The following is a 72,089-nucleotide window of genomic DNA, read 5'->3' as shown; positions in this document are numbered from 1 at the left end:
ACGGATCGTGTGGATTAACTCTCAGTTCTCGTTTGGAATAATAGGTGCCCGGTTTTCAGGTCTTCCCTTTTTCAGTTTTTCAGTTTCGCTGTCCACTAACATATTAGCTTCTCCGAAGCAACTCTTCGACATTGGAAGAAACGAAGTGACGTGATGTAATGTGACTGTGTTTGGAACTTTTCAAAAAAATCAATAATTCAATATTTTTATATTTTTGTGGCAAGAATGCATATTAAATTAACGATGTTATCGTGCTCTTTCAGTTTAATAAAGGTTAGTAAGCACATTTTTGCTCCTCATTTCAAGTAGTTAGGCTCTCTTCTGAACCCCATCGTTTGGTTAAGATCGTGACCGAATTTATTCCCGCAACGACCCAAGATTTAAGAGTTCTAAATTGTTCTACTGTAGCAGCCGTGGCCGACCAACGATGGAATGGTAAGTTCAAGGGTTCAATACGGTACCGGTATTGTAACTAGGATACGTCTGAAAGTAGTTTAAACATTAGTGTAGTATACTGTACAGTAGTATACGAGTAGCCTAATATCCTATCAGAATTTAGTGTGCTTATTTTATTATTGTAAAATATTTGTGTAGTACTGGTGTAGTAGAGGTATCTGTAGAAACTCTTACTAAAATTCTGTTGTTGTAATTAGGATAGGCTTAATCGCAGTTTGAAATTGTGTAGTTCTTGTGTATTCCTTTAGATATTCAGTAATTAACAGCAGTTTCTATCCTGTTAGGGGTTGTAGGATAAAAAATAGAGTAGTATTGTAGTGTAGTCGTATATTAATTACCTTATTGTCGTGTGATCTTTGAGTACTATCCCAGACAATATATCCCTCCATTCATTATTTTTTGCAAATAATTCATTTTATTTTTATTTTCATTTTTTTCGCAAGGAAATGCTAAGGAGCGCGAGTGTACTATCTGTGGGTGTGGTGAGGCGTTGAGGGGTATGAGGGAGGAGTTGGAGAGTTTGAGGGAGATAATTAGGATTCTCACAGAAGACAAAATGAAGATGGGACTCCCTCAAACAATGTACAGGTTACAGTAGGGGTACAAGAGGGAGAGGAAGGAAATGGGAGCGTTGTAGAAGACAGGTGGTTTAACCCTCTCATGCATAAATTAATGGGATGAAGATAAAAATGTTAAATACAGTGTTTTTGTAATATTTGGGGTCCAATGGATCACCCAAAGCTTTATTTCAATAATTTACACCAAACACCATGGAAATAACACCATGTCCACTGGAGTGGACTCCATGCATTAATAGATTCATCCTATGCATATAATTTCATTCACTGTCTTTCATTTTCTTGTGTGGAAAATGGCAAAGCAGTCTGGACAAAGTGAGACATTACACTTAGTACAACTCATGTTATCCCAAAAATGGAGGAAGAGAACCACAAAACTTATTGTCTGACCTTGTCCATGCGTAACTGGGCTTATTTTTCGTCTTATGAGAAGTGGATGCCTGCCTTGAGGATGTATCTGTAGCAGGGGGATCAAAATGCTCTTCGTTCTTCTCCTCCACTTCTTCTGAACTCGGGAATAATTACATTGTGGGGGATCACAGGTGTTACTTCCCAGTCTTCATCTGCGTAATTATCATCAGCAATTGTACAGTCAGAGTCATCCAGAATTTTTTCAATAATCACCCGTATTGTAAAAAGATAATAATAATAATAATAATAATAATAATAATAATAATAATAATAATAACAATAATAATAATAAATTTACGAGGGAAGTGTGGGAAATCTTTCATTAGACACTTGTGAGGGTCCGCACTCCACAAGCGTGTGAGATTCCTACTCACTAAAACTCACACACCCCTTTCCCACGACGTATATCTCCGCCCTGGAACCGCTCTCGCATTACTTCAGGGCGGTGTCGTGCTGATTTCTCTGGTTTCTTCTTCTTTATTTCTCCTTACTGTCGTTCATGGGCATCCATATCTCTCTTTTTCTGACGCAGGATGCCTTCTACATATACTGCTATCTGATCCCAAGATTCTTGGTTTCGTAGCATCGCCTGCACAATAGTTTCTGGCGTCAACTCTCCTTGCTCAGTATATAAACATCTTCTCTGAGTTGACCAATTATAGCATACGAAAAATGTGTGAAATATATCGTCTATATCACTGCAATAAATACACGCCGAGTCGCTCGCTCTACCTACTCTATGTAGAAATTTCCGGAAGTATCCGTGACCCATCAATAGTTGCGTGATGTAAAAGTTAACCTCGCCATGAGCTCGGGCAACCCAATCAGCTAGGCGTGGTATCAGCCGCTTAGTCCATTTTCCTCGAGGATTTCCCTCCCATCTTTGCTGCCACCGCTCCGTTCGTTGCCTATAAGCTAGCTCCTTAGCGCGCTTCTTTCCGAGCTCTCCTTGAGTTCGCCAGACTTCCTGCCTCTCTAAGGCAAGTAAATCAATCGGTGCTACCGCTGCTATCGTAAGGACCGCAGGTTCGGATACTGTGCGATATGCGCTTGTAATACGCAAAGCTGATCTCCGCTGTACCGCAGCTATTCTTCGCTGGTATTTTTCAAACTTCAGAGATTCAGCCCAGACTTCGGCACCATATATAAGTGTCGAGTGAACTATCGACATCAGAAGTTGTCGTTTGCTATACTTCGGATCTTTAACGTTGCTCATTAATCTACTCATCGCAATCGTTGTTTTCACCGCCTTATCTGTCACCCATTTGATATGATCCCAAAACGTAAGTTTGCTATCAAGTGTCACTCCGAGATACTTTATACTTCTAGATGTTTCGATTTCTGTTTGTCCAATATACATTGGAATGACGGTCGTGATCCTTTTTCTTGTCAAGAGAACAATCTCTGTTTTATGATCTGCAAGCTGTAATCTGTGATTCGCCATGCAATCTTTCCCTCGTCGCATTACTTGATTTAGCTTAAACTGAGCAACTCCAAATTTCGAGCAACTATCAAAACAGCTATATCATCAGCATAGCCCACCAGCGTTGTGTCTTCCGGCATCTTTAACCTCACCAATCCATCATACACTGTGTTCCAGAGATTTGGGCCATGGATGGATCCTTGTACTGCACCAGCTGTGAGCCGTTTCACTCTCTGCCCATCTTCTGTGTGATATACTAGAGTACGATCTTTCAAATAATTTCTCATTATGCGCATGAGATACTCCGGTAGTTTGAAAGTATTTTGAAGCGCTTCCAATATGTCATTCCAACTGATCTAGTTGAAAGCGTTCTTAACGTCAAGGGTCACAAGGAGTGTCACTTTTTGAGAGTGATGATTACCCATTTGTGCCCTTTTAGCTGTATTCAACACTTCCCATACTGCATCGATTGTCGAATGCCCTCCTCGAAAACCATGTTGACGATCAGAGAAGTCCCCACCTAGTTGAACTGCTGAAAGTATTCTTGGCTGCAAAAGTTTCTCTAATCCTTTACCAGCAGTATCCAGCATACATAAAGGCCTATAGCCCCCAGATTTTCCTTCGCTTATTAAAACTAGCCGAGCTGTTTTCCAGCGAACACTGAACACCCCCGATAGCAGGCAGTTATTGCACATTTTCAGCAGTAGTTGTGGACAGGAATCTGCTATCAGCTTTAATATCTCTGCTGGAATACTATCTGGTCCTGGGGCCTTTTTATTTCTAAGGGACCTAATCGCTCTCGTCAATTCTTCTCGTGTAAAAAGTGGCACATCATCTATGAAGTCATCATCATCATCATCATCATCAGCAGACCTCTCAGGATGATCTGGGAATAATGTATCCACAATATCCTTCATTGCATTTGAGTCCATGATCGGGTTCGAGAAACTTCCAAGTTTCTTCATAACGATCTTGTATCCTAAACCCCATGGATCGTACTCCACCTATTTAGCCATTTTCCACCATTTGTCGACTTTGCTATTTTTGATAGCATTTCTCAATTCTTTCTTCGCCGACTTATACTCAGCTGTGAGTGAGGTGTCTTCTTGGCTGCCTTCCGTCTAAGTTGCAGACAACGTCTTCTCTGATCAGCAATATCTTTCGTCCACCAGTACGCTGAACGCTTCTTGTTTCGTGATGTTTTACGAGTCATGGAAAGATCACATGCTCTCCCAATAAGCTCCATGGTGAGCTCAACACATTTCTCAGCGGCTCCTTCCTTTTATAACAACATATTTGTTCTGTTATACTATCCATTTAATTTCTTAGGATAGCAAGAAATTTTTCTTTGTCCATACTTTCTATATTCCACAGCGTTGGTTCACACGATGTACCGGTAATATTAATCTGTGAAGTTTCAGGAAGAATACAAAAAGTAATGTACTGGTGATCACTTCCCGTGTATTCTTCAATCACCGGCAGTCATTGATATTCGATACGATGTCCTCAGATACAAAAGTCACGTCCGGTATGGTTTCTCTACAGCCCGGTCGTCGAAAAGTTGGCACGTTTCCAATATTAGTGACCGTCAAACCCAGCCTAGCGGCCATCTCCATAGTTCGGTGCCCTCTAGAGTCATTCTAGTGCTTGGGCAATGAAATCACCAGCCACGATTAAACCGTTGTCAAAACCTTGTAATATGTCCTCTAGGCCGTCCAGCTTAGCCTGAAATTCAAATACTGACTTATTTGGCGTAAAGTAACAGCTCACTAAAGTATATCTACCAGTGCGGACCCAAACAAAACCGTCTCCGCATCCCTGGTTTGATACTGGGCACCTACCCAAATCTGGTATCCAAATTTCAGCTGTCCCACAATTATCCACGAATAATAATAATAATAATAATAATAATAATAATAATAATAATAATAATAATAATAATAATAATAATAATGTAATCAACATATTATGCTTGAAAGTAACTTTACAAATCAGTAATTTTACAAATCAGTGAGCAAATATGCTCATTATTTTTCTATTGTTAGGCTATTATTATAATAGAAGTATAGGCACGGTCTTAAAAATAAATTAAAAATACATGGATATACCATACTAACTTCAGAAATCAGAATAATCCCGAGTACTGCTCATGCATGACATACACCACAGTGGATACAGCCATGCACATGGTTGTGACCATTCATGTATACCGTCCACCACAGTGGACATGAACATATAGCGCAGTACACATACAGTGAGGAAGTTTCTCACAACACCATATATACTATCATAAAAGATATTATAATTTTTTACCATATCTTTACTTCTTCCATAGAAGGATTTTGTCATTATTGTGGGACCATGTACACAACCATCCTTCCTTCCCGCCATTTTGGTCACACACTTGCAGAAGAAAGGCGCCTGTTGCTCCAATAGTTGCTTTTTACCCCATTAGAATGCAGCACTGAACAGAACACGTCCACCAGAGTGGACTTCATGCAATAGGGGAAACGGATAAAGTGCTACTGAGCTCTAATATCAGCCAATAGTAGCCGTCTACTGCAGTGGACACGATGCATGAAAGGGTTAGTGTTCTAAGGGGAAGGAGATTGCAGGCTAAGGGCTTTATTCAAGATCAGAATTCAGGACAGGTGTCTGTGCGAAATAGTTCCGCTTTGGCTTTAGCACGAGCAACACGTATCTCGAGCAAGTGTGTACAAGTGTGGAGCCGTACAGTGAAGTGTTGAAAGCCCGTTTGGTTTAAGTGTTTTGCGTATTATACGCTTAGGGAAATAAAGACATTACGGAACGATGATAGTTGAAAGGAAAAATACAATCGTCATCACATTCACAGAACGACATATACCAAGACCAGCCCCCTACGAAATCCACGAGTGGAAAATTTGAAACTTGATGAAGCCGACATCGAAACATTACAGCTCAACGGAATTTCCCGACAAGTCTTCATTAAGTGCAGAAGGCAAGAGACAGTTGATCATCTTCTCAAGCACTGTGCAGGTGAGCAATATTTTGTTCATAACAATGGCTATCGTAGTAAAATAACTGTTGATTCGGCCGGCCTAGGGATTAAACTTGTGAGAGTTTTTAACCTCCCCACCGAAACATCTCATGGACACATTTCAGACGTTTTGCGTCAGTACGGGACTGTACTTTCAGTAAGTGATGAAACGTGGAGTTCCAATTTTCGATATAAGGTGCACAATGGCATACGTGCAGTACGCATCATGCTTAAAAAACCTATCCCTTCCTACGTAGGCATAACAGGAAATAAGGCTTTATTAAGTTATGACAACCAATTACCAACCTGTACCAGCTGCACTAAGATAGGCCATTACCGCAGAGAGTGCCCAACGCGACGATTACCAGTTCAAACACCTGCTACACCCGACAAGCGAACTTGGGCGACTTTGACTTCAGCCTTGGGGAAGCTACCCACGCAACGTATACCTCTCACAGCAACACAACTCACCCCAGATTTTCCAGAGGTGGACACACGATCAGCTGATCCACCAAACTCACATGTAAACACACCGTCCGCACAACAGGCAGAAATTACCACAGAAGAGGAAGAGACACAAGTAGCCAGCACACAACCACCTTGAGGAGACAACAGAACCTGTTTGCGATAGAAATTCCCCAGTGGAACAGTCGCTCAGCTCATCAACCTACCAAAATAATACCCAGTTAAATGATGTACCGGTACTATCAGAGCCACCCTCACAGCAACAGATACAACTTTGTGAACCTGTCAGCGAACAGTTCCCGACACCTACCAGAGACATGACTGGCTTAAAAAATGACACCACCACACAGTCTGTGCAGACGCATTCCGCACAGTGCACAAACAAAGTAGGCGGTGACGAAGGTAGTTTAACGAAAATGGAAACCACCAATTCAAAATCCAACCAAGCAGTTAGTCACAGGGATCCAAGATTAAAAAGATCGGTTGAGGGGAATGATAGGAAGAAAGTAATAAAATTAAGTAAATGTCTTCCACAAACCTAATCTGAAGAATATTTACCTGCTGTTGGGTAACGCCAAACGAGTATGGAAGCTGCTAATGTATTTTTCTTGGTAATCTTAGCTGTGACGTCAGTAGTTAGCTGCTACGGTACTCTGAATGTGAACTGCATCCGAAGTCAGAGCAAGCAGGTCTTGCTAAAAGAATTTATTAAAGATTATGATTTAGACGTAGTTTTCTTACAAGAGGTTAACGTCACGAACTTAGCTTTCCTTGGATCTCAATACAGTTATATAATCAATGCCGGAGAAAATTTAAGGGGAACGGCCATAGTCTATAGAGCAGTTATAACTATCAAACTCAGTGAGTAGTGGTGTGACGCCGGTTCTGATCCACTTTGGGGTGGGGGTGGGCGGGGGGCGTGGTCTGTGCTCTGATTGGTTGGGGGGTGGGGGTGGGGGCGTGGCCTGTGCTCTGATTGGTGGGTGGGTGGGGGCGGGGCTTTGCTCTGATTGGTGGGTGGGGGCGGGGCTTTGCTCTGATTGGTGGAGGTGGGGGAGGGTGGGTGTGTTGGTCTGTCTCTGTGGGGGGAGGTGAGCGTGCGTGCGCGCGCGCGCGTGCAGGGTGGTGGGGGCGGGGTGTGGCCTCCACCCCCTTGGCGGAGGGGGGTTACGTTTCCCCCTTTGTGCAGCTGTGTGTGTGTGTGGCAGGTGCGCGCTCCCCTCCCGCTGAGTCAGCCTCGTTCCCCTCCCCTCGCTCCCCCCGCTGAGTCAGTCTCGTTCCCCCCTCGCTCCCCCAGCTGAGTCAGCCTCGTTTCCCCCGCTTCCTTTGTTCTTTTGTGTGTGTGTGGCAGGTGCGCTCTCCCACTGAGTTGGTTTGCACGTGCGCTCTCCCGCTGAGCCAGCATCCTTTATCTCCTATTTTTAAACATGCATGCACGTGCGCCCTCCCGCTGAGTTGGCTTGCACGTGCGCTCTCCTGCTTCGCTGGTTCTGCAACCTTGCTTGTGTACATCTGTGATCTATTACATATATCCTTGATTGCTGCTCGCGCTGTTCGGGATTGACCAGAGATTTGATTCACACCTAATCTTTTGGTAAGTTTTTCTCTCTGTTTCTTTGTAACGCAATGTAATAAGTTATAACTTGATTGAATAGAGAGGATAATATTAGGATTTCTTTTTTTTTTGGTTTCAGAGTGTGATTTAACTGTTTGCTATCAAGTAATGGACTTGTTGAAGAAACTTTCTACTTTATCCAAATCAAGAGGAAGCGAGTATAGACCGCTAGATCAATTAGCGGTCAATGAAGTTTACAATGTACTCTCGTACCGAGCTGTTAAAACTCGGTACGGGAGGCGAATTGTTGCAGATATTTTAGAAAAATCTGGTGACGAAGAGGTGGCAACATCAGTATTTTTACCAGCTCAGTACCAAGAACTAACCGATAACGACGTGGAGGAATTAAATCAAAGGGGATTGAAGCTCATATATAAAGGCAAAATAAATTCACGTAACGAGGTAGATTTTGTTAAATAGAAAGTTTAAAATGTTTGCTTTAATATTTTAACATTGTTCATGCATGTATAGGGGGAAGGCGCTAGAATCTTCCCTACCTATGTTTTATCTACCATAGTTTTTTAGCTGTGTTTATATGTGTGCCTAAGCTGTTTTTTGTTTATATGTGTGCCTAAAATATGAAATATAAGCATATAAGTGTAAGACAGAGAGAAGGAATCGAACAGTTAGTTATAGTTTCTTCATGTCTTGAGGGTTGTAAGGCAGAAGAAGAAGAAGAAGAAGAAGAAGAAGACTGTTGGTTAAACAATATTACACCCTTAACGTTTACTGTATACACATCAGATTCTTCGAAAGAATACTATCAAGAGCACAGGAAAAATGTTGATGAGTGTGTGTTACGTGTGATATTACAGACTCCAGGGTTGGATAAAAATGCTCATTTTTTAATAATATCTGGTTATAACTACAAAACTCTAAGGTTTGAATCGAATGTGATAGTGTTTACTGATATGTACAGTAAGATATATCAACAGCATTTGTTATGCAGTCTTCAAGATGAGTGTGATTCCGAACTAATTCACTGTTCTTGTGACGTTATACATTCCCCGTATTCGTGGATTCAAAAACAGTTATTGAACTACAATACGGATGTACATACTGTGTACAGCAACTGTCATTACTGTCTATTTAAAGTAAAGAAATTATGTCAAATGTATTAATGTTTATTGATATGTACAGTAAGGTATATCATTAGCATTTGTTATGAAGTCTTGAGAACAAGTGTGATTTGAAACTAATTCCTTGTTCTAGTAGCATTATACATTCCTTCCGCAATGGTGGATTCATGCGGATGTACATAACTGTTTTTGCTGTTTTTTATTAAAAATAGAGAAATTAGGTAAACAATGATGGAACCAAAACGTTTGAGGTTGTCAGAAGAACTTTCCTTTTCTTTGGATAATGTAACAAACAATCATAAATTTGAAGAATTTTTAAGTGACACATACACCTCCGTAGAGAGTATGTTAGAACAATGTGGTTTGGACAGAGGGTTGAATGTGTCTGTAGACGTTATTCCATCAACTCATCTTTCAATCTATGAACCCACGTTAATTGAAAATACAAATGAATTGAATACATATTGGGTAAATCTAGTTGACAGTCTAAAGAATTGTATACAAAACAATTGTTTAAGCAAAGTAACTGTAAGAGTAGAAAAATGTTGTATGGCTTGGACATTACTAGAAACTAGTTACAGGACGCGTATGTTTACAGGGTCAATTAGAAATAGTTGTGAGTTGAAGGATCCTAAATTGTTTTTGGAAAGGTGTTACATATGGTTTAAAAAGTATGTGCAAAAAGCGTTAGAAAGCAGTGCGCTTAAAGTAAACACATCATTGATATCTGAACACATATTGCCTAGTTCGGATCAGACAACTAAACTTCACACCAACACCAAAAATCATATTATTACTATTGCAACAGATTTACGAGACTGGTATGAAGAAAATGTTGTGCAAGAGACCTTAACCAAATTGAGTCGCTATCCAGAGAGAGATTCTGGGTGGGCTCTTAAGTCGCTGTTGGAACTGCGAATAAACATAAATTCATATGTAGGATTTCATGCAGGTCACCATTTGAAATTACCTAAAGCCATACGGGATAAGAAAGCTGTTGTTAATGTACAATGCAACGATGACGACTGTTTTGCATGGTCAATTGTAGCTGCTCTTAACCCAGCAAGAACGCATACCGAGCGTCGATCATCATATCCAGACTATAGAAGTGTTTTAAACTTAGAAGGAATTTCATTTCCTATGGAAATACAAAAGTTGTCTAAATTTGAAAACCAAAACGATATATCAGTGAATGTGTATGGAGTAATGTATGAAAATGGAAAGTGGATGTATGCAGGGCAAGATAGCAATCAACCGTTTACAATTGTACCTATTTACATTACAAAGAAATTAGAGGGTTCTGCAAGGAAGCATGTAAACCTATTGCTGCTCCAAACGGAACAAGATAACGTTGTATACCATTTTTCGTGGATCAAATCTCTATCTCGGTTAGTGTCTTCAACAGTTAACAAACATAATCATAAGATCTATGTGTGTGAACGCTGTTTATCATACTTTGGTACACAACCCAGACTAGATAACCACATGGTTACGTGTAGTCAATTTAATCCTGTAAAGTTAGAAATGCCGAAAGAGAATGAAAAAATAATCAAGTTCATTCATTATAAACATAAAGAAATAGTTCCTTTTACTATTTATGCTGACATCGAATGCGTTTTGAACCCGATTGACACGGCTATGCCAAACAATGAAACTTCCTATACAGCTCCCTTGAATTATCACAGAGCGCACAGTATCGCTTACTATTTGCATTGTTCTTACAATGAAACATACAGTAGATTTAATTTATATCGCGGAGACGATTGTTGCGAATGGTTTGTTAGAGAATTATCTAGTATTGTTCAAGATATAGCACATTATTATGTTCAAGTAGTTCCGAAAGAGGAACTTAATAGAGATCAGGAAGAAGAATATTTAGGAGCAACTACTTGTCATATTTGCGAAAAAGAGTTTGTCGCAACAGATGTTAAAGTTAAAGATCATGACCACTTAACTGGAAAATTTCGTGGTGCTAGTCACCAGTGTTGTAATCTACAGTACACCTTACCGAATTACATACCAGTCTTTTTTCATAATTTGAGTGGATACGATAGTCATTTTATTATCAAACAATTGTGTGAGAAGATTGTAGAGGTAGAGGAGAATGATGATAATGCGAGTGAGGTATTTAATCCAGGAAGGGTAACATTAATACCTACTAATACAGAACGCTATAAGTCGTTTACTAAAGTTGTTCCTGTTGTTGATAGTAAAGCTTTCAGGTCGTTGCAATTACGATTTCTTGATTCATTCAACTTCTTAGGCAGTTCATTAGAGAAATGTGCTTTGTACATGAACAATGATGCTAAACATATCACGCGGAAATATTTTCCAGACGCTGTTCATTTCGAATTGATGTGTCAAAAAGGTGTTTTTCCTTACGAATATGTAAAGGAAATAAGCGTATTAGATGAAAGAAGTTTACCACCAAAAGATATGTTTGGTAGTTTGCTTACTGGTAGTTCTATTTCTGAGATAGAATATGAACGAGCACAACGTGTATGGAAAACTTTTAATTGTGTTACTTTGGGTGACTATTCAGATTTGTATTTGAAAACTGATGTGCTACTTTTGGCAGATATTTTTGAAAACTTTAGGAAGGTGTGCAGAGAGACTTATGGGTTGGATCCTGCTCATTATTTTACTGCTCCTGGTTTAGCTTGGAGTTCGCTTCTAAAGACAACAAAAGTTCACATAGAACTCATCACCGATGTGGATATGATGCAATTTGTAGAAAGAGGTATTCGAGGAGGAGTAGTATATTGTGCTCATAGGTATGTTGAAGCTAACAATAAATACATGAGCGATTACAACCCAGAAATACCTGACTCTTATTTACTGTACTTGGATGTAAATAACCTATATGGGTGGGCTATGATGCAGTATCTCCCAGTAGGCAATTTTTCTTGGGTAGAAAATGTAGATGAATTTGATGTGCTAAATGTAGATGATGAATCTGAAATAGGTTATATTTTAGAAGTGGATTTATTATATCCTAGAGAAATACATGATTGGCATAACGATTTTCCACTTTGTCCTGAAATGAGGAAATCTCCTGCACAAAAGGCTCTTCCTAAACTTATGACAACACTACATAATAAACATCGGTATGTGTTGCATTATCGAAACTTGAAACAATGTTTAAAGTATGGTTTGCAATGTTTAAAAATTTACAGAATACTACAATTTAATCAAGCTCCTTGGATGAAACCTTACATTGAATTGAATACAGAAAAACGTAAGCAAAGCACAAACGATCTTGATAAAAACTTTTTCAAGTTAATGAATAATTCCGTTTTTGGTCGCACACTAATGAATGTGAGAAAGTTTAGGGATGTTAAATTGACAACACGTTGGGATGGACCTTTTGGTGCTGGGCGTTTAATAGCGCAACCTACCTTTAAGAAACGAGTCATTTTTGATGAATCGTGTGCAGCTATTGAAATGGAAAGGGTGATAGTCAAGAGCGATAAACCAATGTTTGTAGGAATGACGATATTAGACTTATCTAAAACAAAGGTAGTTGATTTTCATTATGCGTACATGAAGCAAAAGTATCCAAAGGAGGGAGACCTTACATTAGTGTATACTGATACAGATAGCCTTATTTATCATATAAAAACTAAGGATGTTTACGCAGATATAAAGGAAGATATTGCTGAATGGTTTGATACAGGAGACTATTCAGAGGATAATCCTTATAGAATTCCTAGAATGAATAGACGTGAAATAGGCTAAATGAAGGATGAATTGTCAGGTGTGTTGTTTTGTAAATTTATTGGACTTAGAGCAAAAATGTATGCTATAAAAACAGAAAAGAAAACTGTAACAAAAGCCAAAGGTGTAAAATCTACAGCGAATTTGACAATAGATGATTATGAGGAGTGTTTCAGAGAAAATAAGCATATGATGAAAAATCAGTATTCTATACAATCAAATCTTCATCATGTGTTTACTGTGTGTCAAAACAAAGTAGTTTTAACACCAGATGATGATAAACGATACATACAATCAGATGGTATTTCAACTTTAGCGTGGGGTCATTACCGCATTGATGGTGATAGTAAAGAAGTATAAGAAGTATGATGTTTCATGTACTAATTAAAATGTATGTACAGGAACTAACAAATTATTTGTGTACCTATTTGATTGTTATTAAAGTATAAATGAAGTGATTATATATGTAATTAAATGTAAAAGAGCTAGTTTGTAAAAATAAAAATAATAAATTTATATATATTGCTTGTTTTTATTTTAACAATAAGGAAGGTGGTGAAATAAATAATACACAAAAGAGGTTATATGATATTTATTTAATCAAGACACATATACAAAAAATGTGTATATAAACATAATTACACCATCTTTTTTATTATTTATTCCTTTGGACAGCAAGGACTATTATAATACATCTCCTTCACCTTTTTTTGTTTACACATACGACAGTCCTTCTTCATACTGGGAGTACCATCTATTTGAGTAGTAGCGTTTGGATCGTTGTTGAAGTAATGTTCATAACAATATTCATATTCAGGATGTTTTTCCTTGAATTCATCTGGCAGTATGTTCCAAAGAAAAGGAAGTTGATGATCAGCAAGCGAAATCAGAATCTCATCAGGCATATAACACCAGTCCAGAGTGTTGAATGATTTAAGTCCACTATGACGATATTTGTTTATAGAAGCACTCACCATACGCATAACATTACTCTCTTTAGAGAGCCAATCATGCATGTGTTTATTATGCCATAACGCACATTTCTGTTTTTCTTCTTGATGTAGTTCACACGGAAAGTATTCATCATCACTGGTTTCTTCTGCTGTCAAGGCTGCTTTCGAACATCCGTACATTGACAAATCAGCAACAGGTTTAGAAAAAACAGTTTTAAACTCTTCACCCAATCCGTTCACCACAACGAAACATTTGTTTTGTAAGTCTTTTAAAAATTTTTTTAACTTATCTTGTTTGTCGAATTTAATTAAAGCTGCACAACTAAAGTCAGCATCCTTGGTGTATTCACAGAAAGCACATTCAACTCGCCCATTATCCAAAGGTTTCAGATCGATGAGAACTAGTGGAGACTGTTCCATGATGAAAGAGAAGTACACGCACATGGAGTGAAGGTTTCCTCTTAGCCCACATCTCTTTTATAGTAACTCCATCAATAAACACTTTATAGATGGCGACACGAGCGCGGTGAAGGAAGCATTGATTTATGACGACACCACACTATTGTTCAGTCATACCTATTTTTAAGTTCTAGTATAGTATGTTCCATAATAACAGAGAAGTATGCAAGCATGGTGAGTGTTTCTTCTCAAGTCTACATCTGTTTTATGGTAACTTCTCCGCTAAGTGGTTTATAAGCCACAATTCGGTCATGAAGAAGAAGTGCGTAAAGAGATGTATTCGCAGGAATGTCGGTGTTGGTTTCAAATTCTACACGAATGTCGACTGGAGATGAGCGAATAGAGTCATTTTGGTGAGAACAATCGATAATAATCAAAGGCGCCAATGTTTTAAACTCTAGTCTACCAAGCATAGGTCCAACGATTTCATTTTCCTCTAATGAGTAATAAGCAGCTTGAAATTTTGTATACATATCATACAGTTCGGAAAAGTCTCCAGCACTTATTTTAACACGTATGTCTTCATTTGGATAATATTCCTCATTGAGAAAGACTTTTAGTTTAGAAATATTACAATGATCAAACACACAAGCGTTAGTGTTTTTTTTCTTTCTGTCAGTTTGAAATCCAAAGATAATAAAACGTGGTTTTTCTAGTTGTGAAGATGCTTTTATTGTCCAATTCATTCGTTTGGTTGCAGGCAGAGAAGGAAGTTCATACAATTCCCACGATCGAAATGCGATTTGCAAGTTCTCATTTCTTTCTACAATGTTAAGCATGCGTGCTTGTTCTTGGTGGGAGAGAGAGAGTGAAGGCACCTTCCAGTAAATATCCTCAATAATTATATTAGAGTTATCATTATCTTCTGTAGATTTGAGGGTGCAATTATCGTTGCTACTTCTAATTAATACTAGTTCGTGGGAGCAACCTGTGATACACTTTTGATAATCTTCAGCAAAACCTAAAATATTAGAAAGAGGTATAACGATGTGAAAGTAACCTGTTGTAGGGTCAGCTAGGGCATAACCTGGACTGACAGGGAACCAACCAGTATTTTGGAGATTGGTTGTAGATTTCGTTGATGCAAAAGTCTTCATAGTACTTGCTATTCCCAAATTCCTTGTTCGATCGATTTCTGTACCATTAAGTTCATATCGACATTCGCTGAAGAGAAAAGCACCGAAATTGCTATCTAGGGTAGAAGTAGTGGATATAGCTCCTGCTCCGTTTGTAACTTTACCTATAACGTGAAGAGAACTTTTTGAAGGCAACAGATGGTATTCTTGCTTGCGTGCTGGGATTCGTATTTCATCATTGTAGCCGAATGTTGTACCTGCGTAAGGGCGATAGGTTCGCTCCTTAACAGCAGTAATAGAACGATTGAAAACAGGTTTTTCTTCTATGTTTAGCGTACGAAACATGGTGGAGGTGTTGTTTACCATACAAAAGTTTAGCTCACTATGAGCAAAACACGGAGTGTGTTTTACCTTTATAAGGGCTGATAGCACTTAAACTTAAAACTTTCGTTTGTAACTGCTGTACATATTGGGTGTACGTGTATCCGTTTGTAAAAACTTTAAGATTCCGCCTGTAACTGTACTTATAACGTGAGGATTACAAGAAATAGAATCCTTGCTTGCGTAATAGGGGATTCGTATTTCATCATTGTATCCTGCAGTACCCGAAGTAGAATGATTGAAAAACGGTTTTTCTTCTTTTGGCGCTTGAGACATGGTGAATATGTTGTTTACTCTATAAAGGCTTAGCTGGCTCTAGGTGAGAACGAGGTGTGTCTGTTTAGTTTTATATCTTTATAAGGGTAAAGAACATTGTATCCTAAAGATTCCAGATATCGTTTGTTGCTTAATGTCAATGGTTTTAGATAGATGTTGTTCGAAGCTTTACGTTCTCCACTACCACTTCTATCGCTTGTATTTCTGTAGACGATTCCCATGTGTTCATTCGATAGGTCGTATGTGAAGCGTAACCGAAAGGTTTTCGTCAAGCAAATCAACCTTCTTTTCAGTTTGATCTTTGAGAGTCACAGTGATGTTGTTTACACTTTGTAAGGCAATAGGATAATAAATGATAGGTAAGGGTTGCTCAACTATTTTATACCCTGGAGCAACGTTAGGATAAAAATCGTAAATGGAATGTGTACGTTTTCCGTTTAAAAATGCACCGCTTGCAATATTGCACTCTACACGGATAACGTTAATGTTCGAAATGCAGATAGGGGAAGGTGAGATATTAGTTGTGTTTGGTTTCAAAATAGTTCGCCCGAAACCAAGAATAGGTGCCAAAGAATCGTCAACGGTGAAATCGATTGTATACTTGCTGTAAAGTTTTGATTTTAAAGTATGTTTGTCAAAGCTTAAAGTAAAATTACTGTTGGGTCTGTTTGTACCATTCTTTTCGTATTCATGTGTTTGATCAGGAGTATCTCCTATTCGTGCAAACTTTCTATTTAAAACATCTATAAGATCCTGAATTTCATACATTCCTGGTGGTATCTTTATATCATGATTGATATCTTTATGTTTACCTACATACCTAATTCTCAGAAGATTATTATTTTTAGTTATGTTAGGAATCGTGTATGAGGTATACAAACTCTTCATGCCTACTTCGTACGAATAGTCATCTAAAACAAGCGCTGGAGATAGTTCCATGCTCAATTCCGACCCATTTCCAGTCAACGTGTACACCGACTCCTTTCTACTCTTCATGATGAATGATGTGTTGTCAACACTTATCAGCAGTATTTATAGTTAGTAGAAACTGTAGACATAAATGTCCACAAATAACGCTATCGAAAGATTGGTAACGTTCGTAGTTATATAGAATACGGTTACAACCACGCAAATAGCGTGATACTTCACAAGGTGGTCTCAAATCACCAAAACTGTCAAAATAGTGTGCATGCTTCCCTCTTTTATATATTGCTACCCAGTGTGAACCTGAAAGGGAAGAGGGTTCTAGATTTACAATACAACTCTCGTTTTTGTGTGCGTACTTAGGCAACGTGTCTCTCATGTAAACACCACGAAAATAAGGAATTCCTAACTGTAAGGCATACTGATGTAATTCAATGTTAGAGAGCGGTTTGTATGGTAGTTTCAGAGGTATAGACCCAATCCTTTTTTGTAAGGAGCTAAATAGAGGCCTTTTCCGCCCCGTAAAGCTACTGCTTCCATGACATGGTTGTGACGTTGCATCTCGGACAGTTGCTCTCTTGCTTTTTTGGCTTTGTTTATAGCGTTCACTACACCTGCCGCTCCTCCCGCTAGGCTTCCTAAGGCTGATAGGCCTGCGAATAGTGGAATAAGTGGAATAATCCCCCCCAACTTTTTTTGTGGTAATGGGATAACTCTTCTTCTTTTTCCTACACTGTTGTTGTTCTTGTTGTTGTTTCCTACAGCTTTGCGTGCAGCTCTGAGTGCTGCGGAAGCTGCCTGCTTGATGCCGACACCTGGTCCTAGACGTGCGAGCGCAGAGCGAGCTTTCTGAATAGCTAACAATAAATGGTTTTTTCTTTTTTGTCTTCTTTGTTTTCCGGCTCCTAGCTTTACCTTGCCTTTCATAATTCCAGCTACGGCTAACGCCGCAAGCCTTTCCCGTACGCTTGCGTCCCGTGACTTGACTCGAGCCCAAGCCTTAGAAGCTAATACTCGATCGGCTTCACGTCGATGATTTGCATCAGTTTCTTGGTACGCAATATCGTGCTCTTTGCACGCTTTATCTAGAGGATTGATGCCTGGATCACCACGTTTCAATCGTTTTTCGAGTCGGGTGCCTGGTCCACAATACTGGTAACCTGGAATGTGTGCTTCAAATGGGAGGTGGTCAATACCTTTGTTTATAATTTTATTCAACAACCCACGTCCACAACAAGTCTTCTTCTTCTTCTTCTTATTTTTCTTCGTCTTCTTTGTTGTACTAGTAACGTTGTTGTTACTCGTTCGAGTGACAAACATCGTGTGAAAGCTTTCACCTCAAGGTAAGCATATATATATAAGCATGCAGGTGATGCATATCATTCAGTCCGCTATGGTTAAAACGGTAAAACAAACCATCTCTCTACCTGTTCGTGTAATAGAAGACGGTGATGGAGGAGGAGAACAAAATGCTGTGCGACGCCACAGTGTTCTCCTTCCAAACTCTTTGCGTTGTATCATATGTGGTCCATCGAATTGTGGAAAAACTAATCTTATGATTAATCTGTTGGAACACCCGAATGGTTTGCGTTTCGCCAACGTCTACGTCTATTCGAAATCGTTACAGCAAAGTAAATATGCTCGCTTAGAAAAGGTGCTGGCTTCCATTCCAAGTATCTCCTATTACAGCTATTCTGAAAACGAAGATGTTATACGTCCTGAAGAAACAAAACCTCACTCTGTGATTATTTTCGATGATGTAGCGTGCGATAAACAAAGTATTATGAAAACATATTTTAGTATGGCTAGACATTTTGGTGTTGATGTGTTTTATCTATGTCAAACTTACACCTGTCTACCCAAACATTTACTTCGAGATAACGCAAATTTTATTATATTATTTAGACAAGATGTTGGAAACCTAAAGCATGTGTACGATGATCATGTTAATACGGATATGAGCTTCGATGAGTTTAAGGAACTCTGCGCTCAGTGTTGGAATGAAAATCGATATAGTTTCCTTGTTATCGATAAAGATAGTGAATTACATAACGGACGGTATCGTAATGGATTCGATAAGTATTTCGATACACGGAAGGTATAAATACTGCGAATATAATATGGATCATGTTCATTTGATCTACTGAGTAGTGAGTGTAAACATCATGGAGGTATGTGGAAATGTTAAGGTTGCTGTATCTTACCCAGTACTGGAAGATGATATACCAACTAAGGCTTATGTGGATGGTATTTTGTTTGAAGCTGTAGCCAATAACTTATACCGCACTGAAGATGGAGATTATTCATTAAATAATAAGCGACTACGTTGTGTAGCCGACCCTCTACTTGAAAATGATGCATGTAATAAAAAATTTGTTGTAGATTCTCTTAACGAATTCAAGAAAACAATTGTTAACAATTCTGGAGTGGGAAGTTTGGAATTAGGATCCACTACAGTTACCGGAATAGTAAATCAAAACGCAGCTTCTAATGCAGTGACCTTGGAACATCTTCATAATTATACACATTCTAAAGAGTATTTAGACGAATCAGTTGTAAAAGAACTTAATGAATTGAAACGTAAGATTGACACTTACGCTGATATTTTTGATATTGAAACAGAGAGTGATATAGATGTTAAGAAAAGAAGACTAACCGGTTTAGAAGATCCGAGAAAACCTCTTGATGCGGTAAATAAACAATATTTGGAACTGTATGCATCTAGTCAGGAAGATGTTAATGCTGTTGTAGAAAGCATAAACCAAGCTGTAAACGAACTCAAATCAAACTTAAATAAGCAAAATAACATTATAGAAGTAAACACTGATAACCTCAATATACACAATAAACGCATATCTAAAGCTTCTAATCCAATTGATTCTCAAGATGTTGTTACGTTGCATCATCTTGAGAATTATGCATATAACAAACAATACACAGACTGTGTGATAGCCAACCATCAAAATGATATTAATGAACTTAAACAGAACGTTGCTCACTTTGATATAAAAGAAGAAACCATTAACATAAAAGGTAAACGTCTATCTGATGTTTCAGACCCTGAAAATGATCAAGATGCTATTACTCTACACCACTTAAAAAATTATGCATACAACAAACAGCATACCGATAGCATAGAGGCTAACTATAAGCAAGACATCACTGATCTCACTCATATAACTGATGTAGTAACCAATGATATCAATAAACTTAACAATAACGTTACCAATCATGTTGCTCACTTTGATATAAAAGAAGATACTATCAATATAAAAGGCAAACGTCTATCCGGGGTTTCAAACCCCAAAGAAGCTCAAGATGTGGTGACTTTGCAGCATCTAGAAAGTTATGCATGCAGCAAACAACATACTGATAACATAGAAATTGCCTATAAGCAAGATATTGCTGATCTTAAAACCCGTATATCAGATGTGGTGGTCAAAGATATCAATGAACTCAAAAATAACGTTTGCAATCATGTTGCTCAGTTTGATATAAACGAAGAAACCATTAACATAAAAGACAAACGACTATCTGGGGTATCAAACCCTAAAGAAGCTCAAGATGTTGTCACTTTGCAGCACCTAGAAGATTATGTGTACAACAAACAGCACACCGATAATATAGAAACTAATTATAAGCAAGACATCGCTAATCTTCAAACTCACATAACTGATGTAGTAGTCAATAATCTTGATGAACTTAAAAATAACGTTACCAATCACGTTGAGCACTTTGATATAAACGAAGATACTATCAACATAAAAGGCAAACGTTTATCTGATGTTTCAAACCCCAAAGAAGCTCAAGATGTCGTCACTTTACAGCATCTAGAAAATTATGCATGCGGCAAACAAGATATTGATAAAATAAAGGTCTACCATAAGCAAGACATAGCTAATCTTAAAAATTTCATAACTGATGTAGTAATCTATGATATCAACGAACTTAAAAATAACGTTAGCAATCACTTTGCTCATTTTCATATTAACGAAGAGACTATTGATATAAATGACAAACGACTATCTGGTGTTTCAAACCCCAAAGAAGCTCAAGATGTTGTCACTCTGCACCACCTGGAAGATTATGCGTACAACAAACAGCACACCGATAACATAGAGGTTACCTATAAGCAAGACATCGCTACACTCAAAGCTAGCATGACTAAAACGCTTAATTTGTTAAACGAAAAGAACATAGAATGGATCCAAAAATCCATCGTTGAAACAAAAGATAATATATTAAGCATTGTAAATGAACGCGTTCTATCTATAGTACAGGCTTTAAAAAATAAGCTGCTTGTTCATTTCCTTCTACAAATAACAAGCATACCATCAATGTACGATAGTCCCTTTTATCGTCTCAATAATGGGCATCTTACATACACGTTACCACACTCGGGAACACTTGAAGTATTGTCTATTGTTCCTGCAGCTAACAAGATTCAGTGTAAACATAATGAAAATGTTATAACAATCGGAGAAGGAACTATAATTACTGTTCATGCAAAAGACAAACTGCAATTTAAATTGGTTGGAGACGATGGTAAGCATTCAACGACTACTTTACCTTTACATATTGTGTTTGACTACACAACAAACCTGGATTTCTCTATGATAGAATAAAAAGCGTTGAAAAACGTATTACAATACCATTATGGGTTTGTCTGCTCATAGATACAGAACAAAAGCTAAAGATCTACAGAACTTCTTTGAAAAAACATGAATTGTTCAACGAATACTTGTCCGAAAAACACTCGTTTGAAAAACAGGAGCCCTTCCAAGAACTCCCGTTTGAAAAACAGCACCCGTTCGACAAACACCCGTTTGAAAAACAGCACCCGTTCGACGAACACCCGTTCGAAAAACAGCACCCGTTCAGCGAACACCCGTTTGAAAAGCAGCATCCGTTCGAGAAACCAAGTACAATCTGACATAAAGAAAGACATATATGACAATCAATATCTTGCGCAAGCTATTAAAAATGTAAAATATAAATATGATGCGCTTAAATCAGGAGAGCTTTTACAAGAAAATCAACTTGAAAAAACATTTAGTCCTATATCCAAACCCTTAAAATCTCTACTGGCTACCGTCTCAGAAAAATCTAATTCATTCAACTCTCCTACAGCACCTCCTATCAAACAAGAAGAAACAGAAGAAACAGAAGAAGCAGAAGAAACAAAAGAAAACGAAGAAAGAACTCTTCTAGAACAACCCAATGCAGAAGTTCCATTCATTTTTAAAGCACAGAAGCCAATAATAGGGAATATTGCTTCTTCTTACTTGGATTTATTTACACAACCACACAGTGTACGCAAAGTATTAGATCGAGTTTATGGGGTACGAAAAGAAGACGCTAGATGGTTTCTTGGTGATTCAGAAATACGTTTCCACGGTAACGACATAGTCATAAATAACAAAAGCTATAAAGGCACGCGAGGTCTTTATGAATTAATTTTTAAATCCTTCCCCAATAATAGTATATACACAAAGAGAGATCTTTCAAATTATGTAAAAATATTAGAATCTACAAACGCGCACAGAGTTCAGCATCGATCGGATAAACAGTTAATGTCTAATCGAGGGTATAAATATACAAACATTATTAAACCACTCTTCTCTACAGAAAGTTCGCCATGTAGAAAAAGAAAGCGAACAGGCATGGGTTTGAAGTGGAAATATAATCATCAACAACCTATTGTTGACTATGTACACTGGGATGATCCTAATGAGCTTGTACAACGTCTACAGCTGTTAATGGCTTCTAAATCTGCAGGTCATACTGCACACGAAAACGAAATTTTATCTATTATTGAAGAACTTCGAGAAGCTCGAATTATTGCATAAATAACCAGTCTTCGTTTTACACCACATCAGAATGAGTGTTGACATCAGAGCTAATATTGCTAGAGAGTTACACCGCCCCGCTCGCAGATGTTACATGCGGCGGAGGGTTATTACTAAAGGATTAGATGATCTACACCAAATGGATTTAGTAGAAATGATACCCTATTCTCGAGAAAATAATGGTTTTAAGTATATGCTAACCATTATAGATGTTTATTCTAAATATGCTTGGGCACAACCTTTAAAAAGTAAGAGTGGAAAAGAAGTTGCTGCAGTGCTGCGTAAGATATACAATAAGAGCAAACGATTTCCTAAACATATTCAAACAGACAGAGGAAAAGAGTTCTACAATGCTGAGTTCAAACGATGGACCACATCACACAACATTAATCATTACTCAACGTACAGCAATATGAAAGCTTGTGTTGTAGAACGTTTCAACCGAACACTTCGTGAACGTATGTGGAGAATGTTTACTAAACAAGGAACTCATTCATGGATACATAGGTTACAAAAGCTTATCCATGATTATAATCACACCTATCACCGTACTATTAAAATGAAACCTTGTGATGTAAAAGACAATCGACTGCTTGCAACAGTGTATAACGCAATTAAAACAGTAGATACTAGAAAGAGAAAATTTCAAGTAGGTGATATTGTTCGCATCAGCAAGCAAAAACATCAATTTGAAAAAGGGTATACACCTAACTGGACTACTGAGCTCTTCACTATTTATAAGGTGCAACCTACTAACCCTGTGACATACCTCTTAAAAGACTGTCAACAACATCTAATAGCTGGTGCTTTCTACACAGAAGAATTGCAAAAGACTAAACATCCAGACATCTACCTAGTAGAACGCATACTTCGAAGGAAAGGAAATAAAGTGCTTGTAAAATGGTTAGGGTATGATGATTCTCATAATTCTTGGATTAAAAAAACTAATGTATTGTAAGGAATAGATTGTAATAAAAAAATAAAATATGTTGTGCTTTTTTTTGTTTCCCTTTTTCCTTCCTTCTGCTCTTAGTAATAATGAAAGGATACAGATAAAGGTTTAAGAAATAAAAAAAGATATAAAAATAATTATATATTTAAAAAACTAGTGTACAAAATACAATACAAAATACAATACAAAACAAAACAATACAATACAATACAATATTTAAAAAATATTTATGCATTTACAATTTTTACAAATATAAAATTCTCCGTTGTTACTTCTTTCCAAATTGGGTGCTTCGCAACACCCTTGCTCCTCAAGCCCCCTTTGAGCAACTGAATCAAAACTGAAAATTTTTTTCATCTCTTTGATGAATGTCTTTTCATCATTATCATCATCACTATCTTCTTCATCATATAGGTCTTCTTCTTCTTCTTCCTCTTCCTCCTCCTTAAAGAGGAAAAGATTTTTTTTCTGTCGTTCCTCTTCTTCCTCTTCTTTTCTTATTAGTACCACCACTTCCTCAATCCATTTTACAATGGAACTATTGTGCAGCTCCTCCTCCTCCTCCTCCTCCTGCTGTAAACTGCAGTCCATCTCCTCCTCTTCCTTCTCCTGATGCTGCTGCTGCTGCTGCTGCTGCTGCTGAAGTTGAACTCTACTACGAAGTGGTGGTGTGGTCTGCAACTCCTGCTGTCGCAGGCTGTCGTTACAGCTCAAGTCCAACAGCATCTCCGCCTCCTGGTAATGTTGCTGCCGCTGCTGAAGGCAACCACAGCTCAAGCCCAGTAGTGTTTGGACTTGAGGAAAGCACTGCATCTGTGGTGGTGTAGGCAGCATCTCCTTCTTGTCCTCCCACTGCTGTTGTTGATGCTGCTGCTGCTGAGGTTGAACTCTACTACGAATTGGTGGTGTGGTCTGCAACTCCTGCTGTCGCGGGCTACCGTTACAGCTCAAGTCCAACGACATCTCCTCCTCCTGGTAATGTTGCTGTCGCTGCTGAAGGCTACCACAGCTCAAGTCCACTAGTGTTTGGACTTGAGGAAAGCTCTGCATCGGTGGTGTAGGCAACATCTCCTTCTTCTCCTCCTGCTGGTGATGCTGTTGCTGCTGCTGCTGCTGCTGAAGGCTAAACCTCAAGTCCATAGGTTTATAGCATCGTGGCAACGTCTGCTTCACTCGTACCATTTTTCTGTTGAAAAGTATTCCCTTCAATAACTGAGACGAATCTCTGATACAGTCTACAAAACCCTCCAGCATATATACTCAATCTCTTACCCCTACTCTTAGGCACTACACGCTTGTTTACTAGCAGGGGAGCGCACGTGATGAAACTGTAGGTGGTTAGGCTAGGGAGGGAGAGCGCTCCCCCTGAAAGCGTACGTGCAAGCCAACAACGCTCCTAATTTTATAACACCCACTTTTTTCTTAAGCACTCCTGCTGCACCCGCATGCATTTAAAAATAAGAGATAACGATGTTGACTCAGCAGGACAGCACACGTGCACACATTTTCTTTAAAAATAACAAAGAGAAAAATGCTGACTCGGCAGGAGGGTGCACCTGCGAAGGGAACAATGCTGACTCAGCGGGAGAGCGCACCTGCATGCATGTTTAAAAAATAAGAGATAAGGGAAGCTGACTTAGCGGGAGAGCGCACCTGCCACACACACAAAAGAACAGAGGAAGGGGGGAAACGAGCCTGACACAGCGGGGGAGCGAGGGGGGAACGATGCTGGCTCAGCGGGAGGGGAGCACATCTGCGCGTCATGCTGACTCAGCGGGAAGAGAGCGCACCTGCCACACACACACACAGCTGCACAAAGGGGGGAAACGTAACCCCCCTCCGCCAAGGGGGTGGAGGCCACACCCCGCCCCCACCACCCTGCACGCGCGCGCGCGCACGCACGCTCACCTCCCCCCACAGAGACAGACCAACACACCCACCCTCCCCCACCTCCACCAATCAGAGCAAAGCCCCGCCCCCACCCACCAATCAGAGCAAAGCCCCGCCCCCACCCACCCACCAATCAGAGCACAGGCCACGCCCCCACCCCCACCCCCCAACCAATCAGAGCACAGACCACGCCCCCCGCCCACCCCCCACCCCAAAGTGGATCAGAACCGGCGTCACACCACTACTTCAGTGAATGCCACTCGAGTGGCACTCCATATTTACCGAAGATAATACACTGATGATTAATATATATCTACACTCAGGAACGGGAAGATTTCATTCAGAAGGAACTGCCTTATTTTCTTCGTGACAATTATGATAACGTTATTCTCGGAGGTAATTTCAACTGTGTATTAAATGCAAAAGATCAGACAGGTGAAGTCCATCCCTCCCTGGCATTAGGGAGAGTATATCGCCAACATAGGCTTTGTGATGTATGGGAAGTTATTCATGGTAACAGAGTCGAATATACTTTCTTCTGAGGTACGGCTGCTTCACGTATCGACCGATTTTATGTAAATAAAGAATCAGAGAATAATATCCGAGCAGTAACAATTAATGTTGCACCATTCAGCGATCATCATGCAGTAGTGATGAAGACTGCGGGGGCATAGACCGGCGGCACAGATGGGAAGGGATTACTGGAAAATAAACAGCTCCTTACTGTCTGACGACGATATACAAAATGGATTTTCACTCCTGTGGAATGATCTGGAAAATAGAGTGCGAAGAGGTGGACAACTTTCGATCAAATCTTGGCTATACAAGTTTAAGCCAGCTATTCAGAGCTTTTTCAAACGAAATGGAGTAGAAAAGGCCATCAACAGACGTCGTACGTTGCATTCTTATTTCGTGATTCTTCACGATCTTGTCACCCGTCAGCAAGACGGAAATGACGTATCCAATCATTTGACTGCTGTAAAACGCCGAATCAACCCAATACAGGAAACTATTCTCCGAGGAGCAATCATTCGCTCCCGTGCAACATCAGTCATACACGAAGAGAAAGCACAGCACCTTGCCTCCGAAAAGAATAAAGCGAAAAATAAATACATTCACTCGTTAATTACAGATGACAATAGGAGTCTTACCACTACAAGAGACTGCATTACTGAAGCCGAAAAATTCTTCCAGAGAACATGTAGTGAAAGTGAGATATTGATACCCGACCAAAACAAAATACTATCCTACTTAGATCAACGTTTGCCTGAGGAAGGAAAACTGCAGCTGAATCGTGAGGTCACCGAGGAGGAAGTTCTAAAGGCCCTGCGCATTGCAAGTGACAGATCAGCTCCTGGCCCAGATGGTCTCAGCTTCACCTTCTACAAAAAGTACTGGCCAGTCATTAAATATACGCTCGTAGAATTGATGAACATTCTATTAAACAACTCCGAAGAATCAACTGGATTCAGCGAAGGCATAATCATTCTTATTCCAAAAGTGTCAATGCCCCGAACTTTATCAGACTATCGTCCTATAACCTTACCAAATGCAGAATAAAAATTATTTATGAAAATTCTGGCCAACAGGTTACGGCCGTTTCTGGAAACCATCATTCAGCTAGGGCAGACGTGTGGCATTCCGAACAAGAAAATCACTCATTATCTCCAAGCAATTAGAGATGCTATATTATTATGTGAACACTACCCCCACAATGACGCAGCAATACTCAATTTTGACTTTGAAAAGGCTTTTGATCGAGTTCACCATGGTTATTTGTTTACGATTCTCGATAAGTTTGGTATTCCACAGTCAACATGTAGTATCATTAGAACTCTATACACTCATGCTCATTCCCGAATACTCCTCAATGGTCATTTCTCCAAACCTATTCCAATACAAATTCAGTGCAACAAGGATGTCCTCTGTCTATGATCCTCTTCGCCTTAAGTGCAGAACCCTTCATTCGAGCTGTCCATCACCTCCTAAAGGATGTACCAAATCCGCACAGGATGTTTACCGTCCGAGCGTATGCTGACGACGTAACACTTTTATTACGGAACCGAGCCCAAGCGGATCAGCTGATTGGAATAATATCTGTGTACGAAAGAGCCGCAAACGCGAACGAGAATTATCATAAATATGCCTCGTTACCTCTCGGTACGCGGCCAAACCACATCACAATTGCTGGAATCCCTGTCAAAGAAGAAATACAATTCTCGGTTTGAAATATACAGGCAAATTTCAGAAGACAGTCGAAAAGAATTGGACTGCAGTCATCAACACTGTCCAGAACACAATGACGAAGGATCTCAGCAGAAATCTAAATCTAATACAGAAAGTATGGCACATTAACTTATTTGCTCTGTCCAAGATATGGTACGCGGCTCAGGTCCTCCACATTTCAGAGAAACATGCACAAAGAGTGGAACTTGGAATGAGTTACTATCTATGGAGAGGATACATCTATCGCATATCAAGAAATCAGCTCAGGAGGCCAGTTGATCAAGGGAGCCTAGGCCTCATCGCCGTCTCCGCTAAATGCCAGGCTCCGCTTCTGAGGTCAATTCTAATGGCAAAGAACGGACTCGGAGATATTAATGATATGCATTTTTTGACATCACCTCGGACTGGAAGCTTTAAACGAGTACTGCATACTATCGAATCTTTCTATCCTCAGGTGAATCAACAGTGCATTCCACCCACGCAATTCATCTACCGTCGTCTTTTAAACCGTCAACTTGTTACCCCACAGATCATGGAAAAATTCCCCAACAGAAATTGGAAAAATATCTGGAAGCAGTTCACAACACAAGAGATCCCAACAGACTGGAAAAGTTCAGCATACATAGCCATCCAAGATGCCATACCAACCGAGGAGAAAAAATTTCGCCACAACTTGGTCCAGTCACCCTTGTGCCAAAAATGTGAGATTCCAACTATTGACACACAACTCCACAGACTAACACGATGTGATGGTATGATGGACGTTTTGCGATGGACACTGACTCTGGTGCAGCAGTTAACTTCTTCCAATAACTCTAACGATATGTATCGCATCTTCTTAGCTTTGGACATACCGAACAGGAACAACAAGTTTGCCCTAGTAAGGCTAGCAATGGGCTTTATTCATTATGCGCAGACCAGCGAGAAATGCTCTGTACAAGGTTGTAGGCAGTTTCTCAAGACAGCGAGACAAAAAACGAGAGTGTATAGTGCTTCTGGAGGGCAGGAGAAATTCAATGAACATTATGGTCTTACCTTGTGATGATACAGCTTGTGTAAATAGTATTTTGTTTCTGCATGCATTTATTTGTTTCCCTATTTAATAATCTAAATTAACGATGTAATTGTATAGTGTATCGGTCACGGACGAAAGTGGATCGCCTTTCCGTTCCTCATTAAAGTGATGGATCACGAGTGTTAATTATTAATAAAAACAACGAGATACCTTAATGGTCGTGTATCTCTCAAGATTTGTTTGGTTTTTGTTGATTTTGTATTTGATGTTTATCTGTAACAGTATGTCTAATTTAAGCCGCACTGTAATTAATTATGTATCCTTTACTTTTCTCTAGAAAATAAAATAATTATTTTTAAAAACCGGTACGAGTCACTCCAGGTAGAACAACAGAGGGAAGATGAGGGACAGGGAACTGTTGCTCAGGTGTGTGGAAGTAGGAGGAAGGGAAAAGGTAGGAAAGGGAAATGTAGAGTAGAAGATAGGAAAATACAGGTCGAACAGGGTCATGGGAAGTGGAAAAGGGAGGAGGAAGTAGCTTCTGCAGCTATCAGGAAAGATAGGGCTGACCAGGAAGGGACGGGATCAAATGACTTGAGTAGGGTTGAGGCTCTGGTCATGGGGGATTCCATCGTTAGACATGTGGGGAAAGTGTGTGGAGGAAAGGGAACAAGGGAAGAGTGTTACCCAGCAATTGGGTTGAGGCACATGTTGAGGAAAGTAGAAGAGAGGAAGGAGGGGAATGAGAAGGTGGTAGTGTTTCACGTAGGTACCTACAACGCAAGGCAATCTGATGTAAGTACTAACATAGTTGAAGATGTGTGGGATCTGGTAAATGCAGCACGGGTGAAGTTTAAGAAAGCGGTTATTGTTATTAGCGGAATACTGTTTCGGAAGGGATACTGACTAGAGGGTGATTGGGAATTTAAATGAGACTATGGAGTGGGTATGTGGTAAACAGGGAGTTAAATTTCTAGATCCTAATGGGTGGGTAGGAGATAGGGATCTGCGCTCAGATGGCCTTCACTTAAACCGCAGTGGTACGTATAAGTTAGGAAATTTGTTCGGAAGGGTAATAGGGCGGCACATTCTAGGAAACGGGCGGCCTAGGGAGCGGTGATATGGGAACAGGGAACTGGTAATCAAGTAGGAATGGCATAAAATCGTTAGTGTTGAACTGTAGAAGTATTGTAAAGAAAGGGATAGAATTAGGTAATTTAATAGATATATATTTATCAGATATTGTAATAGGAATTGAATCATGGCTGAGAAATGACACAATGGACGCAGAAATTTTCTCACGGAACTGGAGTGTGTATCGTAGATATAGAATAAGAATGGAGGGAGGGGGAGTATTCATTCTGGTGGAAGAAGAATGTGGAAGCTACGAAAAAGCAAAAGATGAGACACATGACACTCTAGGCGTAAGGCTCATTTCTAAAGATAATAGGCAACTAATATATTTGGAGTGTACAGGCCGGGAAAGGGTAGCTCTGACACGGATTCAGAATTATTTGATAAGCAGCTATGTAGGAAATGACATGGAAAGAAATGTGAATGTAGCGGGAGATCTGAATTCACCACATGTCAATTTGAAAGGAAATGCGAACGACAGGAAGCATGACCAACAAATGGCAAATAAGTTAATATGGGAAAGACAGCTAATTCAGAAAGTGATGGAACCAACCAGAGGGAGAAATATCTTGGATGTGGTGCTGATAAAACCAGATGAGCTCTATAGAGAAACTGAAGAAATAGATGGTGTTTGCGATAATGAAGCTGTTTTTGTCGTAGTTAAAAATAAATGTGAAAGAAAGGAGGTCTCAAGAGTAGGAATATTAGGCAGTACCATATGGCTGATAAAACAGGGATGAGGCAGTTTCTAAAAAGTAACTATGATCGGTGGAGAACGGTAAATAAGAATGTAAACCGACTCTGGGACGGGTTTAAAACAATTGTTGAGGAATGCGAAAACAGGTTTGTACGTTCAAGTGTGGTATTATAATAGAGAAGTAAAGGGACTAAGAAGGAGGTGCAGACTGGAAAGAAATAGGGTTAGAATTGGCTGTGGAAGTAAGGAGAAATTGAAGGAACTTACTAGAAAATTGGATCTTGAAAAGAAGGCAGCTAAGAAGAACACGATGGCAAGCATAATTGGCAGTCATACAAATAATAGTTAAACGTGGAAGGGTATGTATAGGTATTTTAAGGCAGAAACAGGTTATAAGAAGGACATTCCAGGAATAATTAATGAACAGAGGGAGTGTGTATGTGAGGATCTTCAAAAGGCAGAAGTATTCAGTTAGCAGTATGTAAGGATTGTTGGTTACAAATATAATGTCCAGATAGAGGAGGAGACTAAGGCTAAACAGGTATTAAAATTTACATATGATAACAATGACATTTACAATAGGCCAAAACAGTTCAAAACTAGAAAAGCGACTGGAATTGATAAGATTTCTCGGGATATACTAAAGACAATGGGTGGGATATAGTACCATATCTGAAGTACTTATTTGATTATTGTTTGGTCGGAGGAGCTATACCAGATAAATGGAGAGTTGCTATAGTAGCCCCTGCGTATAAAGGAAAGGGTGATAGACATTAAGCTGAAAATTACAGGCCAGTAAGTTTGACATGCATTGGGAAGGAATTCGTTCTGATTATATTAGCCATGGAAATGAATATTGAAATTTCACGACCGCATTGTAATAGAAACAGACATTCAACGTATTAGGCCGTGTTACGTACATGTAGTACGTGTTGAAGAGATGTTAAGTACAGAAAAGAAATCACCAACCGAACACCAGTGGGATCCGAACCCACAACCTCCCGATTTCGCGTCGGTTGCTCTACCAATTGAGCTATGGTGGCCTCGGCCATCCTTGTTCTGTTGGAAAGGATCTGAGCTACAGGTCTGGCACTGCGGCTAGCATGTAAATAAAGGGTACAGATCTCTGCACATGGTTATGAGGGTGTTTAGGGATTGTAGTAAGGATGTAAAGGAGAGGGCATACAAGTCTCTGGTAAGACCCCAACTAGAGTATGGTTCCAGTGCCCTTGAAGCGGTAGAGGTGGGATCCCTCGCTGTGTCCGAGGGAAAAGCCGACCCTGGAGGGTAAACAGATGATGATGATGATGACTACATGTACGTAACAAGACCTAATACGTTGAAAGTCTGTTTCTATTACAATGCGGTCGTGAAAATTCAATATTCATTGACATGCCCCACAACGGGCTACTTAAACCCACTCTACAGTGTGCTAGCCGCAGTGCCAGACCTGTAGCTCAGATCCTTTCCAACAGAACAAGGACGGCCGAGGCCACCATAGCTCAATTGGTAGAGTAACCGACGCGAAATCGGAGGGTGTGGGTTCGGATCCCACTGGTGTCCGGTTGGATATTATTGTTCTGTACTTAACATCTGTTCAACACGTACTACATGTACGTAACACGACCTAATACGTTGAAAGTCTGTTTCTATTATATTAGCCATGCTTGTGAAATTAATAACTGGTTCGGTAGAAGGCAGTTTGGGTTTAGGAAAGGTTATTCCACTGAAGCTCAACTTGTAGGATTCCAGCAAGATATAGCAGATATTTTGGATTCTTGAGGTCAAATGGACTGTATCGCGATTTACCTGACTAAAGCATTTGATAGGGTGGATCCTGGGAGACTACCGACAAAAATGAGTGCAAGTGGACTAGACAAAAGTGTGACTGAATGGGTTGCTATATTTCTAGAAAATAGATCTAAGAGAATTGGAGTAGGTGAAGCTTTATCTGACCCTGTAATAATTAAGATGGGAATTCCTCAAGGCAGTATAATCGGACCTTTATGTTTTCTTATATATATAAATGATATGAGTAAAGGAGTGGAATCGGAGGTAAGGCTTTTTGCGGATGATGTTATTCTCTATAGAGTGATAAATAAATTACAAGATTGTGAGCGACTGCGACGTGATCTCGAAAATGTGAGATGGACAACAGGCAATGGTATGTTGATAAACGGGGTTAAAAGTCAGGTTGTGAGTTTCACAAATAGGAAAAGTCCTCTGAGTTTTAATTACTGCGTTGATGGGGTGAAAGTTCCTTTTGGGGATCATTGTAAGTATCTAGGCGTTAATAAAAGAAATGTTTTTCATTGGAGTAATCACATAAATGGGATTGTAAATAAAGGGTACAGATCTCTGCACATGGTTATGAGGGTGTTTACGGATTGTAGTAAGGATGTAAAGGAGAGGGCATACAAGTCTCTGGTAAGACCCCAACTAGAGTATGGTTCCAGTGTATGGGACCCTCGCCAGGATTACCTGATTCAAGAACTGGAAAAAATCCAAAGAAAAGCAGCTCGATTTTTTCTGGGTGATTTCCGACAAAAGAGTAGAGATACAAAACTCTTGCAAAGTTTGGGCTGGGAAGACATGGGAGAAAAAAGAATAGCTGCTCGACTAAGTGGTATGTTTCGAGCTGTCAACGGAGATATGGCGTGGAATGACATCAGTAGACGAATGGGTTTGAGTGGCGTTTATAAAAGTAGGAAAGATCACAATATGAAGATAAAGTTGGAATTCTAGAGGACGAACTGGGGCAAATATTCATTTATAGGAAGGAGAGTTAGGGATTGGAGTAACTTACCAAGGGAATGTTCAATAAATTTCCAATTTCTTTGAAATCTTTGAGGAAAAGGCTAGGAAAACAGATAGGGAATCTGCCACCTGGGCGACTGCCCTAAATGCAGATCAGTATTGATTGATTGATTGATTGATTGATTGATTGATTGATTGATTGATTGATTGAAGATAACCTACAACACTTACAATATGTGCCTAGTAAGTTAGCCATGCTGTCAGGGTCGCGTAGCCCTGAAGATGTTTTTCCGAGTTTTCCCATTTTCACACCAGGCAAATGCTATGGCCATGTTCGCTTCCCTTCCAATCCTCCTCCTTTCCCATTCATGCCATGCCAAAACCCTTACATATGTTAATGTGAGATAAACCACTATAATACAGGTTACAAATAGAGAGGCATAGAAGTGCCATATCTGGTTCCACAGACATGGGCGGTCAACCTGAATAAAGCACCCCTTTCTTTAGCTAACCTGAACCTTTGTTTGGGGTTGTTGTTGCCATGACATCGGTGGTCTACCAGCTCTTCTTCCTTGTAATGTCAGGCGTTTTACCTCGTAGAACATGGCCTAGCAGGATCTCACTCTGCTATAGCTAACCTTATCACTTTATTATTTGTTGCAAAATGTGTTTGTGGTATCCTGAGCATTCTCGTCGATAACCACATTTTTAAGTCCTCTAGTCTGTTCCTGGAGAAATCTTTGACAGTCCAGGTATCTACTCCATACAGAAGTGTTGACCAGGAGTTGCAGTTTCTGCCTAAGTTTTAGGGCTTAGATTGTAATCACAAAAGAATGACCTATCTTAGGAAAAGATGATCTAGAAATTTCAGTATGGCATCTCATCTCCTTTTCAGGTTCCAGCAAATTCTGACAATCTCTGCTATCCTGTATACATGTGCTGTAGTGTTAAATGATATTACTGCCTTACCCTTTGCAACTCAGCGACAAGAACTTGGGAATTTCACAGCAGACTGTAGTTTTGAGTTCATCCAACGTGTGTGCTTCTTATATATATCTTATCCTTTGCACTACCCCACAAATAAAAGACGCAGGGACTGTTGACTAGCCCCCTACACAACCAAATTTGTTGGAGCCGTCGACAGCAATGTTAGGTGAAATTCTCAAGTAAATGCAGAAGTATGCAAACCTGATTAAGAGTAACTGGAAAAAAGAATATGTATGTGCCTTCTCTCCTTCAAAGTTGGGAAGAATGTGCATTTTTGTTGCAGGAATTGCAAATCAGGCTGTGTGTGGTGACGCTGATCAAATACCTGTGCAGATTGTTTAAGTGATATATAGGTTCTTAAGAACATATAGACGGACCTCATAGTGAATGATCTTTCACAAACACTAACAAGATACGCGCAAAGTAGGACACAAATGCACTTGTCAAACAAGGCGCTGATAAAAACCATGATCCCGTGTTTAATTCCACAATAAAATTTCCTGTGGTCATTAGTCTAGGAATAAAATTGAATTGAAAACTGAATCATACTAAAAGGAAAACTTACTATTTAGAATGTAAATAAAAAAGAGAGTGAATTAATTTCTGACGACTGCATCTTAGATATGAAATTCTGTTATATTTTAGTATTCTGCTACATACGGTCCACTCTCCGTCGAAAACACCTGAGTTCTGCTAATGTTGGCCACACTGCCCCCATACTGGAATTTATTCACAATGTTTCTTATTCATGGTTCATGGTGTGGGGCACTGTAGTCACGTCCTAGTTCGTGAACCATGGGTAAATGGCTGAGTGGCCAAGTATATGGTCCTGAGAGTCGGGATACCAGTTGCTACGGAATAGGAGTGGGCATCTCAGACATATTCTGAGTCATGGCCCTCCTTGTGCTCAGGAAGCTGGGGTTATATAATCCACCGATGGTTCCTAATCCGTTAGAGCAGAGATCCTCCCTGGGACTACGTGTAAGTAGGGCAGCACCCTGCTTCATGAATTTACCGAGCTCAGAACATTTTAAGCAAGCCTCGGTCCTGTGGGAGTAACAGAGTCCCACTCCTATTTGACAGGCGAGGGACTCCTTGGAAACAACTTGGCGAACGAAATGGAATTCGATAGGGAGCTATCAATATTCATGGGGCTTATGGAAGATAGAAAAAAGAACTGGCTGAGTCGCGCAAAGAGGATGCATCTGTATGTGCTAGGAGTAAGTTATATTCGGGTAAGGAGAGATAAGGAGGAACAGTTAAGAGATTATAAAGTGTATTTGAGGGATGTTGAAAAGCGAAGGGCAGAGTATGGGGTAGGGCTGTTCATCTGGAATACCATTGCGCGCAACATCGTTTCTGTTAAGGCCGGTCTCCACTGATTAACATTTAACACCAACATGTTAAATTTAACATGTTACAACTGACATGTATATTGTGATTGTGTCTTCCATTTGAATCGCATGTTAACTCAGAATGTTGAGGTCAACACTTTTAATATGTTGACGTGTTTTCCGCCAAGTCAATTCGTTGTTCGTGAGATGTCGGCACAGCTTCGGCAACTTCCATGCTGTTTCCATTCTATCAGATGGCCTAAACGACACCAACGACGTACTTCTCGTGAAGTAGGATTATATTTACAACACTCACAAGCTACAAATACAGTACGCGCACCTATGTCGTTCTCTCTGCACTATACCGGTACTAAAATTTATAGCCAGAAATGGAGTGGAGCAAGGAGATTACTCTAGACTTAATGAATGATATAATAGGAAGGCCTTGATTGTGGGATGTCTTACCGAAGGAATACAGAGATAAAGCTAAGAAAGCCGACAGTTTCCAGGAACTTGAAATTATCTATATTTGTTCCCCCGAGTGCATCGGAAAAAACTAGCGTCCCTCCGCTCCCAGTACGGTAAAATCGAGAACTGTAAAAAGTTCAGAAAAGTCGGGGGCGGGAGCGGACGAAGTTTATAGTTCTTTTGAAGCAATGATCAGGATAAGTGGAGGAAATATGCCTAATAAAACTGCATTTTCTAAATCGTAACAAGAAGCAACAGTGGCAATAGCAAAGAGCAAATACTCTTCATCACCTTTTCTTTTTGTTAGTGGCTTTGCGTCGCACCGACACAGATAGGACTTATAGCGACAATTGGATAGGAAAGGCCTAGAACTTGGAAGGAAGCGACAGTGGTCTTAACTGGGTACAGCTCCAGCATTTGCCTGATGTGAAAATGGGAAACGACGGAAAACCTTCTTCAGGGCTGCCGACAGTAGGATTTGAACCCACAATTTCCCGGATGCAAGCTCACAGCCGCGTGCCCCTAACCGCACGGCCAACTCGCCCGGTAATCCTCTTCATCTGAGTCCATTGTTCTTGTTTGAAAATACTGGAAACCAGCTAAATGTATTACCACAAATTGATATAATGAATTACCTGTATATAGAAAAAGGAAGTCAAGTTTAACATGTTTATTGTGTGTGGACACAATGTTAAGTGAAACAGTATTCAGCATTTAACATGTTAATGGTGTCACCAGTGAACATTTAACATGTTGTTAAATGTTAATCAGTGGAGACCGGCCTTAAGGCACGTACAGTAGCGAATGATATGGGTAGATTGGATAGTTGGAGGAATTAGGACGAGAATTGTCTCAGTGTATTCAGCAGGTGAGGATGAAGTGGACAAGTTTTATGAAGCAGTGAGTGACATCGTAGTCAGGGCGAACATCAAGGATAGGATAGTGCTAATGGGCGATTTCATTGCGAGAGTTGAAAATAGAACTGAAAGATACGAAAGGGGAATGGTAAATGTGGCGAAGATATGGAATGTAATAGGAATGGGAAGCGTTTGCTGGACTTCTGCGCTAGTATAGGTTTAGCAGTTACGAATACATTTTTCAAGCATAAGGCTATTCACAGCTACACATGCGAGGGTAGGGGTAACAGATCCGTAATAAACTATGTCTTAATCGACTTCGAATTTAGGAAACCTGTTAGGACTGTAAGGGTTTTTCGGCGATTTATCGATTAAACGGACAACTATCTGATCTGCAGTGAACTAAGAACCTCTAGGCCTAGAATAGAGAAACTGAAATCTGTCTGCAAACGAATAAGGGTTGAAAATCTCCAGGACGAGGAAATTATACAGAAGTGCATTGATATAATTAGTGAGAAGTTCCGAACATTGGACAGTAAGCAGGTTTAAGGTATTGAAAGGGGATGGCTCTCATACGGGGATGCTGTAGAAGAAACAGCAAGGGAATGCCTACGAATAACTGTGTGTAAAGATGGGAAAAAGTGAAATTCTTGATGAAATGATGAAGTGAGAGCAGCTTGTAAATGCAGAAAGAAGGCTTATCAGAAATTGCTCCAAACAAGGGCTGATGCAGACAGGGAATTGTACGTAGATGAAAGAAAGTGAGCAAAAAATAGTTTTAGTTTTTAAATCCAAAAGAAGCGTGGGGAAATTTTCGTAATAACCTGGAAAGGCTAGGTCATGCAGCAGGGAAACCTTTCTGGGCAGTAATAAAGAATCCTGGGAGAGGAGGGGAAAAGGAAATGAACAGTGTTTTGTGTATTTCACGTGAACTCATAATGGATCCAAGGATATCACTGGAGAGGTGGAGGGATTATTTTGAACATCTTCTCAACGTAGAAGGATATCTTCCTGGTGGTGTTGCGAACATCCAAGCTCATGGAGAGGAGGAAAATGATGTTGGTGAAAGTTTGCTTGAGGAAGTGCAAAGCATGGTAAATAAATCCGTTGTCATAAAGCAGCAGGAATAGATGAAATTAGACCTGAAATGGGGAAGGATAGTGGGAAGGCAGGGATTAAATTACTTCATGGAAGAGTAAGATTAGCATGGAGTGATCATGTGGTACCTTCAGATTGGACAAAAGAAGTAATTGCACCTATCTACAAGCAAGGGAACAGGAAAGATTGCAACAAATATCGAGGTATCACATTGATTAATATACCGGCGAAGTATTCACTGGCATCTTGGAAGAGAGGGTGCAATCTGTCATTGCGAGGAAGTTGGATGAAAACCAGTGTAGTTTCAGACCACAAAGGAGCTGTCAGGATCAGATTTTCAGTATGCGCCAGGTAATTGAAATATGTTACGGGACGAACACACAGTTTTGTTTATGTTTTGTAGATCTAGAGAAAGGATATGACAGGGTACTGGTGGACAAGTTGTTCACCATACTGGGAGAAAATGGGATCAAGGCAGATTACTAAAATCAATCAAAGGCGTTTATGTTGACAATTGGGCTGCAGTGAGAGTTGATGATAGAATAAGTCCTTGGTTGAGGGTACTTACAGGGGTTAGACAATCCTGTAATCTTTCACCTATGTTATTCATAGAGTAAGTGAGATTGAATCAAGCTGTAGTAAAGCTAATACAGTGTGCTCGCATTTGCAATCAACAGTGTTGTGTAGGAAGGAAGTCAGCTCCCGGCTGAAACTATCTTTACATCAGTCTGTTTTCAAGCCAACTTTGCTTTACGCGAGTGAAAGCTGGGTGGACTCGGGATATCTGATTCATAAGTTAGAAGTAACAGACATGAAAGTAGCGAGAAAGATTGCTGGTAAAATCAGGTAGGAACAATGGCAGGAGGGTATTCGGAATGAGGGTTAAAGGCGAACATAGGAATAAACTCGATCGATGAAGCTGAACGCAAAAACCATCTTTTCTGGTGGTGTCATTTGAGGCGAATGAAGGAGGATAAGTTTAGGTTACAAGGAAAATAATTGACTCTGTAAAGGGAAAACGAAGACGACGACGATAAGGCTCAGTTTCTAATGGTTTAAAGATGAGAGATACAAAGCTAAACGAGGCCACAGAACTAGTTAGAGATGAGCGAAGGTAACTAAGCGAGGGAGAAAACTGAGGCTTATGCATTGAACAGATGAGCACCTCAGCTATTAGATTTCCGACTTTAGTGCGTCTCTGAGTGATCACTCTGCCAACTTTCGTCATCGTTCTCATTACAAAGCAGAACTCATATCCCAGAATGAGCCCGCCCTTTCTGACAAGCAAACGACTTCATCGCGCCTGTAATTGTTCTTAGATGAAGCGATTATTTCCCGAGGAGATGAGGAAGTAAAATTGGCTCATCCTGTCTTACTGAAAAAAAATAGGTAGGCTGTATTTAGTATTTACATAACATTGCTAAATACACCTATGTATAGATAATCTGGGCAAACTATTCAGTTCTTATCTTATGCTACGATGTATAATAATGTGAGAGGTGTTGTCAATGAGTGTAGGTCTAGTAAATAGATTTAGTGACTGAGATATTATTTATAAATAAGAGAGTGTCCACCTGTGAAATCAAAAGTCAAATTCAAGAAGCTGCATGCACAATGGAGGTAGATAATGTATCCAGTGACTCAGTTCATGGAAAAAGAAGCAAATGCGTCAGCTATAACGAGAATGGGTAGACTCCTTATTACTCCTATAAATGAATATTTGCCCCGATTTGTCCTCTTGAATTCCAACTTTATCTTCATATTGTGATCTTTACTACATTTAAAGACGCCTCTCAAACTTATTCGTCCACTAATATCATTCCACGCCATCTCTCCACTGACAGCTGGGAACATACCACTTACACGTTATAATTCTCTTGTTAGGTCCGTATTGAAATGTAAGTAAATACAAAGTATGTTACAAGTGTTAATTTTAATATCTACCTATTCAATACAAAGAGATCTAGTAAATTAAGAATGAAATCTTATCATAAAATGTTACAAGAGACATGTTTCGCCGATTTCAAGGGCATCATAACCCTCAAAATCAAACCTGAAAGGTGAATAATCAGGATCCTGATTGTTTTTACAAATCGTAATAAGAGGATATCAATGTAGGTGTTTGTCTAACATGAAATTATTAGAATGTCCTTGGTTAAAATCATAGTATCAAGGTGCGTGTCACAAGTTCTCAAGATTACACTCTCCGGAGCGTTGAGTAAATGCGCCCAAAACCTGTGGAGGGTAGAGCAATAAACAGCTCAATTTTTATAATGAAGTAGAAATATGTTTCCTTGATTACACTCTCCGGAGTGCTGAGTAAATGCGCCCGAAACCTGTTTAGGTAGAGCAATAAACAGAAATGTGTTTCCTTGAATACTCTTATTGGAGGATAAGAAGTAAAGCTGATAGACTGTTAAAGACGTTAATTTCGTATGTTAAGATAAGACAACAGTCTTCTTTAAGTAGCAGTTTAGCTGTCTATAGTCGTATTTAACTGGCTTGAAGGAGTGAAATTCGAATGTATCGAGAAGGGCAGGTAGCCTTAAAACTAGAGTCCTTAGTCCCACTCTACGATTGTGTTGGAAAAGGGCATGTCAGGAAGAGCAGCTAGCCTTAAAACTAGGGTCCTTTGGCAGCCTCTAAGATGGTGTTGGGAAGGGGCCATGTCGAGAAGTGCAGATAACCTTAAAACTAAGATCCTTGGCCGCTCCATGATGGTGACGCGAAGGGGCATGTCAAAAGGGGCAGCTAGCTATTAAACCAGGGTCCTCTGAGGTTAGGCCCCCCCCCTCAAGAAGGGTATCTAGCCTTAAAACTAGGACCATGTAAGGTTACGCACCCTCCAAGAGAATATGGTGTTGGGAAGGGCATCTAACCACAAAACTAGGTTCTGTGTAATTAGGCCCCAGTCGGCATGACTAAGTCACGTGAAGATGACCGCTGTGAGGTTAGGGTCATTCAAAATTCCGCGCCCCTTAAGGCACGTGCCTAAGTCCCAGTCAAGGTAACAGCTGTCAGATTAGGGATCATTCAGGATTCGGCACCCAACACGAGTACGTGGTTAGGACCTGTCAAGATGGCGGCCGTCAAGTTAGCTACGTGCACTTGTTCAAATTCCCCACCAAACAAGTGCCCGTGGGTAGGGCCTGCCAAAATGAGAGTAGTGAAGTTAGCCATGCACACCAAAATCCGCGCCAAAACAAGTGCACGAGATTAGTACCTGTCAAGATGACGGCTGTCAGATTAACCATGTACACTTGTTCAAATTCCGAGTCCCGGAGACCCAAAAATAGGACTTGTCAAGATGGCGCCAGTGGGGTTAGCTAATGCGCACTCACTAAAAAATCCGCGCCAAAGAGGTGCAAGTGGTTAGGACCTGTCAACATGACGAGAGTGAGGTTAGCCATGCATACTAATTCAAAAATCGAGCCAATACAAGTGAATGATTTTAGGACCTGTCAAGAAGACAGCTCTCAGCTTGACAGCTGCCACTTATTAAAATTCCGCACCCACGCGGTTAAGATGGCAACAGTGAGGTTAGCCACGTCTACTTGTTCAAATTACGCGCATCCGTGACTGAAAAGTGAGGTTATGACCTGTCAAGATGGTAGCTGTCTCCTTGACAGCTGACACTTTTTTCAAAATCCGCGCCCACGTGGTTAAGATGGTGGCATTGTGTTTAACCACGTTCACTTGTTCACAGAAGGTAAGGTTAGGACCTGTCAAGATGGCAGCAGTGAATACAGCGACGTTCTCTTTTCGAAAAAGTGAGTTTATTGTCTGTTAAGAGCACGTGGATTTATTTACAAACATTAGCACGTTGTCGTGACGTCACGTAAACGTGGTCATGACGTAATGGATTCATTGACCTTGGCCGGGGTCAATAATCTCAGGTGCTCACTCAGCACAAAAAATACTGACGAAGTGGCTTAGAACATACATTACTATACTACTAACTACCATTTGTATATTTTCGTGGCGAGTCAATCGAGCTTTCTGACCCAGCACTCAAGGACAACTGAAGGATTTCCATAAACTCCTCCAAGCGTGTACCTGAACCTTTCAGAGTATGGACCTATTTTCTTACCTGTTAATGATAATTGCGCGTTCCTTAAAGACGTTGTTCGAGCCAATATGCACTAGCCCCGCTTGACCTTTGATGATTGCCTCCGAGTCAATTACATTATTGTTGCCAATGTCAACAGCACCATATTGATCATCTTCAGGGCCAGGTACTAATCTAGAACAAAATTAAATTCCATAAAGTAGCGGATATAATTATAAAAGAAAGTTGCTTTCATATATTGATAAAATAGAGAAAGCATGTACAGACACTTCAAGAAAATGAGCACATGTTGCCAAGACAGATTCTCGAATATGGGGTGTTTCATATATAAGGATCTTAATATTCAGTATCCCGAGCTACCCAGTGTATTATTATTGCACCAATCATCAAGGTTGTTTTATTCACGTCACTCCGACACCCAAAGGTTTACGCAAATATGGGACAGGATAGGCCAAGTAATGGCAAAGATCGGCCAAGGCCCTAATTAAGGCACAGCATTTGCCTGGTGTAAAAATGGGAAATCACGAAAAACCATCTTCAGTGCTGCCGACATTGGAGTTCGAACCGTCCATCTCCCAGATGCAAGCTTACAGATACACGCTCCTAACCGCACAGCCAACTCACCCGGTCGTCAAGTACCAACGCTATACTGCTAGTGGAAGGACGGTTGTTTTATATACTACCATGGTGTGCAGATAAAATCATGACCGCGCATGGAGGGCAAGTGCGACACGAGATGGCATCACACCACAGGAATCAATCAATCAATCAATCAATCAATCAATCAATCAATCAATCAATCAATCAATCAATCAATCAATCAATCAATCAATCAATCAATCAATCAATCAATCAATCAGTGAATGAATGAATGAATGAATGAATGAATGAATGAATGAATGAATCAATCAATCAATCAATCAATCAATCAATCAAAAATGATATAAATTTAGGGCAGTCGCCCAGATGGCAGATACCCTATCTGCTCTTTTCCTAACCTATTCTTAAAATATTTCATTGACATTGGAAATTTAGTGAACATCTTCATTGGTAAGTTATTCCAATCACTAACTACCCTTCCTATGAATGAATATTTGCCCAAATGTTTCCTGTTTAATTCCAACTTTATCTTCATATTGTAATCTTTCCTACTTTTATAGACGCAACACAAATGTATTCGTCTACTAATGTAATTCCACGATATCTCTGGCCTGACAGCTCGGAACAGACCACTTTTCGAGCAATTCGTCTTACTCCCAACTCTTCCAAGCCAGAATTTTTGCAACATTTTTGTAACGTTCCTTTTTTTTCGGAATCTTCGGATTTTTCTAGTTCTTGAATCAAGTAATCCTGGTGAGGGTCCCTTGCTCTTGAACCATACTCTAGTTGGGCTCTTACCAGAGACTAACATGCCCCCTCCCCTACATCCTTACTACAACTCCTGAACAACCTCATACCATGTGCAGAGACCAGTAACCTTTATTTACAATCCCATTTACGTGATTACCCCAATGAAGATCTTCATAATATTAACACCTAAATACTTACAATGATCCCAAAAGGTAATTTCACCCCATCAACGCAGTAATTAAACTCAGAGGACATTTCCCATTTGTGAAACTCACAACCTGACTTAGCCTACTGTACCTCCCACAACATTACCAAGGTCATTTTACAGCTGCTCACAATCTTGTAATTTATTTATTACTCTATAGAGAAGAACATCATCCTCAAAAAGCCTTACCTCTGATACCACTCCTTTACTAATATCATTTATATATATGTAGGAGAACATAAAGATCCAATACTACTGCCTTGAGGAATTCCCCTCTTAATTATTACAGGGTCAGATAAAGCTTCACCTACTCTGATTCTCTGAGATCTATTTTCCAGAAATATAGCAACCCATTCAGTCACTCTTTTGTCTAGTCCGATTGCACTCATTTTTGCCAGTAGTCTTCCATGATCCACCCTATCAAATGCTTTAGACAGGTCAATCCCGATACAGCCCATTTGGCCTCCAGAATCCAAAATATCTGCTATATCTTGCTGGAATCCTAAAAGTGAGCTTCAGTGGAATGGCCTTTCCTAAAACCGAATTGCCTTCTATCGAACCAATTATTAATTTCGCAAGCATATCTAATGTAATCAGAAAGCATGCATGCCCAAAGCTTACATGCAAGGCATGTCAAACATATTGGCCTGTAATTTTCAGCTTTATGTCTATCACCCAATCATTTATACACGGGGCATACTATAGCAACTCTCCATTCATCTAGTATAGCTCCTCCGACTAAACAATAATCAAATAAGAACTTCAGATATGCTACTATTACCCAACCCATTGTCTTTAGTATATCCGCGGAAGTATTATCAATTCCAGCCGCTTTTCTAGTTTTCAAATTTTGCATCTTATTGTAAATGTCATTTTTATCATATGTAAATAATATTACTTCTTTGGCTTTAGTCTCCTCCTCTATCTCGACATTATCCTTGTAACCAACAATCTTTACATACTGCTGACTGAATACTTCCGCCTTTTGAAGATCCTCATAAACACACTCCCCTTGTTCATTAATTATTCCTGGAATGTCCTTCCTGGAACCTGTTTCTGCCTTAAAATACCTATGCATACCCTTCCATTTTTCACTAAAATTCCTATGACAGCCAATTATACTTGCCATCATGTTATCCTTAACTGCCTTCTTTGCTAGATTTAATTTTGTAGTAAGTTCCTTCAATTTCTCTTTAATTCCACAGCCATTTCTAACTCTATTTCTTTCCAGTCTGCCCCTACTTCTTAGTATCTTTATTTCTCTATTATAATAAGGTGAGTCTTTACCATTCCTTACCACTCTTAAAGGTACAAACCTGTTTTCGCATTCCTCAACAATTTCTTCAAACCCATCCCAGAGTCTGCTTACATTTTTATTTACCGTTTTCAACCGATCATAATTACGTTTTATTAAGTGCCTCATGCCTGCCTTGTCAACCATATGGTACTGCCTAATAGTCCCACTATAAATCATTCCTTTCTATCACATTTACTTTTAGCTACGGCAAAAACAGCTTCGTGATCTCTAATACCATCCATTACTTCGGTTTCTCTATTGACCTCATCTAGCTTCATCAGCACCCCGTCCAGGAAGTTTTTCCCTCTAGTTGGTTCCGTCACTTTCTGAATGAGCTGTCCTTCCGATATTAACTTACTTGCCATTTCTTGGCCATACTTCCTGTCGTTCGCATTTCCTTCCCAATTGACATTTAGTAAATTAAGATCTCCCGATACAATCATATTCCTTTCCATGTCGTCTCCCACATAGCTGATTATCTTATCAAATAATTCTGAATCCGTGTCAGCACTACACTTGCCCGGTCTGTACACTCCAAAGACATCAAGTTGCCTATTATCTTTAGAGATGAGCCTTACAAATAGAATTAGACGTTTCTCGTTTTAAACTTTTTCGTAGCTTACAAATTACCCTTTCATCAGAATGAATACTCCCCCTCCAACCATTATTATCCTATCACTACGATACACACTCCAGTTCCGTGAGAAAATTTCTGCATCCATTATATCATTTCTCAGCCATGTTTCAACACCTATATATCTATTAAGTTACTCCATCCTATTCCTTTCTTTAGAATACTTCTACAGCTCAACACTAACATTTTTATGTCATCCCTACTTGACTTCCAGATCTCTGTACCCTCATCACCGCTCCCTAGACAGTAACCGTTTCCCGGAATGTCTCTCCCTATTACCCTTGTAAACAAATTTCCTAACTTATTCGTACCACTGCAATTTAAGTGAAAGCCATCTGAGTGCAGATCCCTATCCCCTACCCACCCATTAGGATCTAGAAATTTCACTTCCAGTTTCCCACATACCCACTCAATAGTCTCATTTAAATCCCCAATCACCCTCCAGCCAGTATCCCTCCTACATAGCATTTCACTGATATCAATCTCCGCTTTCTTAAACTTCACCCGTGCTGCATTTACCAGATCCCACACATCCCCAACTATGTAGGTACATATATTAGCTTGCCTTACGTTGTTGCTACCAACGTGGAAAACTACAACCTTCTCCTTCCCTTCCTCCTTCTCTTCTAGTTTTCTCAGAATCTGCCTCAACCTACTTCCTGGATAACACTCAACCCTGGTTCCCTTTTCTCCACACACTTTCCTCACGTGTCACCTCCTTTGATCCCCTCCCCTCCCGGTTGCGGTTGCTCACAATCTTGTAACTTATTTATTACTCTATACAGAATAACATCATCCGCAACAAGCCTTACCTCTGATTCCACTTCTTTACTCATATCATTTATATATATATATATATAAGTATAAAGGTCCAATAATACTGCTTTGAGGAATTTCCCTCTTAATTATTACCGGGTCAGATAAAGCTTCGCCAACTATTATTCTCTGATATCTATTTTCTAGAAACACAGCAACCCATTTTGTCTAGTCCAATTGCACTCATTTTTGCCAGCAGTCTCCCATGATCCACCCTATCAAATGCTTTAGACAGGTCAATTTTTATGCAGTCCATTTGACCTCCTGAATCCAAGATTTTTGCTATACCTTGCTGGAATGCCACAAGTTGAATTTGAGTGGAATAACCTTTCGTAAAACCGAACTGCCTTCTATCGAACCAGTTATTAATTTTACAAACATGTCTAATATAATCAGAAAGAATACCTTCCCAAAGCTTACATGCAACGCATGTGAAACTTACTGGCCTGTAATTTTCAGCTTTATATCTATCACCCTTTCCTCTATACACAGGGGCTACTGTAGCAACTCTCCATTCAATTGGTAAAGTTCCTTCAACTAAACAATAATCAAATAACTACTTCAAATACGGTATTATTACCGAACCCTTTGTCTTTAGTATATCCCCAGAAATCTTATCAATTCCAGCCGCTTTACGAGTTTTCAAATTTTGTATCGTTTGTAAATATCATTGTTATCATATGTAAATTTTAATACTTCTTCAGCATTAGTTTCCTCCTTTATCTGGACATTATACTTGTAACCAACAATCTTTACATACTCCTGACTGAATACTTCTGCCTTTTGAAGAACCCCACAAACACACTTCCCTTGTTCATTTACTATTCCGGGGATATCCTTCTTGGAACCAGTTTCTGCCTTAAAGTACCTATACATACCCTTCCATTCATCACTAAAATTTGTATGACTGCCAATTATGCTTGTCATCATGTTATCCTTAGCTGCCTTATTTGCTATATCCAAATTCCTAATAAGTTCCTTCAATTTCTCCTTACTTCCACAAACATTTCTAACTCTACTTTCCAACTGCACCTCCTTCTTAAGCTGTTTATTGCTCTATTATAATAAGGTGGGTCTTTGCCATTCCTTACCACCTTTAAAGGTACAAATCTATTTTCACATTCCTCAACAATTGCTTTAAACCCATCCCAGAGTCTGTTTACATAGTTATTTTCCTTTTTCCACCCATCATAGTTACTTTTTAGAAACTCCCTCATACCTGCTATATCAGCTATATGGTACTGCCTAATAGTCCATCTTTTAAGACCTTCGTTTCTATCATATTCATTTTTAGCAACGACAAAAGCAGCTTCATGATCACTAACACCACCTATTACTTCGGTTTCTCTGTAGATGTCAACTAGTTTTATTCAGCACCCAGTCCAGGGTATTTTTCCCTCTAGTTGGTTCCGTCACATTATGAATCAGCTGTCCTTTCCATATTAGCTCCTTTGCCGTTTGTTGGTCATGCTTCCTGTCGTTTGCATTTCCTTCCCAATTGACATTTGGCAAATTCAGATCTGCCGCAACAATCGCATTCCTTTTGATGGCGTTTCCCACATTGGTGGTTATCTTATCAAATAATTCTGAATCCGTGTCAGCGCTACCCTTTCCCGGTCTGTACACTCCAAATATATCAAGTTGCCTATTATCTCTAGAAATGAGCCTTACTCCTAGAATTTCATGTTTCTCCTCTTTAACTTTTTCATAGATTACAAATTCTTCTTTCACCAGAATGAATACTACCCCTCCCACCATTCCTATCCTATCTCTACGATATACACTCCAGTTCCGTGAGAAAATTTCTGCATCCATTATATCATTTCTCACCCAAGATTAAACTCCTATTACAATATCTTGTTAATTTGTATCTATTAAATTACTTAATTCTATTCCTTTCTTTACAATACTTCTACAGATCAACACTAACTTTTTCATGTCATCCGTACTTGATATCCAGTTCCCTGTTCCCTTATGACGACTCCCTAGGCCACCACGTTTCCCTGAATGTACCTCTCTATTACCATTCCAAACAAATTTCCTAACTTATACGTACCACTGAGTTATAAGTCAATTCCATCTGAGTGCAGATCCCTGTCTCCTACCCACCCATTAGGATCTAGAAATTTCACTCCCAGTTTCCCACATACCCACTCAATATTCTCATTTAAATCCCCAGTCACCCTCCAGCCAGTATCCCTCCACACAGTATTCCACTGATAACAATCTCCGCTTTATTTTATTTACATGTAATAAATATCATTTTTGGTCCGTATTGATGATATTAGATTGAAATAATGACATTAAGTTATTTATTAGACCACCTAATCAATACAAAATCGTCTTGGATGATTTACATAAATTTGTTAGCTAATAGTGGGACATGTTTCGCCTTCCCTGAAGGCATCATCAGCCATAGTCTTAACCTTAAATTAAAAATAAGCGTCTAAATAACATGTAGTGATGAAATGAATTTTAAAATCTTGAAGAGATTTGAAGTGAAATAACATTAAAAATAACAATGATGGTTTGAAAATACAATGTGATGAGATACAATAGTGGAAGTATTAGCAAAATTAACATTAGAAGGCTGCTAAAATAAGTACAATGGATAAAAACAACAGATTGTTATACAACCAGTAGTAAGATTGCATAAAAGTAAAGTTGATAGTCATGGCGGTTATAATTAGACGATGGCGAAAAATCTTATATAATCAAAGTAAAGAGGAGAGAATAAAAGTCAAAGTTAGTCGTGAGATCAGAAGTTCATCATGATCATGAAGATAAAAGACGAAAGTCAGATGCATATGGTGAAGTTGTAGAACACGTTGAGGATATGAAGTTGCTTTTTCAACTAGAATATCTACAAACTCACAACTTACAACATTTGAACATCACTTCAAATTTTGAGATGGTCCATAGTGATCCTATTTGAAACTGTTCTTCAACTTCTATTCACCAACTTCATATCCTCAACGTGTTCTACAACTTCACCATATGCATCTGACTTTCGTCTTTTATCTTCATGATCATGATGAACTTCTGATCTCACGACTAACTTTGACTTTTATTCTCTCCTCTTTACTTTGATTATATAAGATTTTTCGCCATCGTCTAATTATAACCGCCATGACTATCAACTTTACTTTTATGCAATCTTACTACTGGTTGTATAACAATCTGTTGTTTTTATCCATTGTACTTATTTTAGCAGCCTTCTAATGTTAATTTTGCTAATACTTCCACTATTGTATCTCATCACATTGTATTTTCAAACCATCATTGTTATTTTTAATGTTATTTCACTTCAAATCTCTTCAAGATTTTAAAATTCATTTCATCACTACATGTTATTTAGACGCTTATTTTTAATTTAAGGTTAAGACTATGGCTGATGATGCCTTCAGGGAAGGCGAAACATGTCCCACTATTAGCTAACAAATTTATGTAAATCATCCAAGACGATTTTGTATTGATTAGGTGATCTAATAAATAACTTAATGTTATTATTTCAATCTCCGCTTTCTTAAACTTCACCCGTGCTGCATTTACATGATCCCACATATGTAGGTGCATATATTAGCTTGTCTTACGTTGTTGCTACCAACGTGAAATACTAGCACCTACTCCTTCCCCTCCTCCTTCTCTTCTACTTTCCTCACCATGTGTCTCAACCTAATTCCTCGATAACACTCTATCCTGGTTCCCTTTCCTTCACATGCTTTCCCCACATGTCTAACGATGGAATCCACGCTAGCCAACTCATTTGATCCCCTGCCCTCCTTGTCAGCCCTATCTTCCCTGACAGCAACAGGAGCTACTTCCTCTTCCCTTTTCTCCTTCCCATGACCCTGTTCAACCTGTTTTTTTTTTTATCCACTACTCCACATTTCCCTTTCCTACCTTTTCCCTTCCTCCTACTTCAACACATCTCATGTCCCTCGTCTTCCCTCTTCTGTTCTACCTGCAGTGACTTGTACCGATTTCTCACAGACACCTGTCCTGATTTCTGATTCTGAATAGGGCCCTTAGCCTGCAATCTCTACATGCTATCAATATAAATACGGCTTATGATAGAAAGAACAGCTGAGTCAGCAAGGAGGATACATCTGAACTTGATACGAGTTAATGATATTCAGGTAAGGGGAGACAACAAGGAAGGGACAGGAAACTATTCAGTGTCCTTAACTGGTGCTAAAAACGGAGGGGCAGAGTGTGGGGTAGGACCGTTCATCAGGAATACTACTGTATGTAACATAGTTTCTGTTATGTGTGTTAATAAGCAAATGATTTGGATATATTTAGCAGTTGGAGTAATTAGGATGAGAACTGCTGATGCAAGTGTGTAAGGGACTAATATAACTTGGAAACAATTTTATGAACCCATGGGTGAATAGTGAAATATCGATTAGCAGGTCTTCTTCTTATTTTATTATTATTAATTGATGGCCGGTATAACTAATAGCTGGTTGCCAGCCATTAAGTATTTACGTAGGTAGCTTCCTTCCCCGTCCCTTCACAATTATTTCCTTTCGGTGTTTTCCAAATTCGTACGTTCTACATCGCCAGGTGTTTCATTCCAGACTTGCGTCACATGTGCGTTCGCCTGCTATGTTATGTGACCCTCTCAGAAAAATTCTGATTGTTCCGTCAACCTCCGCTTCGAACGCTACCGATGTAACGCGTCTAAGGAGCCATTTGATGACGAATGAACATACCATTTCCACTTCTAGTGGGTAACGTCTAAATAAATATAGTTCATTGTTTTAGAAGCCTTTCTCGACTTTCATCCGATGACGCAGAGCGTAGTCTCTGCGAAACGTAAATAATTTCATTTTATTTTAATTGACACAGCATAAGCCCAAAAGCCTGAATCAGGTCTATAACTACGGGCCGTGAAAGCATCAGTGGTGGACAGTGGGAACGGGGCATACAGAGAGGCTATCGCGAGGCAGCGCTGACGGGTAACTGCTCACTGAAATCTAAACTGATGTCTTTGCAATCAGTCATAGCGGTGGCCTTTGAGGTCACATGACAGAAGAGTTAGCGTGGCCCATCTCTACAAACAGAGGATTGTGACGGCAGGTAGTTAATTCACAGAGGCTTCCAAAGTGAATGCTGAAAGGCATAACATTCTATGATGAAGACGTATGATTGTATGTTATTATTATTATTATTATTATTATTATTATTATTATTATTCAAAATAATGTTTAACATCGAATCTGATCTGAAAATATCACTGTTATGAAATTAAGATGAATCAATCAATCAATCATCATTGATCTATATTTGGAGCTGTCGCACAGGTGGCAAATTCCCTTTCACTTGCTTACCAAGCCTTTTCAAATAACTTTGAAATTTATTGAACATTTTCGTTGTTAAATGATTCCATTCCCTAATTCCTCTTCACTTCCTACCTTTAAAAGCTTCGACTGATACTGCGATGAACATGACCCCTGCGTTTTGTGATTTTCGAACAGTCACATCCAGTCACTATTAGTAATTTTGTCAAACACGAATTCTAACCATCATTATCAGCAATTGTGACACTCACTGTATGTCCTTGCCAAACTCTAACCCAGGGCCTCTCATGGCGCAAGGTAAGATGACCAGAGTGCACACGCGCAATCCTCTTTCCCTGAACTGTCTCACCCGTTCAGCCTGTCTCCGCCTTCTTCAACTTCCCCGCTAAACTCCCCTCACTGCGACATGTTTATTTGCGGTGAGCGGAGACACTCTCTTGTATGGGACAATGTTACCGGTGCTAAAACTCTTTTTTTCAAATTGGTTTGAGTAGATCATTTATCTTCTCTAGCTCTTCTTTTCCGTTTTCTTAGCAACTATATCAGTAATATCTGGAACAAGGGATCGGCTGACAGCAATTCTGAGAGCGTTGTTTAAATTACGATCAGAAATACTCGCACGCAACTTTTTTCGTACGATTCAAAACAGCAAAAGAAGCTTTCACCTATGCATGTAGAACCAGACATATAAATAAACTTAGCTGCTTCTCGATGAAGTTTAGGAACATCTTTCTTCAACAAATTCTGGTAGAATTCAAGCAAAGCCCTTGTATTCAAGAATACGTAGATCATTTTGATGATCACGTAATTACTGTCCCATAGCTTAAGGATTTGGTTTTATCGTCATAACAGAAAAAAAGTACGGAAGTTCAAAGTTCGATTGAAATGGACTTCCGGTCGTCTTTGCTTTCTCTGAAACAGGTTGCTCCGTAATTATGTTGTTGTCTTGCGCCTGTTCATTGGCGGCGATTATGGGGGTGAGCGGGGCAGTCGTCACCCCCACTTTTGGAGAAGATATTATATTTATAGTCGCATTTTTGCCGACTGAAACTCGGAATTATTTTTAAAGAAATGACATGTTTACAAGCCTGTTGTCTTATCAGCTAATTCATTCCTTGATTGTCTTAGGTTATTAACAAACTTAGTAGCGGAAATATGCATAAAATATCGTTCGTCCCGTCTAACCAATTTGTACAGCGCCACAGCAAGTAGCGGGGACCAAGCGCGTGCTATGAGCAAGGGTAGCAGGGGTGTATGTATTTATTTTTTGCCAAGGTCATGGGCTTTGAGGCGTGATCACCCGCTTGCCGCGCGCATTCGTCAGTCTGGCAGTCTCTTCAGTGTGTGTTAGCATCATAGTGTGTAGTCAAATACTGCATGATTTTAATTGTATAATCTCACCGTACAGCTATTTAAATGTAATAAGTACGTAGCATTGTTTGTTTTTTGGTGTAGTTTTGTTTTGTAGTGTTGGATCAAACTCTTTTAAAAATACTATTATCACTGCACTTAAATTGGTAAACTCTCAACCTTTACCTCTCTGTCGAAATTCGCTCGGAGAGCATATGTAGTATATGTATATAACCCCCGTCCGCTATATCCCACAAACTCTGGAACTCTTTGTTGTCTGTATGTCCTTGCGCCCGCACTTTCAACCCCCAAACTCCTCCACTGCGCCTATCTATTTCATTGATAAACAAGCCGTCTATCACCGAACTCCTTATTGCTCTGAGCACACTACACCACCCGAGTCAAGCCGAGTTGAGCCGAGTCAGATCGATGCAAAGTACACGGAGCCTCTGCGCCTCGTTTGCACGCGCGAGATTATGGGTGTTTGAGAGGCTTTTCTCTAACCTAACCCTGTCACTAATAGTAATCATCAACGGCAATTAAGAAGTCTTAATTAATAGTAATGTTCGTACACAATGCGATTAGTGCACTGTGCATTAATTATGTTGGCAGCGATGTAAGACTCTTTGCCTTCAGCAATCTAAGTGCAGAACGACAATGTGAAGAGGGGTGAGAAAGGAGATAGTGAAATGTTAATGTTGTTACAACAACTACAGTAGTACAGCAATGCATGTATAAGCCACCTCATCAGGATGTTTCGTGCTGAATCAGCACCTGAGGTTCTTCACCACCGCCAAGGTCATTGACCCCATGACATCATGACCATCACGTCACGGCCACGTGCTATTGTTTATCAAAGGAGCACCTGTTCTTGACAGCTGTCGAGATAACAGCTGCCACCTTAACAGACCCTAACCTCACTTTTTTGGACAAGAGAACGTCGCTAACCTCACTGCTACCATCCTGACAAGTCCTAACCTCACTGCTGCTACCTTAACCACGTGGGCGCGGAATTTGAGTAAGTGACAGCTGTCAAGATGTCAGCTGCCATCTTGACAGGTCCTAACTTTCCTTCGGTCACCTTGTTGCGGAATTTGAACAAGTGAAAGTGGCTAACCTCACGGCTGCCATCTTCAAAAGTCCTATTTTTTGATCACGTGGGCTCGGAATTTGAAAAAGTAAACGTGGCTAACCTGACAGCCGTCATCTTGACAGGTCCTAAACTCGTGCACTTGTTATGGCGCAGATTTTGATTTAGTGTGCATTGCTAACCTCACTGCTGTCATCTTGACAAGTCCTAAACACGTTCACTTATTTGGTGCGGAATTTGAACAAGTGAACGTGGCTAACCTCACTGCTGCCATCTTTACAAGTCCTATTTTATGGTTACAGGGCTTGGAATTTGACAAGTGAACGTGGCTAACCTCACTGCTGCCATCTTTACAAGTCCTATTTTATGGTTACGGGCTCGGAATTTGAACGAGTGAACGTGGCTAACCTCACTGCTGTCTTCTTTACAAGTCCTATTTTATGGTTACAGGGCTCGGAATTTGAACGAGTGAACGTGGCTAACCTCACTGCTGCCATCTTTACAAGTCCTATTTTATGGTTACGGGCTCGGAATTTGAACGAGTGAACGTGGCTAACCTCACTGCTGCCATCTTTACAAGTCCTATTTTATGGTTAAGGCTCGGAATTTGACAAGTGAACGTGGCTAACCTCACTGCTGCCTTCCTTACAAGTCCTATTTTATGTTTACGGGGCTCGGAATTTGACAAGTGAACGTGGCTAACCTCACTGCTGCCATCTTTACAAGTCCTATTTTATGGTTACGGGCTCGGAATTTGAAAGAGTGAACGTGGCTAACCTCATTGCTGCCATCTTTACAAGTCCTATTTTATGGTTACGGGCTCGGAATTTGAAAGAGTGAACGTGGCTAACCTCCCTGCTGTCACCTTGACAGGTCCTTACAACGAACACTTGTTTGGTGCGGAATTTGAACAAGTGAATGTGGCTAACTTGACAACCGCCATCGTGACAGGTCCTAAACCCGTGCGGTGCTGAATTTTGAATTAGTGTGCATTGCTAACCTTACTGCTGTCATCTTGATAGGTCCTAACCACGTGCTCGTCATGGGCGCGAAATTTTGAACGATCCCTAACATGACAGCTATTACCTTAACTGTGAGGCGCAGAATTTTGAACGACCCTACCCTCACAGCTGTCATCTTGAAAGGACTTAGCCATGTCGACTAACGGCCCAAATGCACAGAACCTAGTTTTATGGTTAGATGCTCTTCCCAACACCATCTTCTCTTGGAAGGTGCGTAACCTTTCAGAATCCTAGTTTTAAGGCTAGATGCCCTTCTTGAGGAGGGGCCTAACCTCAGAGGACCCTGGTTTTACAGCTAGTTGCCCTTCTCGACATACCGTTTCCGGCACGATCTTGGAGGATTCTAACATTACAGGGTCATAGCTTTAAGGCAAGGTACCTTCTCTACATACCCATTCCGATTACATCTTGGAGCGGTCTAAGGACCCTACTTTGAAGCCTAGCTGCCCTTCCCGACATACGCTTAAACGACACTATCTTAGTTTGGGCCTAAGGACTGTAGTTTTAAGGCTATCTGTTCTTCTCGACAGCGTAACCTCCCGGAGGTCTGCCCGTCACCATCTTGGAGGGGCCTAAGGACCATAGTTTAAGGCTAGCTGCCCTCCTCGACATGCCCTTTCCAAAAACCATCTGAGAGTGGGACTAAGGACTTTAGTATTAAGGCCAGCTGCCCTTCTCGACAGCGTAACGTTACGGAGGTCAGCTTATTCCCTCCTCCTCCACACAGTTTTACGGACAGATTCCCTATCCTTCTACTATTTTTGGAGTATGCCTAACTACACTGTCGCAAGGCTTTTTCTCTCCATCCGATATATAGCCTTAGCGATGGTGTGGTTAGGCTTCCTACAAAAAGAGTAGAAGTGGAGGGCATCTGCTCGTAAAACTGTGAGGAGGATGAGGAGGGTTTGAGCTGACCTCCGTAACGTTACGCTGTCGAGAAGGGTAGCTAGCCTTAGTACTACGCTCATGCTCATAAATTAAGGATAATTGCATATTGTGGTGCCACACAACGTGGCACTAAAGAAAACTGGCGCTAAGAGCATAGGCACATAGCGAACACAAAAGAAATATAGCCGTAAGTCCACGGTATTGGTGATAAGTTGAGAAAACCGTCCCAAAACACATGTGCTACAAAACGCCACAGCTTCCTGCGCATGTACCCCGACATCAATATGGGATATGATGACCATGCACACGTACACAGGCCGGGCATACTCTGGATCAGGTGGTCGAGCACCTGCTGGGGTATAGCCTCCCATTCTTGCACCAGTGCCTGTCGGAGCTCCTGAAGTGTCCTAGGGCTTTGAAGAAATGCAGCGATACGTCGACGAAGAGCATTCCAGACGTGCTCGATGGAGTTTAGGTCTGGAGAACAGGCAGGCCACTCCATTCGCCGGATATCTTCTGTTTCACGATTGCAGCTCGGTGGGGCCGTGCGTTATCATCCATCAGGAGGAAGGTGGGACCCACTGCACCCCTGAAAAGGCGGACATACTGGTGAAAAATTACGTCCCGATACACCTGACCTGTTACAGTTCCTCTGTCAAAGACTTGCAGAGATGTACGTGCATCAATCATAATCCCACCCCACACCATCAAACCACTACCACCGTACAGGTCTCTTTCAAGGACATTACGGGGTTGGTATCTGGTTCCTGGTTCACGCCAGATGAGAACCCGGCGAGAATCACTGTTCAGGACTCGTCCGTGAACATAACCTGGGACTACTGTTCCAATGACCATGTACTGTGTTCTGGACACCAGGCTTTACGGGCTCTCCTGTAAACAGGGTTCAGTCGAATGCACCTTGCAGGTCTCTGGGCGAATAAACCATGTCTGTTCAGTCGTCTGTAGACTATGTGTCTGGAGACAAGCGTTCCAGTGGCTGTGGCAAGGTCCCGAGCAAGGCTACCTGCAGTACTCCGTGGCCGTCTGCGGGCACTGATGGTGAGATATCGGACTTCTTGTAGTGTTGTACACTGCGGACGTCCCGTACTGTAGTGCCTGGACACGTTTCCTGTCTGCTGGAATCGTTGCCATAATCTTAAGATCACACTTTGTGGAACACGGAGGGCCCGTGCTACGACCTGCTGTGTTTGACCAGCCTCCAGTCGCCCTATTATTTTTCCCCTCATAACGTCATCAATATGTGCTCGTTCAGCCATTTTCACACCACACAGTCTCCATTAGCACGTCTGAAAACATCTGTACACTTACTCGCTGCATCGTACTCTGACATGCACCAACACACCTCTGCGTATTTGGACTACTGCCAGCGGCACCGTGCGACGACCGCAGGTCAAATGCACTACATGGTCGTACTCCGAGGTGATTTAAAACCGAAAACCGCCCACCGTAGCGTTGTTTCACCATGTATCAGCATTATCTTTAATTTCTGAGCATGAGTGTAGATTCCTTAGGCTCACTCTAAGATGGTATTGGAAAAGGGCATGTCCAGAAGGGCAGCTAGCCTTAACCTATGGTCCTTAGGCGTACCCAAGATGGTGACGGGCTGACCTCCATGACGTTACGCTGTCGAGAAGGCAGGTAGCCTTAAAAGTATAGTCCTTAGGCCTTCAGGAAAGGACATGTGGTGAAGGGCAGCTAGCCTTAAAACGAGTACTTTGCTCGCCTCTAAGATGGTGTCGGGAAGGGGGATGTCGAGAAGGGCAGCTAGCCTTAAAACTAGAGTCCTTAGCTCACCTCCAAGATGGTGTCGAGAAAGGGACGTGTCGAGAAGTACAGCTAATCTTAAAACTAGGGTCCTTAATCCGCTTCAACATGGTCTCGCGAAGGGGCATATCGAATAGGGCATCTTTACTTAAAACTATGGCCCAGAAAGGTCAGATTAATCCAAGATTGTGTCGGGAAAGAGCATGTCGAGATGGGCAGCTAGCTTTAAAACTAGTATCCTCTGAGTTTAGTCCCCCGTCGAGAAGGGCATCTAGCCTTAAAACCTGGACCCTGTAAGGTTACGCCCCCAAGAGAAGGTGTTGTTGGGAAGGGCATATTACCGTAAAACTAGGTTCTGTGTAGTTAGGCCCCTAGCCGACATGGCTCAATCCCAGTCAAGATAACAGCTGTCAGGTTGGGGATCTTCAAAATTCCGCGCCCAACACGAGCACGTGGTTAGGACCTGTCAGGATGACAGCAGTGAGGTTAGCCATGCACACTAATTCAAAAATCCGGGACGCACGAAGTTAGGACCTGTTAAGATGGCGGATGACCTGTTAGCCAAGTTCACTTGTTAAAATTGCGCACCAAACAAGTGCACGTGGTTAGGACCTGTCAAGTTTACAGCAGTGAGGTTAGCCATGCACACTAATTCTAAATTCCGCGCCGCACGAGGTTAGGACCTGTCAACATGACGGCTGTCTGGTCAAACACGTTCTCTTGTTAAAATTGCGAGCCCACGTGGTGGAAAAGTGGGACCTGTCAAGATGGCTACAGTGAGGTTAGCCCATGTGCACTTATTCGAAAATCCTTACCAAAGAGGTGTCAACACGACAGGAGTGAGGTTAGCCATGCATACTAATTCAAAAATTCGCCCCAAAAGAAGTGCATGATGTTAGGATGTGTCAAGACGACAGTTATTCAAATTCCGCGCCCACGTTGTTAAGATTGCAGCAGTGACGTTAGCCACGTTCACTTGTTCGAAAAAATGAGATTAGGGTCTGTTAGGAGCACGTGGCTTTGTCTACAAACAATGGCACGTGGTCGTGACGTCACGTTCACGTCGTCATGACGCAATGGGTTCATTGACCTTGACCGCGGTCAATGACCTCGCGTGCAGACTCAGCACAAAAAATGCTGACGAGGTTGCTTAGAACATACATTGCTGTACTACTAGCTACCATTTCTATTATTTTCGTGGCGTTACATAAGTCAATCGAGTTTTCTGACCCACTCAGGGACAACTGCCAGTTTTCCACGAGCTCCTCCAAGCGTGTAGCTGAATCTTTCAGAGTATGGCAGTGATTTCTTACCTGCTGCTGACTAGTGCGCGCTCTTGAATGACGTTGTTCGAGCCAATTTGCACTGGCCCCGCTTGAGCATGGATGGTTGCCTTCGCATGAATTATATTATTGTCGCCAATGAAAACAACACCACTGTCAAGCCTGAAACTAGTAACAAAACAAAATTCCATAAAGTAGCGGATATAATTATAAAAGAATGTTGCTTTCATATATTTCTAAAATACAGAAAACATGTACAGTCACTTTAAGAAAATGAGCACTTGTTTCCAAGACATATTCTCGTATATGGGGTGTTTTATATATAACGGTCTTATCATTCTGTATACCAATCATTAAGGTTGATTTTTTACGTCGCACCGACACCCATAGGTCTTACGGCAAAGTGGGATAGGAAAGGCCTAGGAACAGCGAGAAAGCGGCCGTGGCCCTAATTAAGCTACAGCCCAAGCATTTGCCTGGGGTGAAAATGGGAAATCACGAAAAAAGATCTTTATTGCTGCCGACAGTGGAGTTCGAACCCTCTATCTCCCAGATGCAAGCTTAAAGCTGCTCGCACCTAATCCCACAGCCAACTCTCCCGGTCGTCAAGTTGCAACGCTATACTGCTGGTGCCAAGACGGTTGTTTTATATATTACCACGATGTGCAGATAAAAAACATGACAGTTCGTGGAGGACAAGTGCGACACCAGATGACATCATACCACATGAAATACAAACTATCAAGGGTAATACGGCTTAGCAAGGAGGATGCATCTGAACGTGAGACAGGAAATTATACAGTGTCTTTAACTGGTGTTAGATAGGAAGGGCAGAGTGTGGGGTAAGACCGTTCATCAGGAATACTAATGCATGCAACATTGTTTCAGTTATGCGTGTAAAGAAGTAAATGGTTTGCTTATATTTAATAGTTGGAGGAATTAGGATGAGAACTGCTTATGAAAGTGTGTAAGGGACTATTATAACTTGGAAACAGTTTTATAAACCCACGGGTGTATAGTGAAATATCGAGCTCGATTAGCAGGTCGTATTATTATTATTATTATTATTATTATTATTATTATTATTATTATTATTATTATTATTATTATTATTATTATTATTATTATTATTATTATTATCTATTTAGGGAAGAATGGAGAGATTCCGCGCATGCATGGAACAGATGAGCACCTCCGCTATTATGTTTTCTACTTTAGTGCGTCTCTGAGTAATCAGTCTGCCAACTTTCGTCATCGTTGTATTTACAAAACAGAACTCTTATCCCAGAATGAGCCCGCCCGTGCTAACAAGCGAACGATATCATCGCGCCTGGTTATTGTTGCTTAGATGAAGCGATTATTTCCCGAGGAGATGAGGAAGTGAAATTCATTCATCCTGTCTTACTGATAACATTAATAAAGGATTAATTTGTAGCCGGAAAAGGTAGGTAGGCTGTATTTAGTATTTGCGTAACATCGTTAAATACACCCATGTATAGCTAACCTGGGCAAACTATAAGTTCTTCTCTTATGTTACGATATTTAATAGTGTGACAAGATGGGTGATTCTTTCAAAAATGGCGCCTGAAACCTAGTCCACTAAAGACGTTCCATCTAAATAACAGGTTGGGAAACTATCAACCAACTATCAGGTACGGAAACCACACGCTGCAGTGTAATACCAACCAAAAATATCTTGGTGTAACTTTAGACAGGTCCTTAACCTCTCGACGCCATCTTGAGAAACTGGCTGCTAAACTTAAAAGCCGTAACACACTTGCTGGGTAGACTAGCTGGTACATAATGGGGCGCAGATGCATGCACACTACGAACAACTGCTCTAGCTATAGTATATTCACCAGCTGAATATTGCTCCTCTGTATGGCTCAATAGCTCCCACATTAGTTTGGTTGATGTCCAACTACACCACACCATGAGAATTATATCTGGTACATTGCGCTCTACTCCTATTCAATGGTTACCATTACTGAGCAACATTCAGCCTCCTCCCACCAGGCGGCAAAGCGCCCTTGTTAGACTGTGGATCAGGATAGCGAAGAACAGTTACTCCCAATACATCCGGTTACAGATGAAAATGCCATAATGAGACTCAAGTCACGGAAACCTTCCTGGAAGACGACAAAGGAATTAGTTTAATTCGCATGTCAAGCCGGATGAAGTATGGAGACACGAATGGTCTCAATTACACCCTCATGGCATTGTCAACATGAGGGATCCAACTACAAAGTTGCCTGGGTTCAACCTTCCTCGCTCCACCTAGACCAAACTCAACAGGATACGCTGCGGAGTAGGAAGAAGTGCTTCTGCTCAGCATCAGTGGGGCTGGAAAGACTCTCCAGCTTGTGACTGTGGTGCTGAAGTGCAAACCATCCTGCACATTCTGAAGGACTGCCCTCTGCTAGCTTTTGCTGGTTCCATCGAGAACATTCACCGAACGACCCTTGAGGCACTCTCTTGGCTGGAAGAGCTGGACATTCGTCTCTGGGAGACTGAAAACCCCCACGTTAACCTTTCTAATGTGGAGTTTGTATTCTATATTTTATGTATTTAGAGTCTCTTTTTTTTGGTGCCTGTTAAGAACTTCACATAGTCGATTGTCAACTGCAACATCAATCGCTAAATAAATAGATAGTAAAGTGTGAGTAGTGTGGTCAATTAGTGTAGGTCCGGTAAATAGACTTAGTGACTGCGATATTAGTTATAAATAAGTGTCTGTTCACCTGTGAAATCAAGAAAGTCAAATTCAAGAAGCTGCATGCACAACGGAGGTAGATAATGTATCCAGTGACTTACTGTAGTTCATGGGAAAGGAAGCAAATGCTGTTAGGCTGTAGCGAGAATTTCATAACATTAAAACTGGCAGACTCCTTGTTTCTCAGTTTATGTATATACTTTAAAACATTCGTTACGCTCGCAGTTTCGAATAAGTTGCACACAGTTTTTCTCTTGTGGGCGGTTATTCACATTTCGTGCTAGATTTTCTCTTCCACACTATGAACAATGCGCTAATGTAAGGCTGATAGAACGAGGTCAGTTCTTAACCAATTTGAATCTTACGTTTGATGGCGTCGATATTTCATACAGCATTAAATTTTGCGTATCAGGGGCTGTTTTGGTACGATTATTTCTTGTTTATTCATTCATTATTAAAATGTCCCAAATCACGTCCGACAATTAACTCGCCTTCCGGGATAACATAAATATAAATGAAATGGCGTATGGCTTTTAGTGAAGGGAGTGTCCGAGGACATGTTCGGCTCGCCAGATGCAGGTCTTTTGATCTGACACCCGTAGGCGACCTGCGCGTCGTGATGAGGATGAAATGATGATGAAGACGACACATACACCCAGCCCCCGTGCCAGAGAAATTAACCAATTAAGTTTAAAATTCCCGACCCTGCCGGGAATCGAAACCGGGACCCCTGTGACCAAAGACCAGCGCGCTAACCATTTAGCCATGGAGCCGGACAACATAAATATAGACAGCCGTGTGTGGCAGTAGCGTAGCCAGGATTTCAGTTTGGGGGGGGCCCATTTATTTTGATAGGTGACCAAAATTCCAGAGTTTAGGTGGTATAGAATACATAAAAAGGAAATTAGTGTCCTTGGATCCAAGTAAGAGTGGTGGATTCGTGCGGATTCCGGAAGCTAATAGTAATCATCATCATCATCATCATCATCATCATCATCATCATCATCATCATCACCATCATCATCATCATCATCATCATCATCATCTTCATCTTCATCATCTTCTTCTTCTTCTTCTTCGTCCTCCTCTTCTTCTTCTTCTTCCTCTTCTTCTTCTTCCGGTTTTCCTACATCTGTGGGGTCACGGGTGCGAACTGTGTCGCACATGTAAATTTGGTCCTGTTTTACGGCCGGATGCTCTTCCCGACGCAACCCTATATGGAGGTATGTAATCACTGTTGTGTTTTCTTTGGTGCCTGGTAGTGTAGTATGTTGTCTGAATATGAAGAGGAAAATGTTGGGACAAACACCAAGTCCCCAAGCCAGAATATAAATACGGTAATTTTATTATAATAATGGTGACATTTTATACGATTAATGCGGCAAAGAAACACACACATACACGTCGAATAAAGGTTTCTCGCCCTTCTCCATGGCTAGATGTTGAAACCAAGAGAATGATGGCCCACCGTGACTCGTTATTTCGATATTATAAACAAACCTTAGATGACACAGACTTCGAATCTTACCGCATCTTAAGAAATCGCACAAAGCAGTTAATCAGAAATAAAAATTGTGCATATTTCCGGAATTTAGCTAACAACTTTAATTCCAATCGCGGATGGGACCAATTTAGAGCTCTGGGAATAGGAAAATATCAACAGAGCCAGACAACTCCTGACATTCTACTTGATGAACTGAACGATTACTCTAGTAGAATATTCAACCTACCCCAATTAACTGCACCGAATCACCGCCCTCCCCTCCAGCCAATCCACCATTCTCATTTAACAGTGTCACAGAAAATCAGGTTAAAAAGGCTTTGTACTCGATTAAATCAAAGGCCACGCGTGTAGATGATAATCCTATTACTTTTATACATAACATTATTGGTGCTGTCCTGCCTATACTGACGCACATACTGAACTACTGTTTACTAAACGGAATTTTTCCTACTGTCTGGAAAACAGACAATATTGAATATTATACTGGTACCTAAGAGTTTAGACCCACAATCTCTCTCTGACATGCGTCCTGTGTTCATACTCCCTGCGCTTTCTAAAGCCTTTGAACGTTTAGTATATGAGCAAGTTGTGGAATACCTAAATAAAAATGCTCCTTTGGACCCTTTGCAATCTGGATTTAAGAAGGGTCACAGTACCGCGACAGCACTTTTGAAGTTAAGAAGGAACGCTATAGACATACGACTGCTCACTAAACTTATCATTCTTGACTTCAGAAGCACCTTTGACACTATAGAGATTCCGACTATGATAAAGTAAATGGAACTGCTAACTTTCGACCTGGCTGCTCTTAAGTTTCTTAGTTATTATTTGAGTAACCATCAACAGCGTGTAATAGTAAACGACAAGGCCTCTAAATGAAAAATGAAACTTAGTGGTGCCCCGCAGGGCAGTATTCTAGGGCCCTTACTTTTCTGTATTTATATCAATGACATACCATCCGTGACAGGAAATAACATATCGACACTGCAAGACAAGATATTAACAATGACCTCTGATGACTCAGTATATATGCACAACGAAATTCTCTTATACTAAACACCACAAAATCTCAGGCAATCATAATTGGACCACGAAAATTACTGAGCTGCTCAAACAATGTCGCAATCCCGCCTATCCTACTGAATGGGAACATTATTCCCCACAGTAAACCGGTTAAAAATCTTGGCTTAATTATGAATGAAACACTTGATTGTTCTGGTCACACGAAAGAAATACGTAAAAAAGACTTTTGGAGTGCTTCACCCTCTTAAACGGCAGAGGGATATATTTCCATTTGAGCTAAAGGCAAAACTAATAAAGACACTCATTCTCCCTATTCTTGATTACTGTTACGTTGTATTAGTTGATATGACGAGAGAAGAAACACTTAAACTTCAAGGAGCACTGAATTCCTGCCTGAGATTTATTTACAACATCGGGTACGATGTTCATACCACCCCATACTATCAGGCTGTCTCATGGCTGAAGCCTGATAAACGTCGCCAGCTACACACTTTAACGATGGTGTGTTAGCTGAAAGTCAGTCACTGTATATTTCTTCTAAATTCACCTTTTTATCATCATTTCACAACTTAAATACACGTTCTAGATCCTATCATTCTATTCCACTGCACCGCACAAATACAATTAATAGATTATTTGCGGTGAACGGCGCCACATTATGGAATTCCCTGTCAGCTCAGGTCAGAGAAACTAGCTCTTTATTAAGATTTAAGGTCACCTGCCGAGACATCCGACTCGTTGGCTGAATGGTCAGCTTACTGGCCTTCGATTCAGAGGGTCCCGGGTTCGATTCCCGGCCGGATAGGGGATTTTAACCTTCATTGGTTAATTTCAATGGCCCGGGGGCTTGGTGTTTGTGCTGTCCCCAACATCCCTGCAACTCACACACCACACATAACACTATCCTCCACCACAATAACACGCAGTTACCTACACATGGCAGATGCCGCCCACCCTCATCGGAGGGTCTGCCTAACAAGGGCTGCACTCGGCTAGAAATAGCCACACGAAATTGAATTAAACCTGCCGAGACTACCTGCTGAGGACAGCTGACTGAATGGTTGAGGTGTGAATGTGTTGCGTGCGTCATTTTTAAGAGTTTTTAATATTGAAATGAAATGGCGTATGGCTTTTAGTGCAAGGAGTGTCCGAGGACATGTTAGGCTCGCCAGGTGCAGGTATTTTTATTTGACACCTGTAGGCGACCTGCGCGTCGGGATGAGAATGCAATGATGATGAAGACGACACATACACCCAGCCCCCGTGCTAGCGAAATTAACCAATGATGGTTAAAATTCCCGACCCTGCTGGGAATCGAATCCAGGACCCCTGGGACCAAAGGCCAACTCGCTAACCATTTAGCCATGCAGCCGCACTTTTCAATATTAATTAGTTTTAATATTAATTTAGTTAGTAATGTATTTAAATATATTTTTAAAACTATTAATTTATGTAGTTTTAACTGTTTTACGTATCTCAGTATTTTATTTAAGATTTTGATTAGTATGTGGTTAAGTATACGAGAGGGTCTCGAGCCCTAACTTCGCCACTGTAAAAAAGGCACTAATAAATAAATAAGTAAATATAGAATGTAAGGATATGGGTATAGATATTTTGTTAGTTGGTAAAGAAAAATATATGTCACAACATATGCTAGGGAGTATTTACCTTGTCCTATTAGTTTCCCTAGCGGTTAGGGCAGCGCAGTTGTGAGCTTGCATCCGGGAGCCGGTGGATTCGAACCCTTCTGTCGGCAGCCCTGAAAATGGTTTCCCGTGGTTTCCCATTTTCACACCAGGCAAATGCTGGGGCTGTACCTTAATTAAGGGAACGGCCGCTTCCATCCCACTCCTACGCCTTTCCTATCCCACCGTCACCATAAGGCCTATCAGTGTCGTTGCGACGTAAAGCAAATTGTTAATTCGTTTCTCTCGCAAGCCTGGGGTGCAGAATATAGTAGTATAAAGTTACAGTTTTATGACGCTAATATTCGTATGTATAATTTCTATTAACGTGCCAGAAACCAACGACATGGAGCTGTTGTCATTTCAACACCGTTTTGAGGGCCACCGACCAAAGTCGGGATTTGAACCTGCGAACTCGGACTCAGAAGGACAGCGACTCAACCAACTGAACCACATGAAAAGGGGGCGTTTAGGATTATTGTTATAAATAGATTCAGTTAGTATGTTTACACAGGTTTTATGAAGAGCATTTATTAAGGCGTACGTTTTCCAACTGTCCTAAATGCACGAGACCGGACGGAAGAACTAACTGGAAGCTAAAGAGCCTTGCAGGGGTGTCGCTTCCTTCTCTGTACACTTTTCCAAACCATACTCCATGGCGTAACAGCCCCGAAGGGCCATCGCCTACCAAGCGACCGCTGTTCAGCCCGAAGTCCTGCAAATTATGAGGTGTCCTTTGGTCAGCACGACGAATCCTCTCCGCCGTTATTCTAGGCTTTCTAGACCGGCGCCGTTATCTCACCGTCAGATAGCTCCTCAATTATAAGCTCGTGGGCTGAGTGTACCTCGAACCAGTCCTCAGATCCAGGTAAAAACCCTGACCTGGCCGGGAATCGAACCCGGGGCCTCCGGTAAGAGGCAGGCAAGCTACCCCTACACCGCGGGGTCGGCTTGTTACTTTCAGGTCACCTTATTTTAGAATTAAACTTAAGGCATCCTGCATTCGATGCCCGCCACTGCCAGAGTTAAGAAAGGCATGGAATCGGGAAGATACAGCCTTGTTTGTGGGTGCAATAGAGTTGGCCATGAGTCTCCCGTGATCGAAATATCTACGACCTGGCAGGTAGTCACCTTCACGGGGCGTCGTGCCAAAGTGGTTCTTTTTTTTAGAAAAAATATTAAATGAAGATTCTATTTCCTCACAAATGAAGAACGATATTATCAATTTTACGAACAGTTTCAATAACGCAGCCGGTTTTGAGTACAGAAGCTATGATTTCCATTGTTGGATATAATTACATGGCAACAATCAAAACCATCAATATCTACAGAAGATCCGTCACCGCACTCGGTAGGACCGGCTTTCTTTTCATATCCACCGGGCGAGTTGGCCGTGCGGTTAAGAGCGCACAACTGTGTGCTTGCATCCGCTTCGAACCCCACTGTCGGCAGCCCTAAAAATGGTTTTCCGTGGTTTCCCATTTTCACACCTTAATGACAGCTGATGGCGGAGCTGTTGAGGATCCAACCAGCCTTAGGGCTGAAGACTGAACATACAATTAAGGCTACGGCCGCTTCCTTCCCACTCCTAACCCTTTACTTTCCCCATCGTTGCCATAAGATCTACGGTGAGACGTAAAGCAAATTCTAAATACAAAATAAAACATCTTTTCACAACCCCTTCCATGGAAAAGTTGTATCCACGCTACTGGCCTAGACTTGGCCACTGAAATTATTTCGTGGGTACGCCACTGCATCCACTCACCATTTAAGGTACAAGGTAAGCCCAAAGAATGGTTGATACTCAAAATACACCATCATAAATGATACGGTTATTACTCAAAAGTACTAAAGAAAGGTAAGGCACGCGACCTAGTGTTTTAAGTAGAATCTGTATCAATAGAACGTGACTTCCCATTTTAAAAATGTTTCATGCATCGACTGCGACTCAAGCCTCGGCCGTCTTGATGAGAAGATAGAACCATTGGAACTGAGTTATCACGTCCGCTAATTACAAGATAGTTACATGCACTTTTGATGGTGCCATTTGAAGTTCCAATCAGTCCCCAGGCATTTGACAAAATATATAGACCTACCTATAGAACTAAGGTACGCATCTGCGATCTGTCTTGCTATTAGAATTTTTAAAAAATCATAACTTACCGAGGATGCACATTATTTTGCCCTTAGTGACAAATAAAGTTATTATATGGCACAAAATGAGAAACTAACGTGCAGCTCACAATCCTGTCACAGTCTTCCGAACGCTGCAACTTAAACACAGCACAACTTTCAACCACGGTACAACCCCAGTTTCCTGGAACTGATCTGCAAAAGCTGACACGACGTTGTTCTACTGTTTCTGGCTGTGGACCCCGTTATCTCGGTGGTCACGTTCCGGCCCCCTACTGAGTAATCCCTGGCTAATTGCCCCTTTCCTCATCTTTTGGCATTTGTCAAACATTCCCAACACTGAGGCCTCTACAGCGAAATATCCCCGCGCATCACAATCTTAAGTGTCTTCCTTTCATTCAAGCAGTACAAATATGGAGAATTACGAATGGCCGTATTGAGCCCTGCTAGTAGATTCTTTGTCGCTACGTTAATTCGTAATTTCGGCGTGTTTTAAGTTGTTCGTATCGTACGTAAAACAACGGCTGATCCTCGCTCTAGTTTCAGGAAACATTTTGGGGGGGGCCGGCCCCACTGGGCCCCCCCCTTGGCTACGCCAGTGGTGTGTGGTGGACAGTAAGAACGGAACATACAGAGAGGCTATCGCGAGGCAAGATGGCAGCCGGCCGTGATTGCAGACGGGTACCTGCTCGCTGAAATCTAAACTGATATTTTTGCAATCAGTCATAGCGGTGGCCTATGGTGTCGCACGATTGAAGAGGTACCGTGGCCCCTTTCTATAAACAGAAGATTGTGGCGGCAGTTAGTAAATCCACATAGGCTTCCAAAGTGAATGCTGAAGATGTATGATTGTATGTTATTATTATTATTATTATTATTATTATTATTATTATTATTATTATTATTATTAATACATTAGCGGATAGGAACCCAAGTAAAACAATGATATCTAAGGAGAAATGTAAGGCTTTTCAAACTAATGTTTAACCTCCAATCCGATCTGAAAATATCACTGTTATGAAATTAAGACAAATGAATGAATGAATGAATGAATGAATGAATGAATGAATGAATGAATGAATGAATGAATGAATGAATCAATCAATCAATCAATCAATCAATCAATCAATCAATCAATCATCATTGATCTCATTTAGAGCTGTCGCACAGGTGGCAAATTCTCTATCACTTGCTTACCAAGCCTTTTCAAATAACTTTGAAAATTATTGAACATTTTCGTTGTTAAATGATTCCATTCCCTAATTCCTCTTCACTTCCTACCTTTAAAAGCTTCGACTGATACTGCGATGAACATGACCCCTGCGTTTTGTGATTTTCGAACAGACACATCCAGTCACTATTAGTAATTTTGTCAAACACAAAAATCTAACCATCATTATCAGTAATTTTGACACAGCCAGTAATAATTATAACACTCACTGTATGTCCTTGCCAAAGTCTAACCCAGGGCCTCTCAGGATGCACGCGCCAGTGCACTGCACGGCGCAAGGTGCAGGAGACGACTTCTCTAAGTTGACCAGAGTGCAGACGCGCAATCCTCTTTCCCTAAACCTGTCTCACCCGTTCAGCCTTTCTCCGCCTTCTTCAACTTCCCCGCTAAACTCCCCTCACTGCGACATGTTTATTTGCGGTGAGCGGAGACACTCTCTTGTATGGGACAATGTTACCGGTGCTAAAACTCTTCTTTCAATTTGGTTTGAGTAGATCATTTATCTTCTCTAGCTCTTCTTTTCCGTTTTCTTTGCAACTATATCAGTAATATGTGGAGCAAGGGATCGGCTGACAGCAATTCTGAGAGCGTTGTTTAAATTACAAACAGAAATACTCGCAAGCAATTTAATTTTCGTACCATTCAAAACAGGAAAAGGAGCCTTAACCTATGCATGTGGAACCAGACATAGAAATAAACTTAGCTGCTTCTCGATGCAGCTTAGAAAAATCTTCCTTCAACAAATTCTGGTAGAATTCGAGCAAAGCCTTTGTATTGAAGAATACGTAGATCATTTTGATGATCACGTAATTACTGTCCCATAGCTTAAGGGTTTGGCTTTATCGTCATAACAGAAAAAAAGTACGGAAGTTCAAAGTTCGATTGAAATGGACTTCCGGTCGTCTTTGCTTTCTCTGAAACAGGTTGCTCCATTATTATGTTGTTGTCTTGCGCCTGTTCATTGGCGGCGATTATGGGGGTGAGCGGGGCAGTCGTCAACCCCACTTTTGGAGAAGATATTATATTTATATTCGCATTTTTGCCGACTGAAACTCGGAATTATTTTTAAAAAAATGACATGTATACAAGCTTGTTGTCTTATCAGCTAATTCTTTCCTTGATTGTCTTAGGTTATTAACAAACTTAGTAGCGGAAATATGCATAAAATATCGTTCGTCCCGTCTAACCAATTTGTATAGCGCCACAGCAAGTGGTGGAGACCAAGCGCGTGCTATGAGCAAGGGTAGCAGGGGTGTATGTATTATTTTCTGCCAAGGTCATGGGCTTTGAGGCGTGATCACCCGCTTGCCGCGCGCATTCGTCAGTCTGGCAGTCTCTTCAGTGTGTGTTAGCTTCATAGTGTGTAGTCAAATACTGCATGATTTTAATTGTATAATCTCGCCGTACTTCCGTTTAATTCTAATAAATACGTAATATTTTGTTTGTTGAAGTTTTATTTTGTAGTGTTATCACTTAAGTTGGTAAACCCTCAACCTTTATCTCTCTGTCGAAATTCGCTCAGAGAGCATATGTAGCTTGTTTCTTCACCACATACTCGGGTACTCTTTGTCGTCTGTATGTCTTTGCGCCCGCACTTTCATTCTCCAAACTTCGCCACTGCACCTATCTATTTCACTGATAAACAAGCCGTCTATCAACGAACTCCTTGTTGCTCTGAGCACACTACACCATCCGAGTCAAGCCCAGTTGAGCCGATTCGAAACGATGCACAGTGCACGGAGCCTCTGCGCCTCGTTTGCACGCGAGAGATTTTGGGTGTTTGAGAAGCTCTGCTCTAATCTAACCCTGCCACTAATAGTAATCATCAATGACAATTAAGAAGTAGTAATTAATAGTAGTGTTCGTCCACAAGGAGATTAGTGCACCATGTACCAATTACACTGGCAGCGATGTAAAACTCTTTGCCATCAGCAGAACGTCAATGTGAAGAGGGGTGAGAAAGGAGATAGTGAAATTTTAATGTTGTTAAAATAACAACTACCATTCGTATATTTTCGTGGCATTACTTAAATCAATCGAGTCTTCTGACCCAGCACTCAGGGACAACTGCCACTTTTCCATAACGTTCTCTAAGCGTGTAGCTGAATCTTTCAGATTATGGCCCTAGTTTCTTACCTGCTCATTATAACTGCTCGCTCTTTAATGATGTTGTCACTGCCAATTACGATTCGCCCGGTCTCAGCAATGATGGTTGCCTCCGGGTGAATCATATTATTCTCGCCAATGGTAACATTACCTTGGATTTCAGCAGCACCAGGGGCAATCTTCACACTAGTAACAAAATAAAATCCATAAGTAAGACATATTATTAGAACATAATTTTGCTTTCATATAATGCTGAAATACAGAAAGCATGTACAGTCACTTTAAAAAATGAGCACATGTAGCCAAGACAGGTTCTCATATATGGGGTGTTAACATTCTGTATACCGAGCTACCCAGTGTATTATGATTGCAACAATCATGAAGGGATTTCTTACGTCGCAGTTACTCCGATAGATCTTACGGCAATCATGGGATAGGAGAGGCCTAGGAATGGGAAGGAAGCGGCCGTGGCCTTAATTAAGGTACAGCCCCAACGTTATCCT

Source organism: Anabrus simplex, chromosome 1 (genome assembly GCF_040414725.1).
Source record: "Anabrus simplex isolate iqAnaSimp1 chromosome 1, ASM4041472v1, whole genome shotgun sequence".
Taxonomy (NCBI): domain Eukaryota; kingdom Metazoa; phylum Arthropoda; class Insecta; order Orthoptera; family Tettigoniidae; genus Anabrus; species Anabrus simplex.
The sequence above is the reverse complement of the archived record's forward strand: the minus strand, read 5'-3'. Positions refer to the sequence as shown.